Genomic DNA, 72089 nt, shown 5'->3' on the forward strand with positions numbered 1-72089 from the left:
GATCCAAAACACACGGCCAAGGCAACAAAGGATCGGCTCAATATGAAACATATTAGGGTCATGGAGTGGTCTAGTCAGTCTCCAGACCTTACTCCCATAGAAAATCTATGGAGGGAGCTGAAGGTTCGAGTTGCCAAACATCAGCCAAGAAACATTAATGACTTGGAGAGGATCTGCAAAGAGGAGTGGGCCAAAATCCCCCCTGAGATGTGTGCAAACCTTGTGGCCAACTACAAGAAACGGCTGACCTCTGTGATTGCCAACAAAGGTTTTGCCACCAAGTACTAAAGCACGTTTTTCAAAGGGATCAAATACTTATTTCCTTCATAGAAATGCAAATTAATTTATAACTCTTTTTGAAAAGCATTTTTCTGGATTTCTTTTGTCATTGTTTTCTCTCACTGTTCAAATAAACCTACCATTGAAATTATAGACTGATCGTTTCTTTGTTAGTATGCAAACTTACAAAATCAGCTGGGGTTCAAATAATTTTTTCCCTCACTGTATGACTGCAGCTTGGGCTTTACCTACTTTACCTAAGCTATGTGCCAAGTCTCATGCAAGCAGACAGATGGACACAGGCCACACTGGCTGGTATCTGAAACGTCACTGGAGTCTAGACTTTTCTGGCAATGGGCATCTTTCATACCTTGAATGGCGAAATGTAGCAGCCATCAGGAGTAACATCTCCCGTCCTATTTAGTAGGTTCTCCCGTGGGATCCTCACATTGTTGAACAAAGCAAACCTAATGCCAAAAATACAAAGAAGAACTGCAGCAGCCAAATGTTTTCATGCATTTGTCATACATTGTCAGTAGATTTTATGTGTAGGTTTAATGTCATATTTTAATGTAATTGATGATAACGTCACACTGAACTTGGTGGTAAAGAATTTTGAAATTGTAGTTAGGTTGTTCCCTGTAACAGTAAGATTCTCTTTCCATCAGAAAATAAAGCAAATATACCTCATAGGTGCAAAACAAAACAACATTTCACAAAATCTAATAACAAAAAAGAACACAAAAACATTCAGAAAACATTTCTAGAAACCCCAGTCATTCATTCATGCATTATCCTAACTGCTTTTCCTCTTAAGGGTTGCAGTACTGCTGGAGTCAATCCCCGCTGTCATGTACAAGAGGCAGGATACACCCTTGACAGCTCGTCAAGGGTGTACAGGGTTTTCAGTCAATGATGACACTGAAAACACTTCTTCTGTATTGCTGTGTTTTTTGTGTGTTGTGTTGTGTTTTGCTCTACAGGCCAGTGTACCAATGTCTGTCACTGTTGCTTACCCGTTATCCAGACCATTCTGGCCCAGTTTCTTGCCCATATCTCCAACCAGCACGCCCGGCAATGCCAGGAGGGTCTTGGGATCCCTTACCTGCAGCACAATGGTTACCAATTTACTGGATGTCACACACTATGCTCAGTTTCATTTAAACTGTTAAAAAACAGACTTTGCACATAAATAAAACAGAACATACGGTACTTTATATCTAGTCCATGCTAACCTAACTACATTTTTTCCTTTAATATTAGTCACTTTTAAAGATGAAGGTTAAAACCTGACAGATTTTAAAGCATCCTTGTTAAAAAGTGTCTTCTGTTTGATCTTGTCTGCTGATAAAGTTTTACAGCATTGTAACTTTTAATTCAATTCAATTCATTTTTATTTGTATAGCGCCAATTCACAACAGAAGTTACACTTTACAGCGCAAGGTTTAAGACCTTACAAAGTATAATAACTTTTAGTCTCTTCTCAGATTATCTTTACCTAGTCACGTGTAACAAATCACAGATGATTATTATATATTACTTTATAATGATGACGATTAACACCCAGAATGCACGAAAATGTAGTCTGTTATGTGTGTTTTTCAGTAGTGTATGTGAAAAATGAATGAATCTGTATGTTCTACTCGTATTTTTTTCAAGAATGCAGGTAAATGTAGTCTGTTATGTGTGTTTTTCAGTAGTGTATGTGAAAAATGAATGAATCTGTATGTTCTACTATTATTTTTTTCAAGTCTGATACAAAGGTTACAAGCTTACACTGCTACAGTATGTACTGCCTAAAAGAAATAGATTTATGCTCATGCTAAAAAGTGCAAGACTGACAGAAGCTTTCACCGTCTTCTGCAAACTTGCAGAAGACGTGTCATCACTACGTGTCATCTACGTCCATGCATTTGTTACTTCCAGACTGGATTATTGTATTTCACTATTAATAGGATGTCCCAATAACTTCTTAAAAACCCCTCACATATAACACACTCTAATATTTTGTTGGACTACCTTTAGCTTTGATTACAGCATGCATTTACTGTAGCATTGTCTTGATAAATTTATTTTTCACCATGATCTCATACTGTTTTCTCCAGCACATTCCAAAGATTCTCAAAGGGGTTAAGATCTGGACTCTTTGGTGGTCAATCCATTTGTGAAAATTATGTATCATCATCCCTGAACCACTCTTTCCCAATTTAAGCCTGATATATCTCGAAATAAGCCCATGCGCTTAGGGAAGAAAAAATCCCTTGACAGAATAACCTGGTCATTCAGTATATTCAGATAGTCAGCTGAGCTCATTCTTTGGGCACATAAAACTATGCTGAACCTAAGCCTGACCAACTATGTTTGCTGGATTTCATAAATTATACATATAATGTTTGTGTACCATTACTTTTGCAGCAGACTGTGTTTTTGTATTGCTGTGAGTTAGATGAAGATCGGTGCATTGTATGCATCTCTTCCAGTGATTATACTTTAACTTACAGTTACATTTTCGAATAGTTGCAGTAATTAACCTGAAACTGGCACAGTGACTGATTTCACAGCTGACACAGGAGCTGAAGCTCCTTTGGCGCTGTAACTATTAGAGAACATTTCACAAAAAAACAAAAAATAAATAAATAAAATTGATCATTATCTACTGTGTTACAATGTTTCAAAAGCTAAAGTCTGAACTTGTTGCAACACTGAAATGGCTTCAGATTTTTCCACTGTGGAATTTCAGACATGAGCACAAATACAACGTTTCCAGTACAAGAACAAAAAGATGCAGTGCAGACGTAACAAATCTCTGAGTAGAAAGCTTGGATAATATGACTGTATGGTTTCTGAGATGTAACAATGTGATATACCATCAGATAGCAGTGCTTTTAAAGATATCAAGCTCTTCACCAGGGGTCAAAGGCCAGTGTCTTACCGGTACAATGAAGGAGTGCAGGCCGTGGCACACCTTATCAGGTGTGTATAGTTGAGCAAACACTACAGCATGGGTGGCAGTCTTACCAAGGTTCCCAACCCAGAATTTGGCAGCCTCAAAGTCTGGAGAGTTGATGACAAACTCCTACAAGCAAATGTGTTACTATTTTTAACACAATGAATGCAAATGAATTAACAGTGTGCAGTACCTTTTGTTCTATGAAAGAGATCTGTCCCAAATAATTTAACTAAACAAATATCTTGTGTAAAATGATATAGCTTACCTCCATGCTGTAATTGCTATGTTACAAGTGAAGTGAAAGAAACACAACATATCTGACATAAATTATTTAAAACAACAAAACAAACAAACAAAAACTTGGATCTGGTCATAGTTACATTTAGGCCTGGAAGTATCTGGAGTAAGAGTTTTTATGACTTTTATGACTTTTTACACCTCCACAATAGATTTAAAGAAAACATTGAAAAAATATGACATTTATCTTTTTGAAATTACAGTCATTTTAAGCAAAGTACCTCCATTTTCAGGGGATCAAAAAAATACTTGGACAAGTGATGGACAAGAGGCTAAGTGGCCAGTGTCAATCTTTGCCCTTGTTACTTCAAGACAAATAAAACTGAAAACTGTTTGATTGGAGGTATAAAATACAATTAGATCAAGTGAAGGAGGCTGAGGCTCATTAGGTTGAACAATATCAAAAGGTCTGGAAAACCCATGTAAGACAACTAAAGTGGGTTATCGTAATCCTTTCATCGGTGAAGGAAAACACTTTTACAAGTCCATAATACTTGACTGTACTAATCTACAGTGAAGAGACGCTTTCATGAATAGAAATGCAACAAGTAACTAGTAACATTCAAGAACCGACTTTGCCAGAAAACATCTGAAAAAAGTCTTGTTTTGGAATCAGATTGTTTGGGCTGATGAAACCAAGATGAACTTATATCAGAATTATAGGAAGAGAAAAGTATGGTGAAAGAAAGGAACAGCTGTCTAACATTGTAGAGGCAGTGTTATGGCATGGGAACAGAACAGGCACACCGGTGTTAATTGGTGACGTGACTGCTAACAGAAGTAGACAGAGGAATCCTGAGGTGTATAGGACTATACTCTCTGCTCACATTCAGCCAGATGCTACATTCTGTGAAAGCAACCCAACACTTTTAGAAGGCACAGAAATAGAATATTCTTTAGTAGCCAGGTCACTCACATGATCTCAACCCAACAGAGCAGCTTTCCAGTTACTGAAGGCAAAAAGACACAGTGTAGGCCTGGCAAAGAATATATAAGGAGGAAACCCAAAATCTGGTGCTTCCCTTGAGTTCCAGACTGAAGGCAGACAATGACTGTGAGGAATTTTCATCCAAGTATAGAAAAAGTTATATTTACGATCATGTTACTTTCATTGTTGAGCCCGTGAAAATGGAGGTACTTATCCTATTTCAAATCCACTGTGGTGGTGTATAAAACTACAAAAACTCTGTCATTGTCAAGATGCTCTGAGCCAATTGCAGGATGACCAAGTACTGCAAGAAAGGAGGAAAAAACCCTGAGAGGTTGGATACCATTGGTCTAAAAGGCTGAAAGCCCTTTCCACATCTTTGTTTTCCCCCAAAACATATATATTCAAAGATGCTAAGTCTTAAACCCTGAAGGAAAATTCTAAACTATAGCAGCCAATTTAATTTCTTCCCCATTTTCACTTAAAATTGGTATTTAGTTTTGTTTCTGTTTAGTTTCAGTTTTTCACAGAAATCACACTTTAGTTTTTTTAATCTATCATATATTTTCTATTAACTTAAATACAGGTTTGTAGGTGACATGGCACCTGTCTCTGTCTCCCTCTGTCTGTGCGTTTCTGCAGGCATCATTGGCCTGAGAGCAGTATGTTCCCAGTTTGCAGTTAATCTGACAACCATCCTGCCCAGCATTTTAAACGAGTGTTAGGGACATGAGAAGGATTTATCAAATCCTTACTAACAGCTACCAAAGAAGATTCTCTAATTTTTCAATTAATATGTATGATGTCAGTGCTGAGTAGTGTGTTGACCTGGGTGGAGGGGTCATATGTGGCTGTGGTCCTCATGGCTCTGGTGTTGCTGCCATGGCTCAGTTCAGTCAGTGCAAAGCATCCGTAGAGCTACACAGATATATGCAGTTAGAGATCAACAGGTTTTTGGAGGTTCTCAGGCATTCAGGTCATTCCAAAAGTGGCATTCGGTAGTAACTGCTTGAGATTTTGTACTTTGTCCTCCCTCAAATCAAATACAAATTTGATCTGAAATGCTTGTTTCAAGTTTTTTTTAATTTAATTATTAAAAAAAAAAAAAAAGCAATATAATTATTACCAATTGTAATTACAAATTAAATTATATTATTAAATTAAATTACAAACTGTACATTTCAATTGTGGCAGAATATAACCTAATATATATCATGGCAGATGGCTGCCCATGAGCCTGGTTTTGCTGGAGCTTTGTTCCTCTAAAGGGAGTTTTTCCTCGCCACTGTTGCCTAGAGCTTGCTCAAATGGGATTGTTGGGCTTTCTATGTAATTTTCTATACAATTATACTCTGTAAGGTCCTAAACTTTACACTGTAAAGTGCCTTGAGATTACCTCTGTTGTGATTTGGCATTATACAAATAAAATAGAATTGAAGTGAATATATGAAAAAGCTTTGCGGCCGAATGTAGTGACAACACTGTAGGCTGTCGCCACTCTGGATTATCCTGCTAAGGCATGACTAAAACACACAGACAGATTCAGCCATGTCAAGTCATACCATCATATCTTCAACATCTTCAACATATTTGGTATGTCTCCCTGATCCTGTGTTTGCAACAGTTGCTCCAAACATCTAAAATGCAACGAGACAACAAACAACAAGTCTTGAGTTCAAGGCTAACATTAGCATGCTAAGTTCTTAAGTTTATCATGCAGTTTTACCATTTTCACCACTATAGCATTGTAAATAATATTGCATCAAATTGAAATTTTGACTTTGGCTATGGCTAAAGATACTTGGTTGAATACCTAACATTGCTAACTAACTAACATTGGGTAGTAATTTAATTTGGATAACTAGTTGCATATTGGAGAGTAGTTGTAGACACTAGATGGTCACTACAACAATGTTGTTAACTACTTCATTAACAATGTAAGACTATCAATGAAGAAAATACGCATAATGTACATCATTGCTCTGGAGAAGCAATCATTCCAAGTATTGAAAACAAACATTTTAATAACAAAAACCTATTATGATATATATTAATATATACAGTTACTTGTGAAAGTAAAATGTGGTTTGTAAATTTATAGCACAGTGAAATGTGCAAAAGAGGAGGGGTGATGCCGGTGCATGATTCTTGAACACTTCCTACCAAGGCACTTATTCACACTTACTCCATTGTGGAGGAAGTACTTGGCAGTGACTGCCCAGTCATACATCCCCAGACAGTCATTGAGGATCACAGTCTTCAAGGGATTGGCCATTGCCTCTTCTTTTGACAGAAAGTTGTAGCGAAAGAGTTGCTTCACCCTGTGGATTTTGATCTCAATCTTTATTTCTTTTAAAAACACAAGTTATGATGAAAAAATACAGACTATAAGGGCTGGTAAAAGAAGTTAATTGTACTGTAGGTGAAAATTCAATGTAGCTAAAAAATGTTTAATTGTGATGTTACCTGAGAAAGGTAAGTTCTCTCATTTTATCAATAGCGATGTCTTCACCAGGGCGACGGGCAAACAGAGGATCATTCTCCAATGTTTTGAATACATGTTGCTGCAGTATGCAACAAGAGAAAATGTGCCGCACATGAAACAGAGCATAAAATAATTTAATTCTTCTTCTTAATAAATCTCTAAACTTTTCTTCATGAAGGTGATAATGATAGACTCTGATAGATACAGTCACAAGAAAAAGTAATGGCCCCAGTACAGTTGCTTATTAAATGTCATCAATCTTCACTGAAGTTACAAATATCAACAAACATAATATTTCATCCAGAAGGAATTTTAGTCCTTTTAACAGACAGGTCCATACAACATGTACAGACACAGTACAGACACAGGTTAGAATATAATTGCCTCTCTCTTTCAAGTGGGTAGAATCTGGAGTGGCCGATCAGCATGGGCTCAGAGGCCCCAGGGACCATAACTAAAGGTGATCCATAGGTCTGAGGAAGTTAATGGTGTAGCCGTGGTATGAAGCCCATGATGTAGCCCATTAAAAACCTGCTAGTCTACATGAGCTTTCTAGTTCCATAGTGCCTCTGTCTATGGTCTGCAAGGGCCAAAAACAAAGGGTAACTCATCAGAAAAACATTTAAAAGATATACATTCCTTAGACTCTTTCTCACACTCTGTTGTTCCCAACAACTGAGCAGCAAGATAACGTAAGCCACTCACTCTGTAGGGAACAAAGATGGTTGGCGCAATAAATACTGAACCAGAAAACTTCTACAATCAGTTGGATCCCTAGCAAATCTCTAGGGCAAAGAGACACGTAGTTCATGGTGCAGAAAGATAGTCACTGAACTAAACCAGTGCAAAAGAGACCAGAGGAGCAAAGATGAAAACCGGCCAAGATAGCAATTGTCCAATAACTAGGAAGTCAGTAGTATAACCATGACAATTGCATTGTTGTCTAGGCTCTACTAGGCCATCCCAAAAGACAGATTTTTTAGTAATTTTATAGTAGATTTGCTCCAATATTTAGGGTCACTGTCCTGCTGCATCACCCAGCTTCTTCTGAGCTTCAGCTTACAAGCAGCCTCCCTGATGGTATGTTGGGATACCCTGATAAACTTGAGAATACATTCTTCCATCCACAATGGTATGCGTTCCAGAGGTAGAAAAGCATCCCCAAATCCCCAAATGATGCCTTCACTGGTACACCATTTTATTTTTGCTCCACACGTAGTGCAGCATGTTCTTCCTAAACAAACCTTTGTGTCATCTGTTTTCGAAGCACTTTCCCAGTAGTGTTGTGGAGCAGTGTTTTTGTTAGGAGAGCAATGAATTTCCTTCTTAGCGTCCTGGCATAGATACCATGCCTGTTTAATGTTTTGCATATGGTTGACTCACGAACAGAGATGTTAACCAGCTCCAGCGAACCCTAAATTATGGACAAACCATTGTACAATTGCACAACTGCTAGAGTTTCTTTTCCTTTTTTGGTCTTAGCTTTTCCTATGTGTTTTATACTAATGTACTGTACAGTTTGTACATGTAACATGCTTTTGCAATGACACTTCAGTTTCCCTTTGTAGGATCGACAAAGATTAACCTATCTTATCAAAGCCCACACACACCTCTCTCGCTGCAGTGTGTTTTTTGACACTTCCAGTAGAAGTTGCTTTACTTACAGATACAAACTTCAGAGTGAAAATCATGCTACCTTAAATGCCAGCATTTCCTCTCCATCTATAAAGCGGAGCATGTCCTTCCAGTTAAATGAGGCATTTTTCCTGTAGATATCCAGGGGGCCGCTAGGGAGGTCTGCCACTTCATACATCTTGACAACGGATTTAAGGGTTAGACTAGAGGTAATGCACTTTGCTGACTCTGAAAAGAAACAAGGGTGAAAATTACATGTAAATTAATGATTTCAATTAATCAATTTAGTGTGTGATTTACAAATAACAAGAGCTGAAAATTCATAAAGCTAATCTGACAAAATTAGGCAGTATTTTTTTTTTTATTATTGTTGCAGACTAACTTTTTACACTCAACTGTAATGCAGTGGGCTTTTGGTAGTTTAACAGTGTTAACAGCACAGTGGGGAGCTAGCAGTTATTTGATATGTGTAATTAAACTGGCAAGCAGAATCTTCTGCTCACCTTTTTACCTTATTATATAATAATTTAAATTATTAATACTTATATAATAATTATATTATATAATAATTTTTCAGGTCCTGATTCAAGTTTTCAGAGCTGTTAAGTTTGTCTAGTAAGTCTATAAATCTGTCACTAACTGTGAACAGCTAAAGCGTATGACACAGTGCTTTGTAGCCGAATGGTTAAAGCACCGGCCATGTAACTGCAGCCTTCATGGTGTGAATCCAACTTCTCTTCTATTATGTTTCCTGTCTGCCTCTCTACTAATACTATCAAATAAAAAAGGCAAAATGCAAAAAAAAAAAAAAAAAAAAACCTAAAGTGCTTCATGTCAATCCTAATTCTATTTACGTACAAACACAATAAAATCCTTATTATCGCGGGTATCTTGTTTTAAGAAAATTATCATGATTGAAATCACAATATTGATTGTAAATTACCGCTAGGTTTACCTGATATCCAGTCTGTCACTCAGGTGTAGTTGTTTCTCCCGGGATCTTTTATTTATTTTACTTTTAATGATGTGTGATGACACTGTATGTAAACAAAATAGAAACTGTGGATGAGCTTCTTATACCTTGCGGTCGCCGCTATGTGTACTATTTCCAGAGCCCAGAGCTCATGTCCATCAAGCTAGTGGTGCTAACACTGCAGAGGCCCAGTCTGTAGAGTTTCTTAAACTATTGCACCCTTGGTAAGTGGAGCGAGGTATGTAATATTTGGCTACTTGCGAATACTTAAGGAAAATTTGAAGACCATAATATGTTTACATTTGTTTTTGTTGTGGTGTTTTCTAATTTATTAGTTGTCATCTATGTAGGCCAACACGTGTATTGTTATTTTTGCTTTAGGCTACAAGTGATTTAATGTCCTGTGTAAATTTATAGGATACATATGCTACACTGTAAAAATAGAGCCTGTGTATAACTTTTTAATGGTCTTTAAGTGAAAGACCATTAAAAAACAGCCCTGTTTGTTTTTACTTTTAGTTTTCACAGTACTTGAAGGATGCTCAAGTGTTTTTGGCCAATCTTCTGTTGATGACACCTGGATAAATTCACGGCACCCGTTAGAGAAAGTTTAAACCATAGATTCTGGGCGCATGACGCCCCGAGTATATATCTAACCACATATAACTGCAAGTGTACTCATGCAGAGTAGGTCCTACCTGAGGCTGAGCAATATTTGAAAAGGGAATTTGACAAGGTTATACTTTTACACATCATTAACAACTATTGTATTGGTTTAGACTACAACAGGAGTTTCCAACAACTTGCTAGCTTGCTCTCTGTTTTTGAGTAGCTTCAACTAGCTTGAATTTAGCATACATTTCAACACAACTTCACTCAGTAATCCTGCTCCAATTACAAAACCAGTCAAATACACAGACATCCCACCCATTTCAGACACAAAATAACAATGAGTTCTGCTCTTGTACAGTCTGTTTAATGTCACTGTGTTACACTGTGCAGTGATGCCAGAAACCCTTTTAGTAAATTTCACAAGAAAGATGGTCTTCACTTACATGAACACATAAACTAAACTTTTATAACACAGGGTGATTGTGATGGACATCTACCTTTTTGACAGTGTCAAACTCTCAACAATGAAAATAAATTGCTACATACGAACAAACTGGCTTTATCCGCGCTATTTCTTCTATAAATGCTTTCTTAAGAGAGCTATAGTTCTTGGTATCTTTGAGGCGTTTTAAGTAAGGTTTCCTTTCGACATTAAAGATGTTATCACACGAAGTTGAAATAAGTAGCCTACACACTTTTTATATTCAAAGTGTGACAAAGGTTGTCGTTTGTCGTTAAATTGCTGTTATCAATAGAGAGCAGAGTCCAAGGTGGTATGTGTGTGGAACCTCTACCTACAGGTGAAACTCAACTCAGCAGAACAGCAATCTGTTCCACTGAAGAAACCCCCGTTAACTACAACACATGCTGCCGTTTAGACGCAAACATTTCAGACAATATACGTTGGTATTTACTGAAGTGATGAACATTAGCTGAATAACAGCAGCTTCTCAGTTACTTAAATTACTATATAGTCACTGCAGAGCAAGTTGTTTTTGTATTCAAAGCACGGAAGAACTAACACCTTTGCACACGTCTGACATTGAATAGCCTAATTGTGTAATTATGTCTCACCTTATAACTGTCAACTTTCCCCGTTGATAACGTTGTCCTCTATATAGCTGAAGTTCTACTTATGTGACAAAAGTTCATTTCCCTTCCACAACCTTCTCTTACGTTGGTTACGCTAATAGCAACAAGACGACGATTTCTGCTACACCGATACCAGAAATGTAACAACGTATCCTTCAGAATAAAGCGCGATATGGAAAAAGAACAACCTATTCATTAGCTTATATGCATGATATATTATTTCATGGGCATTATTGATTATATAGTAACAGTCATTATCTGTATTAACTATTGTGGCGTACTTTACCACAATTTAATAATGTGTTTCCTTGTATTGTGAAAGTCTGAGATGAAAACCGGAACTTTGTAGTTTTTGTGTGTTTTTTTCTTCTTCTTTATTAAACATTTAAATACAAGTAGTGGAAGGTTAACATCAGCTTCATGGAGCTAAATCGAGGCCAAATATTTTGTCAATATGAAAGAAAACATTTTAAAGCAAAGCTAAAATTTCAAACTAAAAGCCGACGTGGTGACCTAAAAATAATGTCATAACCAAACTGAAAAATTGTATGAAAGAGTTTTAGTTCAGATCTTAGTTCAATTAATGTTTGGAATTAATTAATTACTTTATTATTTTTTGTTTCAGATCTTTATTTTTTAGTTTCACATCTTTGCATCTCTTTTTACAGAGTAAAATACTATGTATGGGTATAAAGTATTTTTTTTTTCAGACTTTTGGCAGGACAATAATGACCTATCAAAATGATTGTGGACTGTACATATTGCCTTCATGAAGTGTAAGAATTGAGATAATCATAATTAGGAAATTCCTAGACTGCATATATAAGCGGTTGCTGTGAATAAAGTTGCCCTCACATCACAATAATAACTGCCGGAAAGCCACTAGTGATCTTGTATGGTACTACTTAACAGTCACATTTTTGAGCATGACATTTCCCACTGGCTGTACATCTATGTTACCATCGCATTAGATGGATGCACTGAGTTGAAGCTTGATCGCTGTGGTAATCATGGCGTCTGATCCATCAGCAGGACCGTCTGAAGCACAAGTAAAAAATGACATACCTCACTACAATTAGAAGTACAAATAAAATTAGAAGTACGACGTCAAGTGCCATTCAATTTACTCAGCAGAATTTAGGAAAGCAATTGCCTTAAAGAAACTAAGTAAGCACAACAAAAATGTTTAGTAAACAGGACTCTTTTTTTATTGAAACACAATGTTCTTTTAATTTCACCAACTCAGTATCTGTGTGAAAACAAACAAATACAATTAGAAGTCTAACCCATATTCCCTGGTATTGTAATGTTTACATTCTCCATTTGAAAACAAAAACTATTGTCATCGTTTCTTAAAACAGAAAGCAGATTTTTTATTCCATCCATTATGAAGTTCCAGTGTTATCAGTGCTTGATGGTTGAGGTCCAGAGCATCTGGGCCTGTCTGCTAGCTGTCATCTGGTATAACGGTCAATACCCCAAACGGACCCTCTTTGTGATCTGTGATAACATTTGATTACTGCAAATAAATTAGAGGGTTGACAGAATAAGGTGAAAGTGGACTGGTGCCAGAAGGACTGGCAAAGGTTTTGTATGAGCATGGACATGAATATGCAGCCTAGGAATTTCCTGGTCATGATAAATTTGTATCTGAAAATATTTTCAAGAAGTGTTTATGAAAAGGAAAAAGTTTACATTAATTGGATAGCGTAGTGGAAAGCTCACCACCCTCTATGTGGGAGACTGGGGTTCCAATTCCAGCTGTAACTACATTCTGGGGTTCTTAGGCAAGACATCCTTATACTTACCCTGCCTATGCCTTACACCTCATTTGTAAGTTGCTTTGGCTCAAAGCCTCTACTAAATGTATTTATTTATAGAAATGGATTGAACAATTATTCAAAGTTTGATTATGTCATTATTATTTTTAGGTTTCAAGATCATTAACGCTGCTTCAGTTTTGAGTTTTAGCTTTTTGTTTAAAATAAAATATTTCCTTCAAACTGACAAAACATTTGGCCCTATAAAGCTCCATACATACATTCACATCCAGAAAGGAAACACAATAATCATATGAATAACATCTTGTAATTAAATGTAAAAAAAAAAAAGAAAAAAGAAAAATAATAATAACAAAACACACACACACACAAACAAAGGCTGATGTTCCTAAATTAAAAGGTATTTAGTGATGTAAGATCATCCATAAAGAAAAGGATGTTAGAGATATTAAAACAAGGTAGACTGTCGATTTACAAAGATACCCAGCAATGAATACAATGCCTATAAAAAGTACACCTCCTTGGATGTTTCATCCTCATATTGACATTGTAAATCAACCATGGTCAACTGAAGTTGGCGACTTTGACAAAAACATTTCAGAAAAATACCTCATTAATGTCGAAGTGAAACCAGGTTTCTACAAAGTAATGTCAATTAAATAAAAATATGTAAGGTGAAGTCAGTGTTTGCATTAATATTCACTTTAAAATTATTGTTGTTAGTAGTCCAACAATTAGTGAAATCTATTACTTTTAATGCTTTTGTTATCATAGGTTTGCTTTGGGGAAAAACTGGTGTGTCATCTGCAAATTCACTAATTAAAAACTACTGGCTTAGAGTTTTAATATCCTTAACTTCATCTTTAATAATAATAATTGTCATAGCCAATAGCTGTGTGGCTGAGATGAACAGCTTGTTGGAATTGGACATCCTTGTCTTATTCTTCTTAGTATCTTAAATTTAGGGGTCATACATAGATGACACTCTAAATATCATTATAAAACATCCTTCTAGGATTACAGAACTTGGAGGATTGCATAGTTTTATGACCGCCATTAGCTTGACAATTTTGATCTATTTTCTTCTTCTCTTTTTTAAATCTTTATTTTGTTTATGATGACTTATACATTTGTTTACATAATCTAAAGCTAAAACTATTTCAACGTAGTATGAGCTTTTAGCTAACTTAAGCAAAGGAGGAGAGGGACGTTTGTGTTTATAAGACAAAGAGAAGCAGTGCTGCGCTGGACCCTGTGAGGATTACAAATCTCCACATTCACTTTGCAACCTCTCATATGTCCTCTCAAAATAATTTTTTCACCAGGAGATATTATTTTTAGAATAGGATTTAAATTTTTTTTCTAGATTTTACAATAAGCCAATGCAGAGAATCCTACTTTCCTTTACAATTTACATATTAGCACCTTTAATCTAAAATGATGTCAGAGTTGGCAGAGAATCATTGCTTTGTTAGATAGACTGCACTGTCTTTGCCCCACATTTTGTGACGGTACCCTCCTCTGTCAAGCTTAATTTTACATTTCCATTTATTATTTTTAACATACTTCCAGACACAATTCACGCATTATTTAGGGCCTTTGATTTCTGATGATGTCAGGGTTGATATAGAATCACTGCTTCCATAAATAGACTGCCCTGTACCTGCCCTGGACATATTTGATATTAGTAGTAGAAGTAGTAGTAGTACTAAGCGAGTTGTAAGACTCGCCCTGAGGGTGAAGTACTGGAAACCTCAGTCTATACCACTCATTTCCCTATCCTACGTTAAATATGGCCGCTGTTCCGTGATGTTCCTCTTTCACAATTCTTTCAGACAGTCTGACTGACTGACATCACTATGCTCCTTTTTACAGCACAAACTGTCTGAATTAAAGAAATACACAGTGAAGAGTGACCTATTTGATATGGCACAATATTTCATAGAGGCATATTTATAGTGTAGTATTTTCTAAAATATTTTTATGAATTATTGACACTTCAGTGTTAAGAGGATATTGCGGTATTTATGAAGAGGAGAGCTTGCTGTTTATTGGTAAGAGGATGCATTTCTGCTAATTGAGAAAAGTAGATTGCGTTTGATATTTGGGAGTGATATAGATGTTGTGTATTTTTTGGATAATTGTGAACTCACCATATCACTTCATATCAAAACAAAACAGTCAAATCTAACACTGGGTGTCCAAAAACAAAAGCCTTATAGGAGATTAACATTAAAATAAACATTAAGAATGGAAATACTTAAGTACAGTACCTCAACATTGTACTTAAGTACAGTACTTGAGTAAAAATGTACTGTGTTACTCCATGGTCCATGGTGAGATCTAAAATCCAGAGTCCAGGATTCGCCAATCTGATATCGGGGGCGACTAGTACAACCCCTCTGTGGCGAATACAAGACTACGCAACTTTCTATAGCTGAACAATTCCTGAAGTGTTTAACAGTGGATAGCAATATGGTGACATGATAATATTGCAAAGTGTTGATTAAAGCCTATGTGTTTCAAAGGTGTAGTGTGTAAATTTAGAGGTATCAGTTATCAGAAATAGCATTTCTGTGCAATAAACTGAAAATACAGATTGTTACTTTTTTTTTAGCTTACAACAAGATTTTTATATCTAAATAGGGAGTGGGTTTCTTTTCTTTGAGGCTGCCATGTTGCACAGTTCCAGTTGCAGTAGCCCACAATGGACAAATCAAACACTAATTTCAGAAAGGGAATTTCATTTTCAGGTCTCTCTCTCTCTCTCTCTATAACTTATATGTATAATGTATGTAGCAATCTAAATTAACCATCATTCCTCACTACAGATATTACTAGTTGATGTTGTTGTAAAAGACAATATGACTCATGGAAACCGTGGGCTCTTGCTACATTTAAAACATCAAGGGTTGGGGTTCAGTGTCTTGTCCTGGAGACTGAGAGTTGAACCACCTACTTTGGGGTGTGCAGATGACTGCCCTACCAACTAAGCTGTGGTCTCCCCATCTTCAAATCTAGTTAGTTTTAGAGATGCAGCTACGCTAGTAACAAAACCTGCGTTAAAAAAATCTGAGAGCCAGACTTGATAAGTTAATGTTCTAGAAATCCTGGTAAAAAAACAGATGGCAATGACTGCCCAAAATGGGACTAATAATAATAAAAAAATATTATTATAAACACATGCACTCACTTGACCACAGTCTGAATTTCATCCTTCAGGAAGCAGATGCCATGACTCCAGTCTTTGTTTCTATGGAAACTGAGCATTACTGTATATAGAAAAAGTATCATGATGTGTGTAACAGAGAGACTTTCAGAAGTAAGGATTAGGTGAGATTCACTGTTAAAGACTATGTGGACGAGTTTAACAACTTCAGAATAATGTTGGTGTAAAATTGCAAAGAATTAGGACTTTTCATTATCTACTGTATCAATAGAGTCAGAGAATCTAATCCAAAAACTTGTCTGCAGCTGTCAAATGGCTGTGATCTTTGGGCCATCTGGATCATTATGAAATAAAAAGTCATGTGGTAATAATAGTAAGTGGTAACCATAATGTTACATTATATTTAAAATTAGTAGATTTATTTCAAAACACAATCACATTTCTCAGTTTAAACATTTCATTTCATTTACAAATAATGCTGTTGTTCATAATACCACTAGCAACTTTTGAAATTTCTGTATGTATTTATCCAGTAATTCCAAGAAATGGTGTGGTTTTTCTTTAAGTAGGGTCCAGGTCCCCGTGACATTTGATTCAGGTTTCATGAACAGAATTACATAACCCCAAATAATATTTTGGGATAGGTGTAGCTGGTGTGTCTTTTAATAGATGGTCCCTGGTGTGAATATCCTTATTAATCTTTCTGAGGTCATACACTGAATCCTTGGGTTTTTGCGTATTTTATTTAATATCTATATCTATATATCTATCTGCAGTATCTCTGTTACAAAACAGGACTGACGGGGACCAAACAGGTAACTAACACAAACTAACACACACACACACACACACACACACACATATATATATATATATACATACATAATATAAATTTATATATATATAAATTTACATCCGCACAATCATACACAATAACGTGGGTTAATGTAATACAAACATTTTTTTGAACATGTTACCTCATGAGAACATTTGATAACAATTGCTTAAATTCCAATTCTAATTAGCAAAAAAATGTATTCACTTTCATGTAAGGATGAGTGATTTTTTTTTGTCCTCATCACGATAACTATTCCCTTTTACTCTCAAGTGTCATGAAGGCATCATCACTGTGCACAGTATTTGCTCCTGGCCTACTACATTAGCCAAACACTAGCACATGAACATTTTCCAGCTCATTGATAAAACAGTCCATGTTGTGAGCTTCCTCATTCTTCTTCTTCTTCTTCTCTGGGGTTTGAAGGCAGCTGTCATCGAAAAAATTTTGCATTGCTGCCATCTGTAGGTATCAAGTCTTATTGCGTCCCTTTATTCAAATTCTCTTCATAAGTCCGAAGTTATATACACTTTGTCTGTCTAAGCCTCTATTATTCAAAATATCCTTGTTCCACTGTCTGTGGCTCCTAACAGTCTCTGCACAACCTGTTTTCATGTTTCCCCTGGTAAAGACCACCTCTTCCTGTCTGTTTGTTCCCCACTTTCCTCTGTATCATATACAAATTCCTGCCCTTCCTCTCCTGGTCACAGCAACTCTGCCACTGCATATTAGAACCTGACCTGGCTTAATTTGCCTTATCCACTCCCACACTAATATTACTGCATACATTTCCACAGAATATACACTCAAATCATCCAATGTTCTTTGTAATATGTCCGTTTAATGATTTGGCACTGTACTGTACTGAACTGCAGAAAAAGTTCTGTTCGATCTTGAATCTTTAGATACATCTGTATAGACATAAGTAAACCCAGTGTATCATCTTTCCACATGCTCATAAAATACACTCTTTAAATCCCCAATTTCCCTTTAATTTTTACTCCTCAATACTTCCAAATCTACTACTGTGCTCTCCAGTCTCCATAGTGGAACGCCACTATGGAGACGCCAAATAACAGTTGGGCAAAAAACCCTCTCCAAGACTTTCATCTCTCTTGTTGCTTCATTTCAGATGCAGTGTGAAACGCTTTGAGTACCAGTTTCTCCTCTTCCATAATGCTCCACCATTAGCAAATAATGATCTTTCTAAGTCCAGAGGCACCTCATGAAATATATCACTAATCATAACCAAAAATTGGACTAATTACACTTCCTTGAGGAGTTCCATTCCACGTCAAATTTGTTAGATAACTGCTGGCCCATCTTACCTTGGATAATTCTTCCATCCAAAACGCCCCATCCAGTTAAACAGTCTTCCACCCAATCCCAATCTGTGTAATTGAATCATCAGCCCATTCTTCCATAACATGTCATAACATACGTTGAAAAACACAGCCACTACAAGATCTTTGTTCACCTGAGCCCTTCTTATCTTTTGCTCCAAACAAAACACTGGATCCATAGTACCTCTCCCTTTCTTAAAATCACTTTGACAACAAATTATGTTTCTATGTCATTCACCATTCTTTCTATAATTTTACACACATTAGACGTCAAAGCTATTTGCCTATAACTTCCTGGTTTGCTCAGAACCTCTCCTAGTTTCTTTATTGGAAGTATAATTGCTTCCTTCCTTAGATACTGAACCCCAAGTTGCCCCCGGTGAGTCAGGTCAGCTGCCTAGCAGCTCTGCCATTGGTGTGTGTGTGAGTGTGTGTGCGAATGGGTGAATGAGATGCAGTGTAAAGCGCTTTGAGTACCAGCTAGGCAGAAAAGCGCTATATAAGTGCAGACTATTTACCATTCTCACTTCTGCCGGTGCCTTTTTATATTTTATTAACTAGGATTAAGGATTACTTTTCAACTTTCTAAAAGCTTTATTTCTCTCTGTAATTGCATCCCTACATTCATCATTCTAACTGCCATCTCTTCTCTTTCTCTCCCTCTCTCTTTTCCCTCTTCCTGTCTCTCTGTCGAGCTACACCTCATTCCACCCTTTGCCCTCTGGACCTGTCTGACTCGTCCTGATGCCCAACTTCTGGCTGGAGATCTCTGTCGCCTGGATCCACTGTTTGCCCAATGGGATGCGTGTGGAGACTGGAGTTGGTCACAAGCTACTATGAAGTCGGTCCTGGCCTCGGCGGACGTCGGAAGCCATTTCTAGGAGGTCTTGACTCAATGCTTGATAGTCCAGGAATGGAACTAGTCTGCCTGCAATTAACTAACTGGACTCCACATTAACTTAAAGAAATTAACTGTTATACTGGACTGCCTGTTGCCTACACAGCATGTAATCACCCATATGAGGATGGGTTCCCTGTTGAGTCTGGTTCCTCTCAAGGTTTCGGTGGCAAGGAAAAACTCCCTGAGAAGGCAACAGGGCCTTCTCAGGGAGTTTTTCCTTGCCACCGTCGCCCTCGGCTTGCTCATCAGGGACAATCTGATTATTCTGATTCATACACATTCACTGTTCATGTACTGTTCTTTGGTTGTGTAAAGCTGCTTTGCGACAATGTCATTTGTAAAAAGCGCTCTACAAATAAAACTAAATTGAATTGAATTGAATCATTCCACCACGGCACTGCTTATAGTTATTTCGCGATTTAAAACATTATCATTTTATTACCCAGCCCTAAGTTTTTGAAAAGATGTTTACACTACAATAGAGATTATCACACAACTTGTTATTATAGTCATAAAAGAGATCAGTTGTTTTTACAATCTCATCTGTTAAAAGTTCTTATGTCAATCAGCCGTATGATGGGATAGAGAGTAAGACTAATAACTGAATTTAAAATATTCACTAAATTTAATAGAGAAAGCTTCAAAATACTTTATCATACAGACAATTATGCTAAAAATAACTTCCAGGAAACAGTAATGGGAAAAGGAGATTAATCCTTTATTTACAGTAAGCTATGAGTAACACAATAGAATAAAAGTTTCAGAAATAAAGGTAGCCTATTCAGTGTCAATAGTAGTAAAATATCAGATACATGTACTGATGGAAGTTTTTTTTGTTACATCACTGTCACATTGGGTCTAATGTTTTATACAATAAATTTCTGATTTCTCCAGATAATGCTGGTGTTAAACAAAAGGATAGTTAAAGGTCTCCTCCATGCGTTATGCATATTCAATATTATACTGCTTTTAATAATATCCACAAATGAAAAGAAATCGTTTGTTTTGCTCTCAGAGAAACGTATTGTGTAACGTCAAACCCATATATTGGGTGAAAGGTTATAGGAAAACCGTGAAGACCTGACCCCTATAAGTGGGCAAGTGGATCCAAAGGATGATATCAAAATGCCCCCTGCAGTATAACTAGATCCCTGCTGACTGACTACAATTATTCTGTAGGGATTCTGTTCAATCTGTCTCCAGCAAAATGCCCCCTACAGCATAACGTGGGGTGGCTGTGGCTCAATAGGTAGAGCAGTTGTCTGCCAATCATAGGATCGCAGGGAACGCAATCATAGAGGGAAGTTGCCCCCAGTAAATCAGATCAGCTGCATAGCAGCTCTGCTGTCAGTGTGTGTGTGCTTGTGTGTTTGAATGGGTAAATGAGATGCAGTGTAAAGCGCTTTGAGTACCAGTTAGAAAAGGTAAAAAAACGCTATGTGCAGACCATTTACCATACCTGGGTCCCTACATTTATTTTGCTGGCATCCTTTGGATCCACTTGTCCACTTATCACTGCAAAGCACTGCAAAAGATGTGAGTGATAATTTCTATCCTAGTGGGAGTACTCTCTTCCAGGCTGGAGATGCAGCCTCTTCCAAGCAAGAGATATTTTAGACGTAAATGCTCTCCACCATACTGTAATTGTCAAACACCAAATGAGGGAATATCTTTTGGGAGATTGGGGATCTGTACTTCCAGTAGAGTTACAGAAACTTTGAAGCTGTCATGTGGTGGCCCACTTCCTTACTAAGCCACCTTATGTTGGGTTTTCCTATATTGTCACCCATCATTCTGACCAGAAGTCATAGGACAAAACAAGGAAGTCAAATACAGGCAAGACTGTTCCATCTGCCTCCAGCTACTATGTTAATCTAGACTAGCCCTGTCCTGACACCAGACCCTTACTTCAAAGAATGAATGAATCAGTGTTTGGGAAATTACTGTTATTCAGCCTCTGTATGTAAGTGTCACATCCTATAGTGTGGTTCAGTAACATCATGCCTGTAGTGAGCAAAACTGAAACTGCTGCTCACTAACAGATTTTGGGAAGAGACTGCCACAAGTCCTACATAAACCTTTTTTGTTGTTGTTTGTATCTTTACGAATCAGCATTTCTGTTTAAATACACAAAGGTAGGAATTGTTTTGAAATGTCAGCTTTATAGATGTTGGCTGTAATTTCACTTTGGACAGAGACTAGTTAGCTGTTACCCTGTGTTTGTAGCATTTATGATAAGCTAGGTTAGTGTTATCACTGTACTGATTTCACTCTCAAAAACAAAGTATAGCTATTCCTTAATATGTTGCTTTTCTTTAAGGCACGGACAAGAAATCAGAAATCAGTTATAACCTGAATGTTGAACCATTCCATTAGAAGGGGAAAGTAACATCACAGAAAACAGACATTCATTACTTCTCTTTACTTGAAACAGAACACATGGGAAAGGTTTGTTCATGTTCTCCCTTCTGGAGGTCAAAGGTATTAATCAAGCAATGAAAAATCACTACAAATCAAGCACAAGATTTAATGTACAGAGTCAATGTTGAAATAAAATGGTGTTTGATTTATTTTATCACATTGCTAGTTAAAATTCAAGCAGCATCTTCTATTTATAACTTGCATGTAACAATATTAGTCTTAAATATAACTGCTGTCTGGTTAATGTAGGATTAAAAAAAGAAGACTACATTTCTCTCTGAGATGTAAAAATATAAAGTCTCACAAGAAGGAAAACCTCACATACAGTAATAAGTAAGTAGTATACTAAATGTATTTAGTTACATCTTATCTCTCAGCTTAATAACCCAAGCCTCAGCCATTTCCACCTCTTACTGTTCTAGTCCTCGAGTGTTTTTTTATGTTCTGAGAATAAAATATAGTCTTGTCTTCAGTGCCACTGTTTACAGATGTACAAAACTCTCTGCACTCTCTTTAAGAATATCTTTCTTCCTGAAGGTGATGCTACAAAGACCATGTCCACAAAAGTTGGTCCTTTTTTAAAATGCAATCCAAACAAAAATCTGTGCTTTGTCAACTCACTTGTACCTTTATTTATCTGACAAATGTCCAAGAAACGATTGTTGGCGTTTCCACCAACCTATGGATTTTAATTGGGTATGCACCTGTAGAGAACACACTCAAGAAAAAAAAAAAGCTGGGGCACAGGAAAAATAAAAGTGAAGTGATCTGGATGGTTCCATAATTAGCAAGTTCATTAACAGATGAAGGGATTGTGCTTGGGCGTAAAAGGAGCATCCATTGTTGCAGCTCATGACTTTATGCCAAAATTCCTGAGAGAATTGTCAGTCAGTTAAAAAGAATGTTGTCAGATTACCAACAATTTTGTTCTGCTGGTCTAGAAATACAACCTTTAGACACATAAAAGTGCAACTGGAATTCTCTGTTCTCAAACAAATAAAAATTGTCATTTAACGCAAGGGTGATGAACATATGCTGTTGTAGCATCCAACTCAAACAGTGAAAATCTTTTCTTTGTACTTTTGTCAGATTAATAAAGGTTTTAGCAAATGAATAAATCACAGATTTCGTTTTTATTGCATTTTAGAAAAACGTTTAGAAAAAAAACTTTTTGGATATGGAGTTTGTAAAGGAGAGATTGGAGCTCGTCTGTTATTGCCCATAAACAACTAAAGTGCATGCTGCTTTACCCCCTAACTCAATGGCTTGTACAGTAATTGATAATACATACTTTAATATAATACTTAACCCTATAATACTTATAGGGATTGCAGCACAATGCCTTAGCATTTTATTCACTTGTATACAAAGTATACAATCATCACATTTTTCACAAAAAGTGCTATAAGTTAACAAGAAAATCTGTAATTCAACTCAGTGTCACATGCAACCACTGATGATATCACCATGGACGTGATGGGTTTTGGGGATATTGTAGAAGGAAAGGGACAGACATTTAACTTATAGACAAGTATTCGACTAAAGCGTATCTTAAGAATACAAACTCTAGGACTATGCCGCTTTGTTTTCCACATTTGCACTATACAGTAATTGAGAAACATAGAGGTTTAGCAGTCATGAAATTTGGCACAGGCAAACTCTGGAAATCTGGAAACACATCTGAGACACCAGAACATATATTACCTGATAATAGGACTGAGAGCACTACTGGGAACTAAAGCCAATAAAAAACATCTCTAGTTTTAAATTAAACATTTCATTCTCATTGAAAGCATATCTATTTGATATAGATATGCTTTTTCCTGTTCCGTATGCTTGACTTGAACGCTTTGTACATGTTGATGATGCATTCCCATTGTAGCTGCTGATCAGTATCATAAACACTGCCCTTAGACAGTAGTACCCAGTTTTACATGTTGTAAATAAAAGCTAGGTTAGTGGTGAAATGATTCATGTATGTAGTAATATACCATATCTAGGGCTTCACGGGCTGTGAAGAATTTCTTTAGCTGACTCTTTAAAAGCACAGGCATCAGTAGCTATTGTACTTTTACAGGTATTACAGTCTGTTGGAAGTTGTCAGGGAATTCATCATCAACACAAAATTCTTAACCCAAAAAGTTTCTTAAGAGGCTGTTTTCAACTAAAAAGACAACCCTTCCTGAACATTAACCAAACAGTTTCAGCCTAAACCAAACAAAACCTTTTTTTTACTCATTACTAAAAGCTACATGCACTAACCCATGTGATTCTAATTAGCATTGGTAATAGAACTAATTAATGGCTTCACCTGGATCAGTGCTTTCTCATAATATGTGCTCAATACTTCTCTCCTGTGTCATTCCAATTTAATGCACATAACATCTTCTATTAATTGGAATGTTTCTTTATCTATGTTGCCTGATTTAATTATTACCAATGTCTGGTCTTAATTTCCTAGCTGCACTGGAAACATTTTTAATGAACATTCACATGTTGAATTCTTATTTCCCTCACTGAAATACAAAGAAACAAATCTACAGCAATATCAGTAACAGTAATACTTTGTGAGGCCATAGGTACAGCAGTGGTTTAAGCTAAATGTTATGTCAACATAACATGTTCTTATTAAGATTGAACATTTTGACATTTAGCAAAATAATGTATACTACCGATACATATGTGGACAAGATTACAAATATTGGCACCCTTACCTTAAAGAGAGAGAAAAACCTACAAAGGTCACTGAAATAACTTGAAACTGACAAAAGTAATAATAAATAAAAATTAACTCATGAAAATCAGACATAGCTTTTGAGTTGTGGTTTAACAAGTTTAAAAATAATAAAAAACTAATGAAACTGGCCTGGACAAAAATGATGGTACACTTAACTTATTTTTTTGTCGCACAACCTTTTGAGGTAATCACTGCAAGCAAGTGATTTCTGTAACTCTCAATGAGACTGCTGAAACTCTTGACAGGTATTTTGGCCCACTCCTGACGTGCAAACTCCGCTAGGGTTCTTGGGTTTGAAGTATCCCTTCTCTAGCCAGTCTCAGACCTCAATCCTATACCACATCTTTGGAGGGAGCTTAAACTCAGCGTTGCTCAGAGACAGCCCCGAAACCTGACTGATCTAGAGGAGATCTGTGTGGAGGAGTGGGCCAAAATCCCTCTTGCAGTGTGTGCAAACCTGGTCAAGAACTACAAGAAACGTTTTACCTCTGTAATTGCTGTACCAAATATTAACAGATTTTCTCAGGTGTGAAACACTTATGTTCAGCAGTGCAAGACAAATAAATTCTTATCATACAATGTGATTTCCTTGAATTTTCTTTTTTATTCTGTCTCTCAGAGTGGGAATGCACCTACAATGTGAATTTCAGACCCCTCCATGATTTGTAAGTGGGAAAACTTGAAAAATTGCAGGGTGTTCAAATACTTTTGTTCCTCACTGTATTATTACTTTTGTCAGCTTCAAGTTATTTCAGCGACCTTTTTTATTTCTTTAAGGGAAGGGTGCCAAGAATTTTGCCCATGTCTGTATATAACGAGGGGAACATGAATATGTGTTCTAAATTTAGCTTGAATTTATGTTATAAAGCTCAGACACACCCATGGTTGCCTAGGTCGATGTTGGGCCATTGGTAACTTTCTGACTGGCTACTTTTTGTGGTGTGTCCCATTGGCACTAGTCAGATTCCACGCATCAGAATGCGTTAGCTGGCCATTAACATACTAGTGGCACAATGAGAACTAGGGGGATTATGAAAGTTATTCACCCTGAATGACTCATCCTCTTGCGACCATGAATGTACCAAATTTCATGACATTCAATCCAATATGCCGCAAGGTCAATCAACACCTTATGAATTAAACTGCTGAACTAAGTTAACTGAACTGTTTAGAACGATAATTTAAGCTTCCTAATTGAACTTAGTATAATTAGCAATATGCTGTTCATTTGTGATCTGGAAACTAATATGCTTTGACATGACTGAACCTTTTCTTAATGCTGGACAGAACAGAAAAAATGGTTATTTAGAAGGATTTGCCAGCTAATATCAGGGATAGTTAAAACATTTAACTATATTTCATTTTAACACTGTTATTTTAGTTCTACTCTTTCTCTCTATGTTAACTGAAGCCAGTAGCAAACTGCACAGTAGTCTGTTAACATTTTAGCAGTAGTATCTTAAACACCACTATAGCATTTTGTTTAGCATTATGTGAATAAACTACAAAAGTAATCCTAGATTATTTTAATAAATTAATGGTTTGTCATAACATTTTATTGTAGCGTTTAAGTAGCGTTGTTGAATTAGTAATACCATGTATATAGATGCACAGAAAGTATTCAGACCCCTTCACCTTTTGCACATTTTATTGTGTTGTAGATTTAAATTCAAACAGATAAAATTGCAATTTTGGTCATCAATACACACTTAGTATGAATAACAATGACAAAGTGAAAAATGGTTTTAGAACATTTAGCAAATTTATTGAAAGTTTAAAACTAAAATCTCCCATTTGCAGAAATATTTAGACCATTTGTCTTTTATTCAGACTATCTAAATTTTGCACTATAAAATATGAAACAAGTGTTGAATTTTCTAACAAGCACAGTAATCAATTATTTTGAAAAGTAAGATTTTGGAACCACCAGCATTTTTCCTTGATTTGGATGTCCAATTGACCAAACTGAGTAACCGAGTGAAAAGGACCTTGGTCAAAGAGGTGACCAAGAACCTAGTGGTCATGGAAGAACCTGTCGGAAAGACAACCATCTCAGCAACAGACCTTTATCAGGCCACTATGTAGAGCATGGTAGAGTAGTTACTAGAAAAGCAGACAATTCCTTTTTTTTTTTTTTTTTTTTGGGTAACATGGCAAAAATGGCAATTTTACCCATTTAAAATAAAATCTACAACACAATATTGACCCAAAAATGAATACTTGTATTATTCACCGTTCATTTGCTAGCTTTAAAATTACATAAATATTATCTTATGTTTAAGACAGTGTGTTTTGGACAAATGCAGATAAGAGAGTTCAGTCTGCTAGACTAGTCTAGACCAGGCTGTTATTTGACATTTTGGTCCCACAGATGTGATAGAAAGTGTTTTTGCAAGACTGTGAATCACATTCCCACAAGTTAATTAATGAGTAAGTGAGCTGCAATTTGATGTAAAAGTGAAGGGGACTGAATATAAATATATACAGATAAAAGCTAAGCCATAAGTACGAACATAAAAAAGGCTCAGTAGAAAGCCATTTTACGACAGAGCATGGTCATTTCACTAATATTATTGTTTCTGCCAAGTTGATGAAGTCATCTAAAGTATCTAGTTTATAGATGCTTTTTATTTCTTTTTCATTCTAACATAGACACAAACTGTCGTTGTTGCCTGTAGTTTTAATAAAGTGCCTTCAGAGTTGGGCAAATTTTGTAACCCAAGTCAACCTGCATATATATTCAGATGTTTGATATTTACAGAGAGAAGACAGATTGAAGTTTTGTGGTTAGGGTACTAACAGTACTTTTTTTTCTACAAAGAAAACTCTTATTACAAATTCAGTGTCACAATACAGAGTGAACATAATATCAAAAACAGCAGTAATCATTGTAATAAACTAGCTAAATAAATAAGATGATGACTCAACTTTTAATTCACCATAGTATTGTTACCTACAGGTCTATTTTGGCTGGTCCATTGTTTAATAGTTTTATCAACACATCTCTAACCCATTGGATACTAGAATATCTACAAATGTCGTACTGGTCAGAGACCAATTACAACTGATTACATGATGTGTTCATGATTTTATGTCCACATAGTGTATTTGTTTGCGTACTGTTAAATCAAACTACATACATAGAAATTTTAGTATGTAGAAACTATATTTTGTTTGCCTACTTTCTATAACGTCTGTTTTGTGTCTGAAGTGTTTTTTTCTGTAATGTGTAATTGAGTTGTTTCCATTCATTGCTGTTAGGTAAACCCTTTATCCACCTACCAATCGTGTGCTGTAACTACACCATGTCTGACTCCACCACACATTGCTCAGTGTACTCCTTCACCAGCTCCACGCCTAAGGTGTTGAGACAGAATTCAGCCATGGGTTTCCAGAGAGGTGGGTCCAGAAAGATCTGGCACATTACATGACCCTTTAGGGTGGCGGTGTGCCTCTGCAGATGGCACAAGAACTGCTGCCGAGCCAGATCGAGGTCTTTACCGAACATGTCAATGTTCAGGTAATACCTGTTAAAAAAAAAAAAAAAAAGGTTCATCAGTCAAATTAATGGAAAGAATGTCTTATCTGAAAATGAGCAACTTGTACTGTAAGTATGTAAAAGTCACTATGGGATCTACTGTATCTTCCTGTAGGTGCATTGCCAGCATTGCAGCAAACATATACTGACTAATAATAATTGTAATGGTCTGGATTTTGTGGTGGCCAATCCATGTGTAAAAATTATGAGTCATGCTCCCTGAACCAATATTTTGAACCCAATGGCATTGTCATGCTGATTGCCATGAGGAAAAAAAATCCACTGATGGAATGAACTGACCTCATTGTTTGGGCACATAACATTGCTGAACCTAGACCTGACCAACTGCAGCAACCTCAGATCACAGCACTGACTGCCTCCACAGGCTTGTACAGTAGGTACTAGGCATGATGGGTGCATCACTTCATCCGCCTCACTTCTTACCCTGATGAGGCTGTCACTCTGGAACAGGGGAGATCTGGACTCATCAGACCACATGACCTTCTTCCACTAGACAGTTCTTAACCCAGTTTTAGTAGTTTCATCAGTTTCCTTAGCTCTTTCTTTGCTTGATGCATGCCAATAATTTGACCCTATAGATTAACATCTTTTGCACGACCACAGAAACCAAGAAGCAAAAATTGTGGTGCGAGTGTAAATACAGGTGTGAGTTCACACTCTAATTCTGGAAAATAGAGCCCATTGTGTAGTATCTAACAAATTTACAACTCTGGCACACACCCAGTGGTATCATCAGAAGATAGTAAGCTAGAGAGCAGCACATGTATACTTCTATCTAGTATCTGGAAGTTGAGTCATGGCAACTGGACTTCCTTCTTGAAACTGGTTTGATCCCAGCTCCTCCTGTCACATGTTGAAATGTCCCTGGGCAAGATATTGAACCTGAAGTTGCCCCCGATGAGTCAGGTCAGCTGCATGGCAGTGTGTGTGTGTGCTTGCGTGTGCATATGGTTTGAATGAGAAGCAGTGTAAAATCCCTTTGAGTACCATTTAGGTAGAAAAGCACTATATAAGTGCAGATCATTAACCTTTTTACTCATCCAAGTAGCTTCTTCAGTGTGAAGAACAAGAAGGAAGTCCAGTTGCCATTACTCAACTTCCAGATAACTTCACCAGGATGACTGAGAATCTTCACTGATTATAAAATAAGAGCAATAAAGAAAGACAGTTACCAGTCGTCTCCAATGGGCACCCTGAAAGGGAAGGTACAGAGGCTGGCCACAGTAGGGTTGGATACATCATCAACCATCCAGTCAATGTCCTTCTTCATTAGTATAGACATGTTACTTGGTACAAGCTTGAATGGTTGCCAGTCTTGAATAATGGTGGAATTAGGCAGGACTCCGTGCATCAGGTCTGTGGTCAGATACAGATGGTGGATAGCTATTTGGTCGAGACGCACTGGCAGAGAATTGGAGGAAGAGGTGGATTGGATGTCTCCACCTAGACCAAGCTCAGATAAACGGAGCTTCAAATCTTCAGCTCTGAAGCGAACCAGAAGAATTCCCTTAAAATGCAAAGCATATGTGTGACTACAAAATACAAAATAAAAATAAAAAGATTAATAGTAATTGACATGAGCCATCTTGGTTTTTATCAACAGCAAGCAGGTAAGCCACAAGCAGATCAAGATAAAGAAAAGGATTTCATTATTATTGTGTCGCTGGTACCTGCTTGGTTATGATGCGATACTTCTGGAAGTCCTTGGGTCCAAGCTGATCATCACGTGTCAGACGGCATACTTTGATATCTGGGTACTTGGATTTGATCAGTTCGGAGCAAAAACGCAACAGAACACCTGCCACACCCTTGCCCCTTTCCTGTGGGGCAACACGAAGACCTTCTACCAGCATTGTCTCCCCATCATCAATCACACACACCGACTCCAGTGCAATCTGATGAGCATTACAGAATGAAAAATAAGAAAAAACAAAACACAAATTATCGTGACATGGACATTTTTGGAACTTTCCCTACTTTCCCTATAAGTAGGACATAAAAAAAGCGTTTAAGTGAGCAACAGTTGCCCTATTGGAAGTTTTGGGAATCAAGGACATATCAATCAGAGCATGGAATACAAGCCTCCTGCGTCAAACCACCCATTTTCTATCTTTAATCAAGGTCTGGGTCACAGCAGAAGCAGACTAAGCAATGTGGCACAACCTTTCTGCTGGTGGCCAACAGCAGACTGCCCTCCAGGTTCAAAGGGAGTTACTATGTATACTGTATGTGATTGTAACTGTCTTAGAATCTTATTTGAAAGTTGTATGAGCTAAAAAAGAATTGGAGGAAGCTGCAATCAAAGGTCAACAGATATACTGATAATCTAAAAAAAAAGGCAGTTAGTTTCACAAAATAGATTTGGCTCTAGTTCCCAGTTTTGGTTGAGGATTCAGTAGAGAGGGTTCTGTCATTTCAAGTAGATAACCCTCTCCTCATCCATTAAAATGCCACCATTTTTTCCTACCAACCTGCCCAACATTTGCCTATTGCTTGTTGTTGCTCTTCTTTTCTCTCTTTGCTTCCACTCATCCCAGTGGGAGTTTTTTCTCTCCACTTTCAACTAGTGCTGCTCAGGGGGGGTTTACTTGGTCCTCTTTATAATTCTGTAAGGTTTTAATCTTACTACAGAAAGGGTCTTGAAATTATTTTATTGTGAATTGGCACTATTTAAATTAAACTGAATTCTAAAATTTAGCTTTAGCCTTGGCAGGCAAGGCAAGGACAAAACAAGGCAAAGAAAAGACATTGGAGTATGTTTGCCACAGATTTTCATGAGCCATAAAGACATGTCTATATTTTTATGGAGATAGCTAACTTCAGTGATTTCTTAACCCCATGAATTTAAATATTCTTATACAATTTACTGAACTTACCACTTTTCCTTGTTTACGGGCCAATATGACTGTGCGGTTGGTCTCCTGCAGCCAACTGGTGTATCTAGTGGGTAGGTAGTCAAGACCTCCATAGATGTCCTGGCTCATAGACATGATCTCATCGAAGTCTTCCTCCGTAGCTACAGTGAATTGAAGGCCTGCCTGGGACAAGGCTTCTGGGAGCTGGAGCATGGTCAGGCTGGTATCAATCTTCATCTTGAAACAGCTGATGAGAGACAAAGTGGAAGAGAGGTTATTGCAGATTGTATTTGTCAAGAGTCTCAGACCAGTATGTTATTACCACCCAGTCAAAACTGACCGATCACTGCACCTACTTTAAGTATAGAAGTACAAAAGAATTTATATTATTTAATAAAAAAGAGCACTTGGGAAATTCTAGGATAAAAAGAAATTATATACCATATTAAATTATGTGGACTAAATTATTCAACTACTGACTACCATGCTCTGAATCAACAGAAATACAGTCATGACTGTTGGGTATGATACATCCATTCTCCTCCTCTCATGTCATCCAACCACAGTCTGGACCCCATCCCCTCCACTCTGGTAATCACATTTTTTAACATTTAAAGGCCATGTCACACCACTCTTTTTTTTTTTTTTTCACTTAAGAGCTTGCCTACAGTTATCAACTCTCTGTTTGCTCAGCAGCATCACACACAATATTAAAAAAACGTTGAAGACGAAGAGGTTTTCTGCAACCTCCTTTGCACAAAAACACATCAGATGAAACTAAAAAGGATCTCTCCTTGCTTTCAATATCTTCCCCCAACTTAGCTATTTTTCTTGCTTTATGTCTCACTCATAAGTCATTCTAGAAGCTTCTGCTAAATGGCTAACTGCAATCTAAATGTAAAGGGACAGGCTGGCACCTTGATCCTTTCTTTTCTTATAAGTCCTGTAAATGCATACATTCACCCCTTTAAACCATATTCATTCAGCAAGCATTCATTCAATCCATTCAGCATAACAACATAAGATAGGTGTGGAGGGGCATAAGGACCATCACTGGCTACAAGTCCAGCAGCCAGTCAACTGAGGGGACTGTAGACCAGGCCAACAAATGTAATAATTCTTTTTCGATTCCAGGCTACCCGTTCCTCATTCCCTCCTCCAAACAATTCAGCCACCACCCAAATGATCTCAGCAGATCAGGTGAGAAGAGAGCTGAACAGGTTTCACCCCACAAAGGCTGCAGGGCCAGATAGAATCAGCCCAGAGGTGCTGAAAGTCTGTGCTCCCCAGCTATGTGGTATTCTCCAACACATCTTCAACCTCAGCCTGCATCTGGAGAGAGTTCCTCTTGGGTGGAAAAAGTTGTGTGTAGTTCGATTGAATAAGAAGCTATGGCCCAGTGGCTCTGAGTTCACATATTATGAAGGGTTTTGAGAGGCTGATCCTGGAGTCCCTCAGTCAGCCTCAGTGCTTATCAATTCCAACTTGGAGTAGATGACGCCATCATACATCTGCTCCATCACACCTACACCCACTGCCTGGGGGCGTAGTGAGGATCGTTTGATTTGAAGGTGGCAGACGCTAACAGGCTGGACAAACTGATCAAGTGGGCTGACTCTGTTCTGGGGGTAGAGCTAGACCCTCTACATGTTGTAGCTGAGAGGAGGATGCTGGCTATACTCCTCTCAATCCTGGACAATCCCTCTGTCCCCCTACAAAGTGTGGTGGCTGGACAGAGGAGCACATTCAGCCAGAGACTGATCAACAAGTGTTCCACAGAACACCATAGGAGGTCCTTTCTACCTGTGGCCATCAATCTTTACAATTCCTCCCCCCCCTTTGTAAGGGGTGGGGGAACCGACAATTTCTTGTCATATTGTCAATATAATTATTGACCCATTTTCATTCATCTCACATATTCTGTACATATATTGAGTTCTCTGTATTGATGTTATTCTGTATTTGTGTGGGTGTGGCTTTTTCCTGGTTGTGGTTCCCTTTCTTTCTTTCTGTGTTGAGAACAACCATAACAAACAATTTCCATCTGGGATTGAGAAAAATTTTGAATCTGCATCTTGAATCATATGGCAGCAATACTTTGTTGAACTACAAATAATGACAAACACGGGTACAGTTTTTTAAATATAACCTAACTAAGGAATTCACAAAATTAAATATTTTATTTGAATATTGATCCACATTATCAAGTATGTAAAGTTACACCTACTGATCAGATATTATAAAAAAATGTTTTCCTAATGACATTCTTATTACATATATTTACAAAGTTAAAAACAGAATTTATTCGCTTCAACAAAAAAGTGGCGTTGTGGGAATCGACAGATTTGAAACCTTTGCAGGCCTCAAATGTGGCATTAAAAGAACCCAAAGTTGGGATTAATTGCAAATTTTCCTGTTTTTCCTTTGTGAAATGCTGAAAGTCCTATACAGAGCAGTTATTGTCTATAACACATGAGCTTACATGATCTTAATAGAAGCTGCTGTCTGAGTTTTAGCGGGTGGGATTGACGTGAGAGATTTACATTATTCCCCCTCATTCGGAGCCTAACTTACCAAGTATCACAATTACATTCGTCTTGGAACTGAGATCACACTGGAGATACTTCACATAGTCTATATTGGCTCCAATGCTCAGGTTTTATTTTGGCCCTGATGACAAACAGTTTGGAATGGTAGGGAGCCTTAGCTGGAAGTGAAAGTATAATGACTCTGACACTGCAAATGACTTTAAGAGTTTTAAGAGTAACCGTTAGGTCAGAGGTTGGAGGTTTACAGATGGCTGACGTGCACACCACCCAAATCTCAACAACTGGTGTGCAGCTGTGTGTCAAGAAAGTAATGACAGTTTGAGCTAGTGTAAAAGCTGTTAACATCTCTATTCTGGGACTGCTGTTCTTTACTTTATTAAGTTTTAACACGTTTTCAGGCAAGAATGTACCCATCTAATTTTTAAATATGTATTTAGTTTATCCAAATAATGTCTATTGGGATTTTTTTCCCCAACAAGCAGCTTGTAAACAGTGACCAGTTGTAGTTTATATTTTTTTACACTATGACCTAGGTAACATTAACTTCCATTTCCAAATTTATTCCACATCCTCAGTAATTAGGTGTTTTTTAAGTGCAACAATGTCCCTAGTGGGCATGCATGCAAGTCAAATTGCAACATAAATTTAAATCTAAACTTCATATGCTCACATACAAGCAGCAACTTTTTAGTAAGGTCATTTAAAGTGGTCGCATTATACTTAATTTAGGGATTATATTTTATTCTGGGGATTCACTAATACAAGATTATGTGATTTTCTAGTTTAAAAAGAGCAAATATTTTAATGAGTCTTAATGCAACAGCTTCTCTGGCCTTCACAGTGAAACGGGTGGGCTATGCCCAGCTGGACCACAGACTGTAAACAGTACTGGCTTTTCGGCTGACTTGGCTGACTGAAAAAAGTGGTAGGCTGTGAAACCAGTTGTCTGTCAGTGCCATTAGCAGATGGAAAAAAATGCTCAAAGTCTGTTTCTGGCCTGTATCTGTCATAGTGTTATGGTTCCGTCTTTGAGAAAAGTAAAAACAGTAAAAACCTTTTCTGCATAACATGTCTGCACAGATACCTCTGCAGGTGGATGTACAACCGTACAGTTGTTAAGGTAGGTGTCAACCTGCATGTTTTATAATTTCTCTCCTAGCAGTGCAGGCAGGATGGTGTTAAATGCACTTGAGAAATCAAAAAACATAGTCCTCACCAAGGCCTTAGGGCTTGTCCAAGTGAGTGTGGTGCAATGGAGCAGATATATGATGACATCATCCACTCCAAGTTGGGGTTGATAGGCCAACTGGAGGGGGTCAAGTGAGGGTTTGACCAAAGACCTGAGGGACTCCAGGAGCATGTCGACATCTTACTTACGGGAACTAGGCACCTGAAAGATAGCAATCTCTGGACCCTCCTCGCTGCCACTCTGTCACCTGACCTGAATGCCTTCCTTTTGTCATTCAGGATGACTCTGATGTCTTGAGTAACCCAGGGATTGATATGTATTTTTGAGATATTTCTGAGGTGATAAAAACATGTTGTTTGAATTAAGCTGCATGAAATTTTGAGCCATCTAATTTTTTTTAATCTCATTTTTACACTCAAGTCAGGAACTCAGTCCTCCATGGTCAGAGACCTTAAAGGGACAGTACAGCTGATTGTCATCAACATAGCAATGGAATGAATGTTCAGAACTCAGCTGCAAGACTCTTAATTAGAAAAATCAAATATGAACACATCACTCCTCTCTTAGCTTCCTTGCACTGGCTGCCTGTATGTTTTAGGATAGGATAGATTTAAGATTTAGATGAATGTCTTTCCGTTGGAACTGGTTTTCCAAAGGACTGATGTTGTAGTTGTTGTAAATTTTGTTTGTATTATTGTTTATTGTTTCCTGCATCCCAACCGGTCAAGGTAGACGGATGACTAACTTGAGCCTGGTTCTACTAGAGGTTTCTTCCTCTAGGGGGAGTTTTTTCTCTTCACTGTTTGCCTAGTGCTTACTCAAGTTGGTCTTTTTGGGCTACCTGTGTTTTTTGTCTCTTATGTGAAGCACTTTGTAACATATGTTTAGAAAAGTGCTCCATAAATAAATGTATTATTTAATATTATTATAAAATAGAAAGAAAATCATACATGAGTTTATTTATTTTTTACAAATTAAAATCTGAAAAGTGCAGTGTGCAAAAGTATTCAGCCCCCTTTTCTCTGAGTGCATCCAATTGCCTGCAGAAGTTGCCTGATGGTTGCTGACTGATTGAATGTTGACCTAATGACTGAATAGTCCACCTGTGTGTAATTTAATCTCAGTACAAATACAGCTGTTCTGTGACAGCCTCTGTCGTTTGTTAAGAGAATATTGAGGAGCAAACAGCATCATGAAGTCCAAGGAAGACACCAGTCAGGGATAGTTGTGGAGAAATTTAAAGCAGGGTTAGGCTATAAAAAGATTTCCCAAGCTTTGAACATCTCACGGACCACTGTTCAGTCCATCATCCGCAAATGGAAAGAGTATGGCACAACTGCAAACCTACCGAGACATGGTCGTCCACCTAAACTAACAGGCCGAACAAGGAGAGCACTGATCAGAGATGCAGCCCAGAGATCTACAACTCAGGTGGGTCAATCTGTCCATAGGACAACTATCAGTCATGCACTGCACAAATCTGAGCTTTATGGAAGAGTGGCAAGAAGAAAGCCAATGTTAAAGAAAACCACAAGAAGTCCCGTTTGCAGTTTGCCAGATGCCATGTGAATGACCAGGTGCTCTGGTCAGATGAGACCAAAATTGAACTTTTTGGCCTAAATGCAAAACTCTATGTGTAACACTGCACATCATTCTGAACACATAATACCCACTGTCAAACATGGTGGTGGCAGCATCATGCTCTAGGGCTGCTTCTCTTCGGCAGGGACAGGGAAGCTGGTCAGAGTTGATGGGAAGATGGATGGAGCCAAATACAGGGCAATCTTGGAGAAAAACCTGTTGGAGTCTGCACAACACTTCTAATCAGACTCAGCTTGAATTGTTTTGCAAGGAAAAATGGGCAAAGATTTCAGTCTCTAGATTTGCAAAGCTGGTGGAGACATACCCCAAAAGACTTGCAGCTGTAATTGCAGCAAAAGGGGGTTCCACAAAGTATTGACTCAGGGGGGCTAAATATTTTTGCACACTGCACTTTTCAGTTTTTTATTTGTAAAAAATAAATAAACTCATGTATGATTTTCTTTCTACTTCACAATTGTATGCCACTTTGTGTTGGTCTTTCATATAACATTCCAATAAAATATATTTATGTTTGTGGTCATAATGTGAGAAAATGTGGAAAAGTTCAAGGGGTATGAATACTTTTACAAGCCACTGTATAAGCACGTATTAATGAAGCTCCATCTTATCTTAAAGACCTCATAGTTCCATATTTTCCCAGGAGAATTCCATTCTCAGAGTAAAGGTCTACTTGTGGTTCCTAGAGTTTCCAAATGTAGAATGAAAGGCAGAGCCTTTAGCTATTAAGCTCCTATCCTGTGGAACCAGCTACCAGTTTAGGTTCAGGAGGCAGACACCCTATCTACATTTAAAACTAGGCTTACCTTTTTTTTAATAAAGCTTATAGTTACAGATGACTCAGGGGACTATGGACCATCTCTTAGTTATGCTGCTATAGGTTAGTCTGCTGGGGGACCTCTACTGTTACACTGAGTTCCTTTTCTCTCTCCTCTCCTCTCCTCTCCTCTCCTCTCCTCTCCTCTCCTCTCCTCTCCTCTCCTCTCCTCTCCTCTCCTCTCCTCTCCTCTTTCCATTCAAATGCTAACATTCCATGTCATTATCTTTGTGTCTTCTGTCTCCTGTAGTTGTGCTTCCTCTTCTCTGTCTCTCTCTGTGTACTTTTCAGTGTATGCCTCTGAGTCCAGTTACTGGCGCTACCTACCTGCCCAATGTTCTTGCAGCTTGTTGTTTTTTGTTGCCTGCTGTTCTTTTCTCTCTTTTCTTTCCACTCACCCCAACCGGTTGAGGCAGATGGCTGCCCACCCTGAGCCTGGTTCTGCTGAAGGTTTCTTCCTTTAAAGGGAGTCTTTCCACTCCACTGTTGCCTAGTGCTTACTCACATGGGATTGTTAGGTTTTTTATATAATTCTTTATACAATTATACTCTGTAAGGTCTTAAACGTTACACTGTAAAGTGCCTTGAGATGACTTCTGTTGTGATTTGGCACTATACAAACAAAAGTGAATTTAATTATATTGAATTGGATGCACCCATCATGCATAGTGCCTACTGTACAAGCCTGTGGGGGCAATGCTATGGGGTTGCTGCAGTTAGATGTCAGGTCTATATTCAGCAACATTATGTGCCCAAAAAAATAGGTCACCTGACTACCTGACTTTACTAAATGACCAGGTTATTCCATCAGTGGATTATTCCTTCTTTCATGATGGCCCGTACATATTCCAAGATGACAATGCCAGGATTCATTGGGCTCAAATTGTGAAAGAGGAGCATGACACATCATTTTCACACATGGATTGGCCACCACAGAGTCCAGACCTTAACCCCATTGAGAATTTTTAGAATATGCTAGAGAAGAAGATCTTGGCCAAAAAATGAATGCAACTGTGGATGGGAATAAATGTTGCGACATTGCAGAAGCTTATCGAAACAATGCCATGGTGAATTTGTGCCATAAGCAAAAGTTTAGTATGTGACTTTTTTTTGGACAGGTTGTGTATATTGACTTGGCGTTGGTTTCTAAAAGTAAAGCCACTAACAGGTCCAGCTGTCAATAGGAGAAAAAATTGCATAATATGCAGGCATCAGGAAGCCACTTTTACAATGTTGAAGACTGCCTGAATAGATGGAATGAGTGATAGTAAATATAAGCCCAAGGTACACAAGAAATTACATTACTAGTGTAAATGTGGATTTCCAGTCCAGTTTCTTGAGTCTATATAAGCTTGCATCCTGATTACCTAAGAAGCCTGGCTACTTGTGTACAAGTGTATGTAAATGCAGTGAATGTCCATGGACCACAGGTTATTTGATAACTTGAGAATCACTGTTGAGTCTAATAGCCTTTAATAAAAGCAGACCATCATCAGTTTTACTCCCATTATCGCAGTTTCGTCTACTGTGGGCAGTCATGTTGCCTCTTGTTTTGCTACTCTATCCGAGTGAGGCGTGTCCTGTTAGTGTCCTCCACTGCAAGAATCTCATGAGCTCAATTGTGCACACATAGTCACAAGAAAAAGTAATAGCACATGAATTGGTCATGAAATGTGATCTGATCTTCACTAAAGGCACAAATATCAACAATCAATATTTCTAAGCTGATAAAACACAAACAATTATGTTATATGTCTTCTGAACAAACCCATTAAACATACAGAGCGATAGTGGAAAAAGTAATGGCAATAAAATGCCTCTAATGTCACTAAATGCAAACTGAAGTCAGGTGTGAGTCATGTAAAAAGAGATCAAAAAGACCTACAGTCAAGAGTTGATGATTTGCATGTTCCTGGAAAGTGTTGCAGAGTAATCTTAAAGAATTTATATATTCATCAGTCCACAATACCAGATTAGTACCATTATCTGGTATTGTGGCTACTCTCCATAGAAATAGGTTCCCAACCAAGCTCAATGAGAGGAAAAAGAGATTGAGAGTAACAGCTAAAGACTGTAAGGGTTCAGACCACTACCAGGCACAAGAGGACCAACAGTATTTGACTATTTTTTAAAGGTTTAAGAGGGTAGAAAGATAATGAGGAAGATCTGGAGCTGAAAGGATGTAACGGACTGGAAACAGGTAATCATGGAATAATGAATAGTGGAGCCAAAACCCGGAAGATGGCAAGGAAGGTAATGGTGAGAGGTGAAGATTGCAGGGGAATGGAAAAAGAGGACAGTTGGTGTGGGCAGGCTGGCTAGAGTGGTGAGCAGCAGCTGATGCAGGATCTGTGAGAAACAAATACTGATGAAGGGATCCGTAGACAACTGTGAACCCAGAGGCAGAAAGAGAGTAAGGGCCAAAAACAATTTGAGTGACAGAAAACAGGTCACGGGGTCCAAACAGGTAGTCAGAGAGAGGCAAACAAATCCAAAAATCCACAATCCAAAAAGGTAATCCACAGAGACAGAAAACACGTCAGATCAGGAGACTGACTGACTTACAGGACAGGTCAGGCAGAGAATCAATGGTCAGAGGATTGGTCCAGGTTGGTAACAGGTTGACATAAGAATTCAAAAAACAGTTGGAGATGATCTGGCAGAGAACAAAGGGCTGCAGACCTGCTAATATGTGAGAGAGAACAGGAGAAACTGATCGGGTATTTAGAGACAGAGGCACAGAGACCACAGCCAGTCCATATATGGTCAAAACTGCAATTAAAGGCTAGAAACCGTGACAAAGACTTAGCTGCTAGGTTTCATTGGAGCTGGTTAATGTCATTTGTCAAAGACCACCTCGATGCTCCAAAGCACTAATGGGAAAATGTCTTGTGGACAAATAAAACAAAGATAGAATTGTTTGTAAAAAAACATGGAACACTTCATATGGTATAAAAAAGAAACGGTATACCATCATGAAAACACCATACCAACAATGAAGTATGGTCAAGGGAGCATCATGATTAGGGTCTGCTTAAGTGTCTCTGGACCTGGAAACTTTTTTTTTTTCCATTGTGAGGAAAATAATTTTCCAGAATATCAAGGTAAGCAACTGTGTAATGTCAGGATAACTGTCTACCAGATGAAGCCGAGAAGAAGCAGACAATTATAAACATCAAATTAAATCTACTACAGAATTGTTTCGGAAACACAAAATCCACCTTTTGAAATAGCTCAGTCAGAGCCTAGATCTTAACGTAATAGAGATGGTGTGGAATGACCTCAAGAGACCCGTTCAGACTAGAAGTCTTAAGAACATGTCTGAACTGAAACAATAGGATTTACCAAGAACAATGGTACAAGCAAATCTGCAGTTTAGGACTAAGGTATTTTTTAGGACTTTCCTAGAAACAATTTTAAGATAAAACTTATCTAACTTACTTATTAGTGAATGAAGCCCATTGTGTTTGTTGATATTTACGACTGGTGAAGATCAGATCACATTTCATGACCAATGAATGCAGAAAGTGACATTACTTTTTGTTGTGTCTTTACATTACAAAGGAAGGTTTAATTGGCCTGACAAGGTTAAATTATTGGTAGCACACATGGAGGAAACTGTGGGTCAGTTGATAGGGCAGTTGTCCATCAACCCTAAGATGAGCAGTGGAAGTCAATGAAGCCATAAAGCAATAGGAAAACAGGAAGAAAATAGAACTATACTGAAGTGACACTTCAACAGACAGAATGAAATCAAAGTCTTCAACATATAAAACAGTGCAGACAAGATTTAGCCACTGTATAGTTAGGTGGCCAAGGTGGGATGGCAACTCTCAAAAGTGTCAAGCAAACCAATTTTGAGGTAAAATCCACAATGTCTTCTTCCACTTCTTCAAATCAAGTACAACAATGCAAGTATCCCTCCAACAAACTGATTTGTCTTGGCATCAATCAGAGTTACTGATTTCAGTAACTCTGATTGTTACTCTGATTTTACTGAACTTGATAATGTTGATAACATGAATGTACAAGTCCATTCCAGATTCGTTCCATGTACATACGCCTATGACTACATCCATATTGTCCAAAGTTGAACTCTGCTACAAATAGTAAATGGTCTGCATTTATAAAGCACTTTTCTACCTCAAAGCTCTTTACACTGCTCCTTGTACACCTATTAACACACAACCACACACACACTGATGGCAGTAATGCCATGCAGCTAGCCTGACCCACAGGGGTTAACTTTGGTTTCTTGTCCACAGAAACTTCAACGTAGGATGGGAGGAGCCAGGAATCAAACCAATTAATGACTGGTGACCACTCAATCCCCTGATACACTGCTGTCTCAGGCTGCCTACAGAGGTGAACAAGTTCGGATTAAGGCATGTGAGTGATGGATTTATAATGTTCCACCGAGAGATGGAACAGAAAATGTGGCTAGCACTGGAGAGAAGGGAAGCCCAGGTCACTGCAAATATGGAGTCCAAAAGCATCATCAGACCCAAGGTGTAGACAGCAGAGGTGATTTAGCATACAGGTGCAAGACCAAGTAGATATCAATTAACGCAATATGTGTCAAATGCATATCTCATTTTAGTCCAAATAGTAGATGCTAATGCTAATGCATTGTGCATTGTAGCAATAACAAAAGATGAGGCTGGAAGAAAAAACATAAAAATATGCATAAAGGAAGTGCAAGATAGATTCCAAGCAGACTGTGAGAAGTATGAGAGGATGATATGGAGAGCTGCAAAGATACTGCAAAAAAACTTCCAATGCAATAGTCTTAAAGCTGGAGGAAGGTGCACAGAAGCCATACAGTATGTGAAATTGCAGTACTTATATAAAAATACAGGAGCTTGCAATATTTTGACCCATCCTGGTGTGAACAACCTGTCATGTTTGTCCTTTTCTCTCTCCATCAACTCTCTTAAAATGCACTCAATATCAAGATGTAAACTTGGATGAAGATTGTCATGATACTGAATGATTTTTTCACAATGTGAAAAGAGCACAATGCAGTGCTGCTGAATTGTTTCTCTGTGTGCAGGACACTTGCACTTGCAAAATACTTATTTATTATAATAAAAAAGTTCTTTCTTACTGTGTTGTTGTGTATGTATTTGTTTTATTATGAGCCTGTTTTAATGACCTGTTATGTGGTGCTTGTTTTAGCTAATGCTATTAAGAGATTGCAGTGTGTGTGTGTGTGTGTGTGTGTGGGGGGGGGGGGGGGGGGGGGGCTGGGATGGGGGACTTCTGCAGACATGCTAGACATGTTCCAATAATCTATCAATCAACCATGTGTGCCGTGAGGGTATTTGTAATGAAAACACAGTCTGGTCACAGCAGACACACACACACATACACACACGTCACGAATACTGGTATTTTTCCATCATGCTTTGATGCTTTGAGATGAGCTGTCAGGCTTGGCTGGGTAGTCTGGTCCTGCCAATGAGAGTGATGCTATTTTGTTTTTGTGTGTCTGTCTCCCGCCCTCTCTCACACACACACTCATTGATTCATTATTCTGCTATACACTCTCACATGCTCTTGCTTCCTTCCTCTCTTCAGCTGGCAGTGTACTCCACACAAATGGAATTTGGCACATTTGCAAAAGCTGTTAACAAATCCAAGTATGCTTCCTGAATATTGAGGTCTGCTCATTTATTGATGACTGTACTAAATAAAGGAGCTTTGGAGTAAAGGTATAAAAAGATACTCCATCACCATACTGTATATTGATGGTGAAAGTGTGATACTCAACACATGAGTGTGAATATGTTTTAAATTAGAAAATGTAACTTTCTAATTTGTAATTACAATTTGTTAACACACCAAGTTGAATTAATTTGGAGTATGCTACCAACTCTCTGGTTTGTCTCCATTTCCTCACAGACCAAAACACCAAAAAGCACCTGAATTATACAAAACTCAAAGGAACACACCATGTTGTCAGTAGATTATCCTGTTGATCAAGTGATGAGAACATGGACACCAAAATCATTCATATCTCCTGGGTAGTTCCTGGGCTCCATGCTCCGTGCCTCATACCAGTAGGCTCCATGCCGACCCAAACATATAAGCATACCACTCTGTTGCACGATTGCAGGCTCCATGTCAATTTTCCAACGCAGCCCCGCCTATACATGAAACAAACCATTGACACACAGGCACCAGAAAATGATTAGTTGGTAAATCCATCAATCATCAAGTTGTCTTATTTTGTTGCTATGAAAATAAGACAAAAAAAGACAAAAACTTCATATGCAGAAAAGGATGCTAATTTGCTTTATGCATCTTACTTACTTCAGCAATTATTTATGGTTTTGACTTAGGTATATTTACTTGATTACATAATTTCACAACCACCACTAAATTGTTTTGATATGTATGTTTTGATAAAATACATAGTTCTTAAATAATTAAGAACTATGGCGCTGGTCTGAGTATAGGTCTTAAACCTTAAAACCACTGTTGCAGCCATGTCAATTTGACTTTTTTTTTCCGAAATATATACAGACATGGAGAACATTGTTGGTACCCTTCAATTAAAAAAGAAAAATCTACTGTTATCACTAAAATAAATTGAAACTGACAAAAGTACTAATAAATAAGAATGTACTTAAATTAACTAATGAATGCGATTCAGCAGAAGCATTTAAAAAAAAATAAACTAATGACACTGGCCTCTACAAATATGATGGTACCTCTAGAAAAGATTGAAAAAATTGACTATAGGGACATTATAAACTAAAGTGTGTCCTGTCATTAGCATAAAGTGTGTTCAAACTTGACATATTGACAAGACATATAATGCAAATGGCAACTAAAGAGCCCAGAACAGCTTCCAAAGAGATCGGAGGTGAAATCTAAGGTCAAGATACATCAGTGTCAGAATGCACAGTTTGAGTTAAAGTGGACTTAATCGGAGATGACCTGAGGATGACTTCACTGTTGAAAGCAAATCATAAAAAGTCAATCAGCTCTATGTTTACAGATGCAAAAATAAAGAATGCAAAGAAAAGGACACTGTACCCACTGTAAATATGGAGGAGGCTTGGTTATGTTCTGGGCTGCTTGGCTGCATGTGCCACAGGTTGTCTTGAATCTGTGCAGGGTACAATGAAATCTCAAGACTATCAAGACATTCTGGAGCGAACCATGCTGCCCAGTGTCACAAAACTTGGTCTCAGTCGCAAGACATGGTCCTTCAACAGGATAATAACCCAAAATACACAGCCCAGTGAGCCAAAATACCTGTTGCAGAAGTCTTATTGAGAGTTACAGATATCACTTGATTGCAATGATTGCCTCAAAAGGTTGTACAACTAAATATTAAGTTAGGGTATAGCTATGTCAAAGTCAACAATTAAGGGAAGACTTTACCAGAGTAAATGCATGTCTGTCCAGCCTCATATTTCAATCAATTTATACACAACTTAAAGATATTTTGTTGACAAGAATGGGATGGAAAGACAGAAAATCCTGAAAACATAATGACTCCAGGCACGGTTGCGACTGGTGAGGAGCCAAAGCCTGAACAGTTCTGAAATCACAACCTATGGCCAGATGAGACCATCACCCTGTAGCAGAAAGATGGCAAGAGAAGAGTTTGGAAAGGAGAAGCGTGATCTGAAGCACACCACCTCATCGGAGAAGCATAGTGGAAGTTGTCTTATGGTACGCACATTACATTAGTGATGATGTGGCTGCTCATAAAAGCAGCAGAATGTATTAGGAAATGTTTGAGGATACATTACAGTATCTTATGGAAGTTTTCCTTACAAGTTCCTCTGTGGCCATAATGTTACTAGCAAGGGTCGACCCTACTCTGCCTCTGATTGGCTGGTGGTCGTTACCCTCATTGGTCCAGTTTGTTTAGCTTAGGGTTAGAGTTGGCCAATCAGAGGGCAGGCTGGGGACAGATGCAGGTGAGAGGACCGCCTTGATGAGAGGACTGACGGTTTGGATTTACACTTAAATTATGACACTGAAAGAGCGTGGTGACAAGTTAATGAAAATGCATTAGGCTGGCAGTGCTTTTCCTGTCACATTTGAATAAAGAGACCACAAATCTATGGAAATATAAAAGGCTACTGATTTAACTTTTATTTATACCATTTAATCAAAGAAACTGAGGATTGAATGGGCACTTTTTGTCACGATCCCCTTTTGCTCCTGGCCTAGTATATTTTTTTCTCTCACTCTCTCTTTCTCTTTCTCTCTCTCTCTCTCACACACACACACACAAACACACACTCCTGTGGCTCTCCTCCCCAGCAACTTCCTGCTTTGCCAATTACAAAATGTTTTTCCATTTGAATAAAGAGACCAAAAAACCCATGGCAATATGAAATGCAATTGATTTAGCTATTATTTAAACTTTTAATTAAATAATTGAATTGCCACTCTTGGCAATGAATTGCCAATTGCAGAATGCATTTTCAAATTGTATGGCAAAATCACATATTGAATTGCCACTAAATTATGACACTGAAAAACTTCTATAATATCTTACTGACTGGTGCTTTACACTGCAAATGCACAATAACTCAAAGCATGCTGTGAAAGCAACCCAAGACTTTATTAAAGCAAAAACAGTTTGACAATGATCAGTCAACTGACATAAATTGAATTGTTTCACTAAAGTATAACCTGCAGGACTACTATCGGGAAAAACTCAGCACTGACACTGAAGTATAAAAGCTATTGTTTGCTGTCAACCCATTGTGATAGCATACAGAGACAAAATAATCACAATAATGTTGTCGCTGGCCAAATGTGGCCCTGACTATACAGATGCGGCTTAGCCTTAAGGTGTTAAAACAATATTAAATCAAAATTATTTTTAAATACTTTACTGTAGATGCCAGTGCATTAAACCTACCATAAAAACGATTTGGCTTTCAGTTGCAATTTCCCCTCATGGAGAAACTTAGATACAATGTGTGCTAAATTTGAATACCATTTTAATCCCAACAAAAATTACCTTAATGTAACCTAAAAGTCAATAGCTTCCATGTTGAGCGAGACATGTCAATACTGTTTCTCACTCTAGAGCTGCATGTTTAATAGGTAACAGTCAATTATGCTGTAATAAAGCTGAATAAGTATTACAATGGATTCAAATGAAGTCAAATCCCTTTTGAAATCCACAGCAATTTAAAACAAAATCAGTATCACACAAACATAAATAATGATGACAACTGTTCCTATAAGCACATTTGTTTAACTTGGATTTCACAGCTTTGTGCAGCCTTTTACTTTTACTGTGACATTTTAATTTAAGCTTGTGTTGACAAGAGATTTCAGAGGGATAACCCTCAACATCTGTCACAACTTAATTCCCAAAAACACTGGTTACATCTAAGTAAACATGAGGCATGAACAGCTGTAAGTAACAGACCAAATAGGCTACTGCCTACAGTGAATTTAGTAGAGTGGAAAGGATGATAGAAATAATCTTTTCTAATCTTGCTGTATGTAGATGTACTGAAATATTTCAAGCTCAAGATGATTTACTGTCACTCAGTTCTGTCAACATGTCAGTGTTCCCCACAGTCTATAAAGTATCAATAAACTGCGCTTTTATGTCAAATGCTCTTGCTTTGCTTGACTTGCTTGGCTTGACTCAAGGATACAATTCACCTCTCACCCTTATTTCTAAACTGCAAAATATTTTTTGAAAATCTGATCATAATTTATGCTTTAGTTTATAACATCTTTGGATTGCGTGGGGAACGTGCCCATAGCAAACCCATGCAAAAATAAGCTGAACATGCAGAAGTCCACACAACAGGCTGGCAGGTTAGAATTCAGAAGCTGCTTCCTTTGCGGCATCACAGCTAAACACCAGCTTTCTAACTGTTTCCTATTAATTAGCAAGCTCATTAAGTTCAGAGTTAAATTAAGAAACTCTGTGTCCCATACTGTACACTTATAGTCCGGAGCTGTTTTCTCATATGAACTATGGACATTGTCTGGAGAATCAAGTCCAGTCATTGTCCAGAGTTTCCTTTTCAGACATGTAGCACACAACAGCAGATGATCTGAGTCAGACACATTCTCTTTTTGGAAATACTCGGTTTAGGTGATGGTTGGTGCATGGCATGCAGGAGACACAAAAATTACACTGTGGAAATCAATGTTTTGTTTACAGTACATCAAAACAGTGTCTGTCACGTGATTAGAACTAAAGGAGAGAAGTGTGGTACAGAATTAGAGAGTATAATAAATATTTTCTGTGTACATATTTAGTGGATTGACTGAAAGGTAACACAGGCTTGCTCACTGCAAATTCTCCACTATTACCTGCTTGGGCATGAGTCAGAGGACTTTCTGTGTGCGTCTCAAAAGATGGTTTCTGTGTATTTGATAGGCGATTTATGTCATTTGTTTATTTAAAAATCTAGTTCATTAACCTTATGTGACAGTTGCTTATTTGTCCCGATCTACGGTTTATTGTCTGCCGAACGTGTGGTGTTTATGAATTTAGAAATGTTTCCTTGTGGTAAGGAGAAAGCACAGTGTAATGTTAATAAAATAATGGGTAGTTGGTTGCTGCACAGGATGGTTAATTATTAATTTAATAATTATTCCTTTGCTTTACCTATTTGGTTAGGGTTTTTACCTAATTACCATCCAGAGATGCAAATAAATGTTGTGACAATGTTGTGACAATGCAGAAGCATTTCGAAACAATGCCATGGTGTATGCATGCCATAATCAAAACTAAAGGCGGCCCAAAATATTACAGTGAGTGACTTTTTTTTGGACGGGCAGTGTACAAAGACATGTCTGAGGAAGAACTCGAAGACTGCTACAGTAAGCTTACATTGGTGGCTAAGAAAGTCATGACAAGTCCAAGATTTAGCCAGACACAGAAGAAGCTCTGCGAAGGAGTGGAAGGTATAGTCTGAGAACACAGTCACATAGTCTGTGAACATGCCACTGCTATGTGACCTAATGGCAACCAGGAGGAGTAAGACTTAATACTTAACCATCTGCAAAGGAAGTGCATGGCTGATGAAAACAATGGATCTAACCAGATAAACAGGAGGATCTTCAGGAGTTCCCAAAACTGATTTCCCTAAAGGCAGACTTCATAAGAGTAAAGGTCAAGGAGGATACTGAGGAGCAGATGATGATCAACTTTCCCATGACTATGCAAACACCTGTCATTTAGTCATTTGGCAGATGCATTTGGCGGATCAAATTCAAAGATTCAAATTCCTAGATTTGCTGGCAACAAACAGGATTTTCACAGGTAGATAAAGGAATGGGACACACTGCAGAAGCAAGGTGAGCCAACTAGCTCAGAAGAGGTGAAAATGTTTTAGTTATTAACTAGCCTGGATGATAAAATCAAAAGAGATCTTCATTTTTAATTTTTGTTTTCAAATGCCACATCCAGGGCCTTCAAAGTTGTTAAAGAGCATCCAGGATTATTAGAAGAAAGTGGATTGCATGAAGTGCCAGTAACTGATGATGCTGCTGGAAGTCACAGGTAATGCTAGGCAAAAAATTGGTACATTGATTGACTTGGCTTGAGACAAATAATATCACTCACAAGCCTGCAAAAAAAAAACTAAATCTCAGAAGTGAGAAAATCACACTTATTGTTGCTGGAATTGGTGGGTTCATGTGGAAATCAAATGGTACCTTCTCAAGACCAGAGTAAAAATACCAAAAGACACTCTTAAATTCCTCTTACCTAAATCCCATCAGTTGATTTGCTGTGAGTTAATTAGCATTGCAGATGTCTATAAGCATGTGACAGCAAATTAGTTGCAGAGATTTTTTGTTCCATTAGATGAATTTGGGAGAACCAGAGAAATACGTTTGCTCATAAGCCAAAGAGAAGGACAGTTAGCCCCCCAGGGAATCAGTCAATCAATGTTGGAGACATTGTGCTGTGTGATGGACCACTAGAAAAGACAGTTAGAGACACTCTTAAGCTTTTTAAAAGTGTTTTTTAGCCCATACATCTAAAACACATTTTGCAAGGTCAATGAGAATGGCTGTGAAATATGAAAAAGTGGTTGGTGGAAGGTTGGGGAAACTTCAACAAAACAATCAGACTAACATATGGTTCAGGGGTCAAGTACATCAACCACTAATTGCAATTTCCTTGAGTAGTGGATAGGACAGTATTGGTACAGCATGCTTTCCAAAATGTGTGAGCTGTCGCTGTGGAGTCTATCAGCAAGAAAATAAAATAAATTACTCTTGCAGAAGTAAGGGAACTTCAACTAGTAAGAGAGGACCTCACCTACTGTATGTCATAGGTGGCAGTCACAGCAGTGAACCACATTGGCATATCAGAAATCCTTGGGTTCTCCTCAGATTCAGGGCTGGAATATACACAGCTCTGGGAGATAATAAAAATAAAATGTATAATTCAGTTTGCTTGGAAGAAAGAGAAATGCACCTGCACAGATTCTTCTGGCAAGACTCAGGATGTGGAGGTGTGGAAATATGCAATCACAGAAGTAAACATTGAAGACAAGCCAGAGGGCTGCATTGCACAGTTTGCAGTGTGTGAGACTGTTAACCTCCCCTTTTTTAAAGAGAAGCAGTGGATACTCCACCGTGATGGTTACACTGATGACATTCTCAAATCTCTTAATGACTTAAGCCAACTGAAAACTATTATTGAAAACATAGAGCTGATCCTGAAAACTGGGGAATTTGAGCCTTCACCATGGATCTTTTCAGGGCACAGTGGGAGTAAGGAGCACAGTAATGAGGAGGAGAATACTAAAGCAAACACTATGGTCATGCCTAACCAAATGTGAGATGGTGATAATAAGGCACTTGGTCTGGGCTACTTGGTGGAAGAAGACAAACTTTATGTCATGACTGTAATTAACTTCTCAGAGAAGAATGCGGCTTGGCCAAGATCTCTTACAAGGGCAAATTAGAGCCCAAACACCAAACCCCCAGACGCTGAGAGAAGTAGCCACTACCCAAGTGTCAGGATTTGTGATCCAATTGGCTTTGGAACTCCTTTTACGCAGAAGGAAGCTATCCTGCAAAAAGCATGGTGTGTGGAACAGTTTTTGCAACAAGCCTAAAAAAGTACATTGAGCTTCACAGTCTAATCCAAGTTGAAACAAACAGTCCTTTGTGCAATTCTAAGGATTCAAACTAATCAATTATGAAACTTTCTTTCCAAATAGGATCAGGGAGATTCAAAGCAGCACAAGGATCCAAGATTGGTGGAAGCTTCCTGGTTCATTACAACATTGGTGATGTGATCACAAGAGAAACCAGTCCTCAGAATCTGAATAAAGACTAGACTAGACTGGAAAAAATGGGTCAGAATCTTTAAGTTTGTTGGAAGACGAGTGGCCAATTAAGAGAGCCAAAGAATTAGCAGCTACTGCCAAGGAATGCATTAATAAATTAATAAAGGAAATTGAAAAGAATTTGTTGTTGCTCTAATAAGGACCAAGGCAAAGGAATAGGAACAAAAACAAAACAGAACCAACATCAAACAAACTGGAAGAGGCCATCTGCAGTACCAGTTATGCAAAACGTAGTAGACATTAAACACTTCAGTGGTTTATCCTGACTGGTGAAAACAGTCGAATAGATTTGGAAAGCAGAAAAAATATTGTTAACAGGGCACTCAAGAATCTTGAGTATCGAGTGGGAGGTGTTGGATCAAACTAGAAAGTTCTAGGGTATTTTAAGGGACCTTGAAAAAAGGATTTGGGGCTAACATAGTACATAGACCAGCAGAGAACCAATTGACGATCAGTAAGTGCACCAGAAGCATTTAAAACCAACTAAAACTAGAGCCAACATATGTGCCCTGTAGACATCTAAATAAATCACTTTACAATCTGTATTTCTTTAGTTTGCACTGCAAGAAGAAGAACTCTCAGTGTGTCTCTCTCACTCCTGAGCACTGTCGATCAACTCCTACAACACTAATAAAAAAAGAGCTCAGGAAGTGGTCTTTTCTGTCTCCATCCATTTAAAACCTGTGAACCATGCTTCCAAAAATCAGCCCAAACCAGAGGAGATATCAGATTGTGCACCTGCTGCATGGATACTTAGATTTCCAGTAACCAGGTTTCTTGAATGCATGGGTATATACCATCACTGTGCCTAAACTAAACTGTGATGTTTCCATTGTAACCAAGCATTTATGATTGTTGTCAGGACTACAGTTCTAATATCCAGCTGCCATGGGGAAGGGGTGGTTTTTCTTCAAATAAAGTAAAATGCATTATGTTATGAACTCTCAACAAATATTTACGCAATTAATCCGCAAATTAAAAAAAAGATTTATTCATATTGCACTTACCACAGTCCGCAAACTGCCATCATCAGAAGCATTACCACACAAAGGAAGTATTACATTTTGCAACACTCAATGAAACCATTCACCACATGTTCTTAAAGGTTTCAGCCTGCCACCTGTACGATGTAGCATTTGACATGAATAATCCATTATCTGAGACAGTGTGCATTATTCAAAACAGGTTACTATAGGCTTACCACTAGCAGTGCTTGATATGTTGTCAGGTGCACTTGCCTGATGAGCTTTTGGTACAATGTTGTTCCCCTTTTAGAGACACGAAACACTAATATAAAGATTACTTGTGTTGTTAAATTGATTTGGGAAGTTTAAATGTTCTGGCTTTGTATAATCAACAAAATAAGAATGTAGTAGAAATACACACAACATGAATTATCAGTTTGTTACTCTTATGAGTATTTCTGACAGTAGGACAGTGTATGTGTTATTTAGCCAAAACAAAGTAAAATGCGTGGAGCTTCATAGTAATGAGAAATACAATATATAGCCTTGAATACATTCACATTACTTGATAATGAAAATTATTATTATTAACTATAATTATTATTATTTGGCCTCAGTGTGCACAAAAACATAAATGTCCAACTAGTCCAATTTTACCTTAAGAGGTGCAAATGTATAAACTGGGTTTTCTTATAACTGTTTGTTTTGTATGAATTTTGTTTCAGAAATCCAGAATCTAATGCAAATGCAGTGAATGCTAGTGGTTATAACTGCTAGCGCTGTTAAGTTATTCATGTGGGTTATGCAAAGGAGAGGATGGACGTGGGGATGGGGGGTGATTACGGGTATGTTATTACACCCAGAGACAGCTGCAGGTGTAATCTATGACAAAACAGTTAAAGGGAGAGGTAAGGGGATGGCAGATAGGAGGATTTATGTTTTGCATTTTTGTGTCTCCTCTTTCTAATCAGTGAGGACCAGTGAGTGAGACAATGATCACTCCGCATACACACTGAGCCCTATTAGACTTTAGAGTAGTTCATCACAAAACCTACAGTGAGTGCAAGCAGTCGAACTGCTCAGGCTGACAACATTCTTGTCCACCCTGGCCTATTACCCTTGTCTCCATCTCCTCTGAACCCTCCTCCTACCCCTCTCTTGACCTTTCACCTCCTTCTTCCTTTCTTCTATTTTAAATCTAACCCTTCTCCTCATTTCCTAAATAGCTACTAGCCTCATTCACACTTCCGCCTCCCCCGAGCCTCCTCTTCAGGTCCTCTCAAACCTCCCCTCCCCCCCTTTTCTTCCCAGCCTTTCCTACCATCCCCCTCACCCTTCTCTCCTCCTCTACTAAATCTGTGCCTCCCTTTTTTTCCCTCACTTGTCCTCCTCCCCCAGTGTCCCCTCAGCACCATCGCACATATACAGACATTAATCTCCACAGTCCTCTTGGTAGGATACACTGGTCATGTATTTGTGCATTACAATGTAAGACAATTCCAAAAAGTGTTTGTTAAATAAATAAAAGCTATATTATTTCCCACGTTGTTATCCAGGGGCCCATTTCACCAAACCTGTAACAGCAAGCTGTGATTTGCATATTAATGAACTGCAATCATAAAATGTTACCTCAAGTTAGCTTCCTTAGTTTTTCTTAGTTGTTTTAAAATTTAATTATCTGATGATTTCTAATATTAATGTGAGCGTTTTACTCATTTGGTGTTTATATATTGCTCGCAAATTTATGTTTGTATAATGTGATGAAACCCCTATTCTTCATAGTGAATCTTTATTCTTTGAGTCTTTTCTCTTTCTTATAAATGAAAGCAGAACACAAATCCAGTACACTTTCTTACCAGGCCCTTGAAGTTTTTTTTTATCATATTTTAGCTCCTTATCACAACACTCAGTAACACCACTTTATGCAGCTTTTCTAATTCTGTAGTAAAAATGTAGGAATGCAAAAACACTTATGGGTAATTGGTGCAAAATGCATAAAGGAGCTGAAAGTTAAAGTTTAGTTCTGAATACTTTTATGGCCAACAGACACTAACAGCACAATTGGGCTATTAACAAGTCCCAATGCAACAATCTGGGCATAAAAACTGTAATAGTCGTAATAGTCTATGTTAATGTCTTTTATATACAGTCCTTGAAAGTCAATACAATAAGACCTCCATTTTTAGTTATAAGTTATTTCCCTATAAATAGTGTTGTACCCTTCACAAAGAGGCTGGACCTGATGTCAGCTGTCACTGGGTGGTAAACGAGGTACATGCTACACAGGCTGCTTGTCTATCACAGCACTGACATGACTCAACCAATCAGAAATTCTCATTTCAGATGTGAGCTGGAGCTGATATTTCACATGATGTTATCAGGTCACATCACATTTCAATGTCTGCCATATTTTGGACAGTTGTCCCAAACATTTATCTGTTGTTCACACGGCTCTGCAGATCTCAGGTACTGGCATGTATGTCGTTCTATGAAGAAGACATGCTCATTGATGCATATTTAGGGACTGAGAACACTTTCATGTGTAAACAGTACTAATAAAGAGTTTTACTATGACATCTTCCTCACAATCTACAATTACTTTAGAGAAAATGGGTAGTTATTGTGGTGTTGTCGGCTGTCAGAACAGTCAATGCCAGTGAGGGACATTATTTCAACGTTTTTCTGCTGATTGAGAGAGACAGCAGAAGGGATATATATGTCAGATCACATTTAAGAATGTCAGTAAACATGCCAAGAGAAAAAAGATATGGGTCACTAACTATGTCTTTGTCCACATATATGTGTCTGCTTTCACCAGACAAACGACCGGAGTTCAGTCTGTTTGCTGTCATGATAAACTGTCCAACCACTTATCAAGCCACATTTGTCAGTGCAGCGGCCATGACACGTCCACTCAAGAGTCCACTGAGTGACGATTCCCACGCTACAGGAAACAAAGTGGCACATTCCCAATGGTGGCTAAAACAAAATATCATGTTACTGGCTAACGTGAAAACCCTCTATAGGGTTGAAGGGATGCCAAAATGAAGAATACATATTGTCCATTTGCTTCTGTTCTATTATGCAATCTATCAAGTGTATTACTCACATTTTGTATGCCCAAAAGCCTTGTAACACCGTAAAAATTACTGCACCAAACACTTCAGAGGGGACATGAACAGACAGTGGAAGCAAACTACAGGTGGGCTGACTCTAACAGAAAAGGATGTGTCATTAGTTGTTACTTTATTCTATTTTAAAGCACTTTACATGTGACAAAGTATGCTGAATGATATGCTGCCATTGCCTGTATGACCAGGCACTCACGGTCTAAGATCTCTACTGATATGACAAATGAAAAAGCATGACGAAGTGTAAAAGTAAGAACAGCAACAGAACATGATATTAAAATGACTTGTATTAATTATGCAAACTTTTTAACGTTGTCATGAGGTAGCAAATCCAGGTATTTCGATAAAGGTAGCAGCTGTAAATTCAGATGTTTGCTGCTGGATTGACACACTTAATAAGTAAAAAGCTTATTTTAATACAACCAGTCCTGGTGCCTGGGGTCCCAAAATATCTAGTAATGGCCCTGAATGCTGCACATATGAAGACAGGATGGTAAATTTAATAAGCATTCATATATTCACAAGTGGATAATATGAAAGACATACAAAATTCCATAATATAAAGGAGTATTTATCATGTTGTTCTGATGATTAATGCAATAATGCCTCCATGCTTTCAATATTAAATACAAAACTGTCAAAAGACATCAGATCACTTCCAGACCTCTCTCTCCCTCTTTTTACCTCACTTTCTCACTCTCTCTATCTCCAATTGTTATTAGAGTGAGAATGAGTCACCATGTAAAGGAAAAGCACATAGGAGGAGATATATGGTGATGATTATACATTTAACAACAATAAGAATGCAAAAAAGTATTTAAAATAAACTATGTAAAAAAATAAACAATAAAAATAAATATTAAATTACTCTGTACAATATACCTATTGTAATATATGTCATCACAAGTTCATGATGCCCTTTCTGTAACAATAGAACTGATCTGACTTTGTGCTACCTTATAATCATCACAACATGAAAACTGGAAACGTCTGTACTTTTAGCACACACAAGTCCTGAAAACAACTGGCAGTACTCTTTTCATGAAGAGCCTTTGGAACTCCATTAGGGATGAATCATAAGCTGAGGGAGAAAAAAAGTAGATCACCTTTACTGGTATAGCACTGACTCACCTTTGAAATGAAACATAGAGACTTACTGAAACTCCTAGCTTTGCAATGACGTCTCCTTTCTTGCTACCATCCATCACTAAGTGTAAAATATAGAAACATGAGCAATTTAGGTTCTTGACTATTCTGAATTTAGCAATAACACAGTTTAAAGTCACACCTGTATCTACTATATCTAGCAGTACTACTTCTGTATGATGGAAGGGGTCTCAGGCCAAGGGTCTACACACACTGCAGCATCTGTCCCTATATGATCTGTAGTATCCCCAAAAGCCTAGTAACAAATGCTTGTTATATCCTGAGTAAAGATGGTAATGTTAGCTTCTTGTTACTTCTTCAGTTTATATGCTTATATTACACATGTGGATGTTTGTACCCATTAGAAATTAACACTTACTGTGCACAGTGGGATCTGTGTCTGGTGGCAGCAGGAGAAGCTGCAGCTGACAGTAAAACTGATGAAGCAGCTGTGTGTACTGAATGAGCCACACCAGCTGTCAGTCTCACATGGTACTGAATGGATGTCCCAACATGGGCATTAAATGACCAAGAACATAATACTCCTGTCTATTTGTTTCATTGCTAAAAGTCACGCTGTATGTAAAAGAAGCAGAAAACATCAACTCACAGAATGTGGGCAGCCCAGGCTCATCAATACTTACTATTTTTATTTCCTGCTCTGTGGCAGGAACATGTACCTTTTGTGACATTATCTGACATGTGAAAATGAGCCATGTTCAAGAATGTATTCAACTTTCTCCTCAGAATTACTACCCTTAGGTCTTGTAAAACATTAAAATTTAGCATTTACTTGTGAAATGATAATGTTTATTAACATTGCAAAAAACAAAACAAAACTACATATTAAACATCGCCATGAATTAACATGCATGTTAACATGTTAGCTCTCTGCACTATAACATACTAATGCTAGTGCTTTGCTTTCGCATTTCAGCTAAACAGTAACAGCACGACAAGAGAATGGCAAAAATCTAAAACATCAAATTGCGACCTCTCACATGACAGTAATTGTATCCGTTTTTAGCAGATACAAAATGGTCTATTAAAATGTGTAGTGTTAATACTGGTTTTGGATCAGTTTTAGCACCAGTCTGTCAATATTTTTGCAGGCTTTCTACATATTGTACAGTAGAGATAGCCATCAAAAAGTGTTGTACAAGTGTTTTTGTTTAGCAGCTTGTAATTGCAACCTGTCCTGACATGGTATGACACTGTTTTTATGCCTTGTGTGATCAAGGTTAGAAAGCCTATTGTCATTGTCATTTGTGACATGAGACAACTCATAATCACATATGCAATGAGTCCCAAGTATGGATTCAGTTTCATGTTTTGTGTACTGGTACAAATTAAGCTCTGGGGTCTAGCTGCCTGATTTGAAAAAGAGAACTCTAGATACAGAAAGATAGCTGCAATCTGCGTCCTTCATCTCAGCATAAGGTGTTTTTGATTTGCTGTCAAAATTAAGTATAGCAATGCATACCCTAGAGAGTTGGAGCTGATATGCTGAGTTTTAAGCATCCTAAAAATGTACAGAAGATACCCCCACCCCCCACCCCACCCTAACCCGACACTGGTATTTCTGGCCTTGCTAGTGATACAGATCTAAGAATGGAAAAGTTATGATTCCATTTTTAATCCAACTAACAAATTTGGTTGATGATGTATAGAGTGACACCTTAGATTTTACAGGTTCTACATTTTCATCTTTTTTTTTCTTCTAGGATGACAGAAAGTGGTAGAAGTGCGGAGAAATTATTCATCCCTTTCTAAATGTGTCTTTATTCCTAATTACACCTGGAAGCAGTATACATTAAGCTTAGACTAGTCACCTAAGGCTATTCTCAAATCACAGGTCTTAATGGTTAATCCATGACAAATGCTTTATTAATTTTACTCACGTTTAACCTTTTTGTGTAGATGGTTAACATTTAAGTCTGTAAGGGATATGCATCATGCATCCAGCTATAAGGTCAGATTTACCATAGATATTAGCCATGGAAAAACCTTTTCTGTAAGTGTCAAACATTTTTTAAAACTTTCTCAACTTTCCACTTACTGTCACGTTTGTTATTCTCCTCCTTGTTTATTTTTACTGCACTATGATGTTTCAACTCTGAATGATGGTGACAGAAGATATGCACGTGAGCAAAGAAGTGACCACATGAATTCTGACAGTTGTGTAGTCAGAGAGCGGATGTGAATTGGAACTAGCACCACATATGAAAGTTGTGTGAAAATCAAGAAAGTGAAAAGTGAAAACAAGATTTGGTTTCCTCATACATCTTGACAAATCTCATCTGAGTCACTTAGGGGAAAAAATATCTAATTTGACCAAAAATGTGAACGTGGCTAAAGAACCAAATATTGGTCTCTATGCTGACAGGCTACAGTATATACGCCACTTAAGGCATCTTACGAGTAGGCAAATAATTACTTATGGGAACAGATGTTAAATATTTTAGCAAACACAGCTTTATGACAACAAGAGAAAAATAGGAAACAATATACATCACAAGCTCACTGTGGGGCTTATGGATCATGTTCAGGCAGGATGAGGCACGAAACCAACACTAGTGTCTCTGGCTGACAAAAAAGAAGTGCATAGAAAGGGTAAAGGCCCATTTAAACAACCACATTCCTAATTTTAAAAAATGCCTACTTTAGTGAAATACGTATTGATCTCAGTCAGAAATATGTTCTGGATCAGCATAAGACCCGCTGACTAATTTAAAAAACCTCCCAATTAGCTGCAGGCCAAGTCCTCTTTAATACCTGGCATCTATAATTAGGTGCTTGTATTATTTTGTCCAAATTAACAGACACACAAAATCTGATCCAACATAGTGTTGTAATAGCACATCTGTACGAAAGAAATGAGATCAACACATGTAAAAAATCTATCACAAAATGTATCACACAAAATAACAAATGTTAACATTTTCTAGAGCTTAAATAATTAAAATATTGATTATGTATGGAGTTGTTATATATCACGCGAAATGTTAATCATTGTCTGCTATGCAGCTCCTGTACCGTATATATATATATATATATATATATATATATATATATATATATATATATATATATATATATATATATATATATATATATACATATGTATGAGGAGGAACACATAAAAACGGAAACACCTTTATTTTACTGGAAAAGTTACTTTAAAGTAGTTAGCTGATTCAGTTTGTGCCAGGTCACAAAAATAGGCCTGGATCCCAGGATAAGCCTGCTGACTTGCTTGGAAATATCTCAGATAACGCATCTTCATCATCCCTAGGCAGGTGGCTCTGTTCGCTTTCTGTTTTGTCCAAATTTAGCCCACAGGGACGCAAACCTGTACGAATATCAGTCATCATCAATGGGATTAAATAAAGCACATGTATGAACGGAACCTGAACCTTGTAGCATCTTAAAAGCATTCCAGCAGTGTGTTCAGGTGGCGACGCAGGGAAAACGGCCTTTTCATCTAGTGCTGTGCTGTATGCGTGTCGTCATTAGTGCACTGTGAGAACCGAGCACATGAAAAAAGATTGGACTGTGTGATCATTACTACTGAGAAGCATACACCACAGTACAAAATTACCACACAATACCAGTGGAAATAAAAATAAAATCAACAATAAAAACCAATACGTCACAACGACCCCAGCGGACCTATCACCGCACGCGCCCCGTCGCCGATCTCCAGATATTGGAGCCTGGTAAATTTCCTTCACGCACACCTATAGGACAGCACTGAAGCATCGTTATCTAACCGACCCCGCTCTCAGAGCTCAGGCTCTGCGAGTCTTACCGCGGGTGATGTCTGCGGTGATGTCCTTGGCGTCGGTGTTTGGAGGAGACAGAATGGTAGCTTAACCGATGTCCGCGATGATGTAGCTACGTGCTGCAAACTCCCAGCCTAATGAATGGAAGACAGACAGAAAGACAGACAGACAGACAGGGCGATCTGTCGGTGATCCACTGGCGATCGACACGAACCACAAGCTCCGCCCTCCCCAGTTCTTACGTCATGCCTCCATACTGGACTTTGTGGAGCGGCTCAGCATCACCGCAGTCCACCCCCTGCACTCCATATGTGCGTGTGTGTGTGTGTGCGCGTTGTCGGTATCAAAGGGACGTGCAGAGACTTGGGAGCAATTGGGTAATAATTACTGACTTATTTTTATTGTATTTCAATATAGGCCTAACAAATTGAAATCATAAAAATTATGTATTCTGTATGTTTAATATTTTCCCTAATATTCTTTTATTTACTGTTTATTTAGTGACATTTGTCTTTGCATCCTCGTTTTGTTTCTAAATGGCCGGAACAGCCAGTGTGTATGCTCCTCTGTGTTTAGGTCATTAGTTGAAAGGATGGTGTATATGGTGGTGATGATGGTGTAGACCTGGAAGAGGCAGTTGGTAGATGACTATCGGAATGGCCAGTACATAGCAGAAGGAGGTGACGGATCAGAGAGTGAATTATGTAGCCTAAGTAGGTTGCAGGAAGGATGAAGGCTGGAATACTGTTAAGACAGACAAGAGAGACAAAGGCATACCAAAACAGAGCTAGCTAATTGGAATACCAAACTAAAGAAACTGACATTGCCCACAATGTAGCAGCAACAGGAAGACAGGCTGAAGAGCACAAAGTAATCATTAAATTAGTTCAAGAAAGTGTGTTGTTTAGCATGTGAAACCCTACCACACACACATCACATTACCAAGTAAATAAATAGGCTGGGAGGTGGTGTTAAATGTGCAAGAATTCTATGCAGTTAAACACTGCTTACTGTCTTCCTATAACTGCCCACATCATGTTCAAAGCTCTGACCGTTGCTTACAAAGTGCTCAACTCAACTTCACCTGCCTACTTGAACTATCTCATCCAGGTCTACAACCAACAGTGCCTGGCGGTCATTTCGCCACACAGCAAAAGTACCCAAGCAAAGCTCTTGAGCTCAGTTGTCCCAAGATGGTGGAACAACCTCACTTGTAAGTTGCTTTGGATAAAACATCTGCCAAATGACCAAATTTAAATGCAATATCTTTAGGGATAGCACTCAATAAGACAAAGCTATTACACTGAACAAAACTGATGAAAGAGAGTTTGAGGTTCAATGACTGAGAATAAAAAGATGTCTGAGGAATAATTTCGGGGATACATATAGTCATGTCTGAAAGCCAGGTTAAATTATTAAATATCTAAAATTAAGAAATGAGAAATGTAACAGTAATAGTGGTAATGATAACATATGATGAGGAAAAGCTACTGTCTAAAACAAGGGTTCCCAAACTTTATTTTCCAACTATCCCCCTACCAAAGATAGAAAAGGTGTTGTGTGCAGAATGGGTTAAAGCTTGTTTAAATACTCTCTGATAGAGTTTCAGCGAAAAACTGTTGTTGGTTCCCAGGATTGGTGGTTCCCTGGCCACACGTCGAAGCGCCTTAAACGGGACACTGAACCCTGTGCCCCATTTGGCTCTTAGCTAGTAACCAGTCTAGAAGTTCTGATGTTGTATGAACAGGGGCTTTATTCCTTCTACGTGGCAGGAGGTATTTTGCCCACTCATACTGTACTTTGAGTTTATCTAGATACTATGGTTGACTTCCTTTAGTAGTAGCAGTTTTCCATATCAGAGCACAGCAGGGGCTATGTTTACATTTACATTCCTCACAAGGCTACCCTTCTTAAAGGTTTAGGCTGATTCAGTAAGACTGTTGTAGATATAACAAGCAGCAAACTGAGGTTCTTCATTTTATGTAAATTAAGTTGATTATCTGATATTTCCTTTGGTAAATGTATTACTGTTCACTGTCTGAATAGCTTAACATAATTCCTTTTATGTAGACTTGGGTCATATAAGTTGAAATTCTATTGATTCAAATGGTATTACCCTATCAAATGTCTGTTTTTGGTTGTTAACACTTCAGTGTAGGCAAACTGCACTAGTAGACCAAAAAGTATAATCATTTAAAGATATAAATAGGCGACCTCTAGCGGCCAATTCTAGAGCGACAGTGACGTTTAACATTGGAAAATGAGGAGTGACAAGCTTAACATGAAAACGAGAGCCGGGAGAATGACAAAACACAGGACTTGCTGGTTTTCTCCTGACAGGCAGTTTGAGTTGTAGAATCTATACATGTTTCTTTCTAAACTAGGACAGTTAGGGCTAAACAAGTAAGAAGCTGGAAAATAGTATTAGAGCTAAACCCTGACCACCAGCAGGCAAGCTTAGCTGGCAGGCATCAATGGTTAAAGTACAGTATTTCTTCATTATGGCCATGAATGTGGCCCTAATCACAGGTATAAATGGATTTTAAAAAGATTAGTCTTCTGTGAAACAGCAGCAATGCGCAATATCTTGCTCTACAGTCCCACAGGCCTTTTAATAAAAGAACTCATGACGTTACCCAGTGGAAGCTTGTATGAGTTTACTGACACAGGTCCACAGTACTGATACAGTCACATTGATTTATTAAGTTATTAATTACAGTTCCTCTGGCTCCTTTTTTAGTATATGCACCCTCCTGGATCAATTATGAACAGTAATGTGCCTCATGCTATTCACATCTCACTGTCTGCATGCTTTTTAAACTGAACATTCCCTCTTTCTTTGTGTTTGTGCCATTTCTTTTAAGATACTTTTATATATTTGTATTTACAGACAGCTTATTATATAGGTACAGTCAAGAAATATGCCATTACAGAGAAGGATAACAGCATCCAATCCAGGGGATGTTGTGGATGGTATGTGTATGTATGTGACCAGTAGCCCACAAAACACCACATTCTAGTGGTTCAAGTTCTAAGTGTGAACATTTATTTGGATTCTTACATTATGATTGACTTAAGTCATAAAACACCAGTTTATTAAGCTTTTAGATCTCTGGTTCAGCTTCATGTTGCAAGGCTCCACAGACTCTCTGTACTTTTCTGCAGGTATCCTCGGCCTGGAGCTGTACATCTCCAGAATCCAGTTGACCTGCCCAATGTTCTTGCTGCTTGTTGTTGTCTTTGTTGCCTGCTGTTTTTTTCTCTCTTCTCTTTCCACTCACCCCAACCGGCCAGCTTTTCCTCTCCACTGTTGCTCAAATGGGATTGTTGGGTTTTCTGTATCTTTTTTGTGTATAATTTTTCTCTGTAAGGTCTTAAACCTTACACTATAAAGTGCCTTGAGATAACTTCTGTTGTGAATTGGCGCTATACAAATTGAATTGAATTGAATTGAATTGAATTGAATTGAATTGAATTGAATTGAATTGAATTGAATTGAATTGAATTGAATTGAATTGAATTGAATTATTTCTGCCCCCTAAAACACCAAATTGTATACCAGTTCTGCAAGGTTGTATACCATCCCCATATCTCTACTCTCCCAATGACAGTACCTTCAGTCAGGGAACAAGCTGGAGATTAATGTGAACAAGACAGTGGAGGTAGTCAGGCTTTCTGAAACCCTCCCATGACCCCTACTAATCACCAGGCAGTCATCACAGACGTGGAGTCCTCCCGGATCGCTAATGAGTTGAAATGGTAGACAGACTCAACATCTATCATCATGGGAAGTCATGAGAGGATGATTTCCCAGACTGTTCTGCAAGATGAAATTTAAATCTAATGTCTGTACCCCTAAACACACACATGACTGTGTGGTATCCTGCATCATCTCCTCACACCAGAAAGAAGCTGGAGCATGTTTCTTTGAGTAGTGAGACAACTCACATGAAGGTGTCCATGGAGGTGTCTATAAAAGAACTGGGACAGTGAAATCCCTTCTTTAAGCTGAACCTTTTTGATTCAACACAACATGTAACAAAACCTAGTATACAAAAAAGGATTACATAAAGATAGAGAACATTCAAATGTTCAAATATCTTACTCTCACTACAGTAATAGTTTTAATATGCATAGATAGAATACATTTTAACAGATAATTCAATTTTAGACTTTTTAGTAGAACATATTTTCACTTTTTTTCAATTTTGATTCTTAATATTTCTGTTTCATATCTTTTTTTTTTTTTTTTGCAGATTTACATCTTTTTTTTTTAGGTACAGAACAAATTATTTCAGTTTGAGGCTTTTGGCTGTCTTCTGGCAAAGAGTGCTAGATTAATAGGGACCTTATATGAGACTCATCACAGCTCAACACCAGTAAATAATGTCACACGGTACACATGCTAGAAATTCATACATCGTACACACAGATAAGGCCAAGATCAAGTTGCAGCCAAAAAGTGTGAAAAAAAGAATTTGAACAACCAAAGGAAGTGCTGAAGATCGTTATAGTGTGACTTCCAAACTTCTGTTAGATTTTATCTGTTCATACTCAGCCAAATGCCAAGTGTCTATGGGTTCCAGACTTCCAGACTATAAACACCTGACTGAATCTTGTCACTGATCAGCTCACTTTATTATGGGAATTTTCTGTATTCTCATGCTACTGCAAATATGCTGTTGGCCACAGTATTAATAATTTCATTAATGCAAGCAGTTATGTTACTTGCTACTGTTACTTACACATATGGTCATGACTGTCATCTAGGGGACATTACTACACGTGTCTTCATCTGTAATTCCTTGCTATTTAAGCTGATAAAAATAAATAAAATATAAAATAAAAATATTAAAATATTTAACATCTTTAGTTGAATTCAGAACTCATTACCATGACACCAGATCACAGGAGAGACAGGCTTTAAAAGTTCATCACCAACTCTGAACTGGGTGAGACTGGCTTGCAGTACTATGTAAAATCGCTTCACGAGGCCAATAAAATAAGGCACTTTGTAAAAACTACCTTTCCCTGCAGTCCTTGCCGGTGCGAGTTTGACAACAGGCCAATCCACGCCATGACAGCCCTGCACGTGACGTAGAGTAACTTCCTGCTGTGGCTTAAGGGAAACAGGTCGACGTTCAGCCATAGAAGAATCGCAGTTTGCGGGCTAGCTAAGACAATTCATCACAACCAAGTCAACTGAATACATGTAAAGCGCTCCCCGGTTGCGCAGGGGGTTGCTGGACCATTTGTGTGTGTTGTGGGTTTAAACTGTCTGTATTTCGAGTGGAATAAGCTTTCGTACCGTGTAGGCCTCCGCTATTTCCTGGTGCAACTCCATAACTGTGCCAATAGGAAAGGGTAAGTTGGAAAAGTTCAGTTTACGGCGTTTTAAAGACCTTTGATCTTTTCACTCTTCTTGTAGTTGACATTAAATCTTCCGTGTGTTCAGAATTGACCATGCACACTACCCGGTTCTGACCACTGTATTGTGTATAGTAAAATAAGCTCTGTATTTCTAGGACTGGGTGTCCCCACACAGACTGCTACTAGGCTGTCAGCTTTTGTTAGTCTATGAAAAATGCAAGAGAAAATGTATGGTAGTTAAGTCTGTATTGTGTATTTTAGGCCTCCTCCAACTTGTCGCTACTTACGCGATATTATCTCTCACTGTGTTCACAAAATCACTTATTTGTAGATACAGTCTGTTGTGGAAGCGAAAGTCTTATTTGTTGTAACCGATTTATAGTGACGTACAGGTCTGAGGCAGCTGAAGTTAGGAAGTTGGTAAAACAAAGCTAGAATAGTATCAACCGACTTGGACTTTTAATCCAGTCAAAAAAGAAATATACTTGCTTTTGAGCAGTCATGTGAAGCCTTTAAAGTTGTGAGACTGTGCAGAATCTGCAGCGGGCAGTAATTGCTGCACAAACTTCTTTGCATATACAGTGCATCCAGAAAGTATTCACGGGGCTTAACGTTTTTCCACATTTTGTTATGTTTTTTTTATATTTGTTATATTTTCCTCAAAAATCTACAAACAATACTCCATAGTGACATCATGAAAAGAGTCTATTTGAGAAAATAAAACATTTTTTAACAAAATCACATGAACACATTGAGCTCTGGTGCATCCTTGAGATGTTTCTACAACTTGATTGGAGTCCACCCGTGGGAAATTCAGTTGATTGGACACGTTTTGGAAATGCATACACCTGTCTATATAAGGTCCCACAGTTAACAGCGCATGTCAGAGCACAAACCAAGCCATGAAGTCAAAGAAACCGTCTGTAGAGATAGACAAAAATTTAGGCAGAATGTCCCAATAAGCACAGTGCCCCTCTATCATCTGTAAATGGAAGAGGTTTGGAACCACTAGGACTCTTCCTAGAGCAGGCTCTGGAGAGAGTCAGAAAGGTGACCAAGAACCTGATGGTCACTCTAAAAGAGCGCCAGCATTTCTCTGTGAAGAGAGGAGAACCTTCTAGAAGAACAACCATCTCTACAGCCCCCTACCAATCAGACATGTGTGGTAGAGTGGTCAGAAGAAACCACTCCTCAGTAAAAGGCACATGACAGATCGCCTGGAGTTTGCCAAAAGGCCACCTGAAGGACTCTCAGACCATAAGAAGATTCCAATAGATTCTCTGGTCTGATGGAACAAAGTTTATACTCTTTGGCCTGAATGCAAAGTGTCATGTCTGGAGGAAACCAGACACCGCTTGCCACTTGACCAATACCATTCCTTACAGTGAAGCATGGTGGAGGCAGCATCATGCTGTGGGGATTTTGTTTTAGTGGCAAGAACTGGGAGACTGTTTAGGATAGAGGGAAAGATGAATGCAGCAACGTAGAGACATCCTTGATAGAAACCTATTTTAGAGCTCTCTGGATCTCAGACTGCAGAGATGATTCATCTGTCAACAGGACAATGACCCTAAGCAGACAGCCAAGATAACAAAGGAGTGGCTACGGAACAACTTTGGGAATGTCCAAATGGCTCAGCCAGAGCCAAGACTTGACTTGAGAAATCTGAAAGTGGTCCCCTCCAACCTAACGGAGCTTGAGAGGTACTGCAAAGAAGAATGGAAGAAACTGGCCAAAAATAGTTGTGCCAAGGTTGTACCATCACACTCAAAGGACTTGAGGCTGTAATTTGTGCCAAAGATGCTTCAACAAAATAGGCTTTGAACAAAAATGTTGATTATTTGTAGGCATATTTTAACCACTCACAGCTGTCGCTCAGAAGATAGAGTGATGCTGAAAGGTGAGGTGAGAAAATCACTGAACCCCAGGTTAGTCTGCCACTGTCAATGTGTGACTGCGTGTGTCAGTGGTGGAATGAAACTGTGCTTAGTCTGTTAACCTAGAAAAGTGCAACGTGTTTACCATTGGTGTCCATTTTAAAAAACAGTATTCAAAATGAAAGAAACCTTAAAAGTGAACTGAAAGTTTTGTTAATGTCACTGGCAAAGGCCTTTGGATCTTCACCAGCCTAACAATATACTATGATTATATTAATACATAACCAAAACAAATGTACAAGCCTAAAATAAGTAATGTGTTATTTAGAATGCGACTGTAAGTTAATACCAGATACTGCAGGCAAAAAGATCTGGTCTAGCTACTATTCCACAATACGAGTATATCATAGATAATTATACAATTATATTTTATTTATCTAGTAGAAGTGATATATCTTAAAATAAATTTAGCTAGTAGTAACCTCTTGTTTTCTACTATACTGGCAGTCCAAATAAAAGTAGCACACTCTTAAAATATAGCAATAGTAATAATCTATATAAAAAAAAATTTGTGGCATTGTTTCAGTAAGATTTTGAAATGTCACAATATTTATTCCTGTCCAGAGTTGCATTCATGTATCGCCAAGATCTTGTATATCAATACAAGATCATCAGATCAATACCATCGTAAGTTGGGACAGTCGGACCACTGGGCAAAGTCTTCTCCAGCACATTCCAAAGATTCTCTCACTCTGTGGGGGTCAATCCATATTTGAGAAAAAAAAAAAGCTCACTGAACGACTCTTTTACAATTTGAGCCCGATAAATCCTGGCATTGTCATCTTGTAATGCCTGTGCCATCAGGGAAGAAAAAAATACACTGCTCAAAAAAATAAAGGGAACACTTAAACAACACAATGTAACTCCAAGTCAATCACACATCTGTGTAATCAAACTGCCCACTTAGGAAGCCACACTGATTGACAATCAATTTCACATGCTGTTGTGCAAATGGAATAGACAACCGGTGGAAATTATAGGAAATTAGCAAGAAACCCCCAATAAAGGGGTGGTTCTGCAGGTAGTGACCACAGACCACTTCTCACTTCCTATGCTTTCTGGCTGATGTTTTGGTCACTTTTGAATGCTAGCGGTGCTTTCACTCTAGTGGTAGCATGAGACGGAGTCAACAACCCACACAAGTGTCTAGGTAGTGCAGCTCATCCAGGATGGCACATCAATGCGAACTGTGGCAAGAAGGTTTGCTGTGTCTGTCAGCGTAGTGTCCAGAGCATGGAGGCGCTACAAGGAGACAGGCCAGTATATCAGGAGACGTGGAGGAGGCCGTAGGAGAGCAACAACCCAGCGGCAGGACCGACACCTTCGCATTTGTGCAAGGAGGAACAGGAGGAGCACTGCCAGAGCCCTGCAAAATGACTTCTAGCAGGCCACAAATGTGCATGTATCCACTCAAACGATCAGAAAAAGACTCCATGAGGGTGGTATGAGGGCCCAACATCCACAGGTGGGGGTTGTGCTTTCAGCCCAACACCGTGCAGAACATTTGGCATTTGCCAGAGAACACCAAGATTGGCAAATTCACCACTAGCACCGGTGATCGTCACAGATGAAAGCAGATTCACACTGATCACGTGACAGACGTGACAGAGTCTGGAGACGCTTTGGAGAACATTCTGCTGCCTGCAAAATCCTCCAGCATGACCGGTTTGGCAGTGGGTTAGTAATGGTGTGGGGTGGCATTTCTGCACAGCCGCACAGCCCTCCATGGGCTCACCAGACGTAGCCTGACTGCCATTAGGCACCGAGATGAGATCCTCAGACCCCTTGTGAGACCATATGCCGGTGCGGTTGGCCTTAGGTTCCTCCTGGCTGGAGTGTGTCAGCAGTTCCTGCAAGACCAAGGCGTTAATGCCATGGACTGGCCCACCCGTTTCCCACACCTGAATCCAATTGAGCACATCTGGGACATCATGTCTCGCTCCATCCACCAACACCACGTTGCACCACAGACTGTCCAGGAGTTGGCGGATGCTTTAGTCCAGGTCTGGGAGGAGATCCCTCAGGAGACCATCCGCCACCTCATCAGGAGCATGCCCAGGCTTTGAAGGGAGGTCATCCAGGCACGTGGAGGCCACACACACTACTGAGCCTCTTTTTGACTTGTTTTAAGGACTTTACATCAAAGTTGGATCAGCCTGTAGTGTGTTTTTCCACTTCATTTTTGAGTGTGACTCCAAATCCAGACCTCCATGGATTAATACATTTGATTTCCATTGATAATTCTTGTGTGATTTTGTTATCAGCACATTCAACTATGAAAACAACAAAGTATTTAATAAGAATATTTCATCTATTTAACTTATCTAGGTTGTGTTATTTTAGTGTTCCCTTTATTTTTTTGAGCAGTGTACATGATGGAATAACCTGGTCATTAAGTATATTCAGGTAGTCAGCTGACCTCATTCTTTGGGAATATAAGGTTGCTAAACCTAGACCGGACAAACTGCAGCAACCCCAGATCCTAGAACTGCCCCACAGGCTTGTATGATAGGCACTAGGTGCATCGTTTCACCCGTCTCTCTTCTTATCCTGATGCGCCCATCACTCTGGAACAGGATAAATCTGGACTCATCAGCCCACATGATCTTCTTACATTACATTACAGTTCTTAACCCAATTTTAGCAGTTTCAGCAAGTTCAAGCTTGTCTTGATGAATGCCAATAATTTGACCCTTCTGAAACAGATGAACAACTTTTCCACAACCACAGAATGTTTCTGCGACATGGATGTTTAAGCAATGAAAAGCTACTCACTGCAGTACTTAGGGTTAAATAACCTGTTGCCAGCTGAAAAATAATCATCTGTGCATGGATGCCTGATGAGAGGCTCTTACTTTTGCTAAATTCAGTGATTTGTATTCTGGGGCTCCATTGATACAAGATTTCCCCCAAGGAGGTGAATATTCATGCAAACACTGATTTCACCTTATGTGTTTTTATTTAATTGACTTTGTAGAAACCACTTTGACATTAATTAGGTATTTTTCTGAAGTTTTCTTGCCAAAGTGGCTAACTTTTATTGACCATGATTGAATCATGTTAATGTATATGAGAGAAAACCACTGTATAGGCTACTGTTTCTGACACATTTATGTATTTCTCCAGAAATTGAGCGAATGCAACTTCTGAAAGGAGGAGATGGTCATTTATGTCAGTAACGTTTTGTCCAGTGGAATAGTTAGTATAAATGTCTAATGGTTGCCTCTGTATCAAAGAATCAAGAAACCTTTTGCGGCCCAGTACAGTAAAAAAAAAAAACACCAGTGATCATCGTCTTTATAAGTTTAAGGTCTCATCTTATTTAACCGAATAACTGGATTACTGGCATTGGTTTAAGCCTAATGTAAGAGTAGGACTATTAGCTGAATGTTGACTGTTGGATTTGGTTATCACTTAAACACATCACCTGTCCAAGGTGTCCAGCAGACCATCCATTTGTGTTTGCACTGGACAATGTCAGTTTTTGCCTTGTACAGGTACCAGTTGTATTTAGTATCTTGGTTATTGTCAGTTTTGATTTTCTGATGAGGATTTCAATAACTCCCTTTGAGAGGCATGGATTGAAATCATATTCTAAAGGTGGAAGAAGGCAGTTAATGTAAAGGAGATATTCTGGTTGAAGATACAGACAGTATTACTTGACTCCAGTGCTATGTTATCTAGGGCAGTGGTCCCCAACCCCCTGAGCCACGGACTGGCACCGGTCCGTGGGTAAATTGATACCGGGCCGCACAGCAAGAATACATAACTGACATTATTTCGGTTTTATTTATTATTTGATTCTGAACAATGTTTCATTTTGGAAAATTATTGTATTCTCTCCTCCACATCTGTCTGTGACTCACTCGTGATGCATATCAAGATGCTTGCCTCGGCCACATTACCTACATCAGCTGCCTTCTTAAAGTGGCTGCTCCAGCTGGTAACACATCATACATAACAGCTGAATTGAAACCCCCCAAGCAAGCAAAATGGGAAAAAAAAAAACAAACGTCTTTGGAAAGTTTCTTTGCGCAGGGTAAAAGAGCCAATAAGGGGACAGAAAAAGAGCCTACATCACAGAAAAAGAAAGCTGCATTCAACAAACAGTACCAGGAGTCCTACTTGAAATATGGATTTATTGCGACAGGTTGTTCCCACGCACCAAGCCCGCTCTGCATAATATGCACCGACCAGCTATCTAATGAGGCAATGAAGCCTTCAAAACTGCTTTGCCACTTTATTTTGATCAGCAAAAATCTAATTTTGAATGAAAACCCCTATATATTTAGAAAATAATTGTGTGTGAATTGTACCATGGAGCTGGAGCGAGTATTGTTCGGAGTGAAGCTGCAGTATTATCAACAAGATATTTGACTTGTACTGGAGTAAAGTTAAGATGACTGATTAAGTGATTAAGTGGGATGGATGCCGTCCCTTCTAATTAGCCCTGGATTCTTAAAAAGTTTTCCAATTGTCTATGTAGCCCCCATTGTTTGCGGGACACAACTTGGACAGCAAGCGGTTAAATGATGACATGCAGCTAAACATGTCATCACTAGTAAGTTGGGTGCACCGCAAATCAGTTTCAGGCTCGATAAATCACATTGCAAGTGTATTTGCATTTCATTCTCCCTGTATTTTTTGCACTACAAAAACGCAGCATATTTCTCAGTATGCACGCTTAGTAGATCAGCTTTTGCACTTTTTTGTGGGTGTTATGAATTTTGCATATAGTATATGTACACGCAAACCTTTAGTAGATCATGCCCTAACATTTTTTGCATATCTTTCTCAGCCTGTGGAAGCCCCATCCCTGAGTGATGGCCTCACCAGTTTCAATCTGCAACTCCAATGCCTTGGACACACAGATCTCTAGTGTGAGTTAATTAATGGGTTTCTGCTTTGTCAGTTTCCATTTCAGTTTTATTATAGGTCAAGCCAAATGTAGGACATATGTTTTGTGAGTTTGAAAGATAAAATTGTAAACAAAGAGCTAATATTTGAAATGGAAAGATGAAGTGCTGATCTTAAAAACTAAAATAACACAACCAAACAATAAATAAGTGTATGAAACGTTTTTCACCTCAAATGTTCAGAGTTTTTGACACTCTTCTGGCGTGTTGCACAGGATTGACAGGGGTAGGTGTTGTCTTGGGAGGTACTAATGATTGAGGCGATGTTGCTTTCAGGAAATTAATTTCCTACACCACATATTAAAAAAATTATAATGTATGAACTGGACACTGCAGAGAAAGTTACATTTTCTGGTGTCGTGTGCATTTTGTCACAAGGCACCAGTCACAGCGCAAAATAGGATCATGCCTGTGTCAAACACTACAGACTTGGATGCAAGACATTGCTGTTAGGGCACCACCAGCAGTTCCCCTTTTTACATGATAGACTCCCTCCACCCCTTAGGATCTGACA

At 38.3% G+C, this 72089-nt stretch overlaps 3 protein-coding genes across 4 annotated transcripts in view; 1 reads left to right on the plus strand and 2 right to left on the minus strand.

The window, feature by feature from the left end:
• acox3 (acyl-CoA oxidase 3, pristanoyl) overlaps nucleotides 1-11372 on the minus strand; it is a 23041-nt gene extending 11669 nt beyond the window's left edge. Inside the window, exons 1-10 of one of the 2 annotated variants that reach the window (XM_026353056.1) lie at nucleotides 11234-11364; nucleotides 9530-9611; nucleotides 8636-8802; nucleotides 6921-7018; nucleotides 6640-6775; nucleotides 6017-6091; nucleotides 5283-5372; nucleotides 3212-3355; nucleotides 1296-1384; nucleotides 650-746 (exon numbers count right to left, since the gene is read on the minus strand). In XM_026353056.1, the coding sequence (XP_026208841.1) occupies nucleotides 650-746; nucleotides 1296-1384; nucleotides 3212-3355; nucleotides 5283-5372; nucleotides 6017-6091; nucleotides 6640-6775; nucleotides 6921-7018; nucleotides 8636-8752 (846 nt within the window). In that variant the 5' untranslated portion in view covers nucleotides 8753-8802; nucleotides 9530-9611; nucleotides 11234-11364. Of the gene's footprint in view, nucleotides 1-649; nucleotides 747-1295; nucleotides 1385-3211; nucleotides 3356-5282; nucleotides 5373-6016; nucleotides 6092-6639; nucleotides 6776-6920; nucleotides 7019-8635; nucleotides 8803-9529; nucleotides 9612-11233 lie in introns of both variants that reach the window. The other variant, XM_026353055.1, reaches the window with a different exon arrangement.
• Nucleotides 11373-22290: 10918 nt separating this feature from the next.
• Nucleotides 22291-59560, minus strand: nat16 (N-acetyltransferase 16). Its single transcript, XM_026352435.1, has 5 exons — nucleotides 59379-59560; nucleotides 30874-31099; nucleotides 29668-29892; nucleotides 29170-29504; nucleotides 22291-27965 (listed from the first exon to the last, which is right to left on the minus strand). The coding sequence occupies exons 2-5, from the start codon at nucleotides 31087-31089 to the stop codon at nucleotides 27737-27739; spliced, it is 1005 nt and encodes a 334-aa protein (XP_026208220.1). The 5' UTR covers nucleotides 31090-31099; nucleotides 59379-59560; the 3' UTR covers nucleotides 22291-27736.
• Nucleotides 59561-64473: 4913 nt separating this feature from the next.
• The window catches only part of mtm1 (myotubularin 1), a 29099-nt gene continuing 21483 nt past the window's right edge, over nucleotides 64474-72089 (plus strand). Inside the window, exons 1-2 of the mRNA XM_026352620.2 lie at nucleotides 64474-64716; nucleotides 71458-71539. Coding sequence (XP_026208405.1) covers nucleotides 71483-71539 — 57 coding nt within the window. The 5' untranslated portion in view covers nucleotides 64474-64716; nucleotides 71458-71482. The remainder of the gene's footprint in view (nucleotides 64717-71457; nucleotides 71540-72089) is intronic.

Source organism: Anabas testudineus, chromosome 18 (assembly GCF_900324465.2).
Source record: "Anabas testudineus chromosome 18, fAnaTes1.2, whole genome shotgun sequence".
Taxonomy (NCBI): Eukaryota; Metazoa; Chordata; class Actinopteri; order Anabantiformes; family Anabantidae; genus Anabas; species Anabas testudineus.

Excerpts from the sequence above, each read along its gene's own strand:
- nat16 (XM_026352435.1), bottom strand. The coding sequence starts at position 31,089 with ATGAAGATTGATACCAGCCTGACCATGCTCCAGCTCCCAGAAGCCTTG. Across the intron at positions 29,893-30,873 it reads CCCGTAAACAAGGAAAAGTG|ATTGCACTGGAGTCGGTGTG; the intron begins GTAAGTTCAGTA and ends AATGCTCATCAG. Across the intron at positions 27,966-29,169 it reads GTGCCCATTGGAGACGACTG|GTATTACCTGAACATTGACA; the intron begins GTAACTGTCTTT and ends TTTTTTTAACAG.